Source organism: Pongo pygmaeus, chromosome 20, assembly GCF_028885625.2.
Source record: "Pongo pygmaeus isolate AG05252 chromosome 20, NHGRI_mPonPyg2-v2.0_pri, whole genome shotgun sequence".
NCBI classification, from domain to species: domain Eukaryota; kingdom Metazoa; phylum Chordata; class Mammalia; order Primates; family Hominidae; genus Pongo; species Pongo pygmaeus.
Genome location: NC_072393.2, coordinates 23446028 through 23517509, shown reverse-complemented (window position 1 = coordinate 23517509; position 71482 = coordinate 23446028). Strand labels below are relative to the sequence as shown.

General features: G+C 46.4%; 1 protein-coding gene, 1 non-coding gene and 1 pseudogene across 4 annotated transcripts; 1 reads left to right on the top strand and 2 right to left on the bottom strand.

Moving 5' to 3' along the window:
* Positions 1-8656: 8656 nt before the first annotated feature.
* LOC129020621 (uncharacterized) lies at positions 8657-18585 on the bottom strand. 3 transcript variants are annotated; one of them, XM_063657190.1, is made up of 7 exons: positions 18190-18313; positions 14650-14798; positions 13554-13691; positions 11186-11256; positions 10309-10499; positions 9116-9241; positions 8657-8716 (listed from the first exon to the last, which is right to left on the bottom strand). In XM_063657190.1, exons 3-7 carry the CDS (start codon positions 13614-13616, stop codon positions 8685-8687), a joined length of 483 nt encoding a protein of 160 aa, XP_063513260.1. In that variant the 5' UTR covers positions 13617-13691; positions 14650-14798; positions 18190-18313; the 3' UTR covers positions 8657-8684. The 3 variants fall into 3 exon arrangements, with proteins under 3 accessions (XP_063513260.1, XP_063513259.1, XP_054321185.2); XM_063657189.1 differs by lacking the exons at positions 13554-13691; positions 14650-14798 and adding an exon at positions 18469-18585 and having other exon boundaries at positions 18190-18372; XM_054465210.2 differs by lacking the exons at positions 13554-13691; positions 14650-14798 and adding an exon at positions 18469-18585 and having other exon boundaries at positions 10309-10421; positions 18190-18372.
* Positions 18461-37685, bottom strand: LOC129021046 (golgin subfamily A member 2-like; annotated as a pseudogene).
* Positions 37686-63680: 25995 nt separating this feature from the next.
* On the top strand, positions 63681-63787 carry LOC129021267 (U6 spliceosomal RNA). The gene has a single exon (XR_008495997.2). It is a non-coding gene; the product is annotated as a U6 spliceosomal RNA (small nuclear RNA).
* The last annotated feature ends 7695 nt before the right edge of the window (positions 63788-71482 follow it).

The window sequence follows — 71482 nt, the reverse complement described above, 5'->3', positions numbered from 1 at the left end:
GAAGGTGACAACGATGCTCATAAGCTTGGCTACAAGACAGTCGAGGCTAAGAGCTACTTCAGTGTTCTGACCAGTACTGATGGGAGAGGATCCCACAGATGGGAACACCAGGAAACTGGTGGTGGAAACAGTCAGCAATCATGGGGTGGTTCACCTTGTGGACCCCACTACTGCACTAGCAAAGAGCAGGCTGGGCACATAGGGGCAGTCATCATCCCACTTCCTTTCTGTCTGCCTCACATTCTTCCTTCCGCAGGCAGGGGAGATGGAACCTCGTCCACAGGGCCAAGCCTGTCCCAGCCCTCCAGGCGGACCGGCGGAATAGGCAGCTGGCCCCTCACAGGCACTCCGGTCCTGGTCAGTGCAGGTGGCGGCAGTTATTTTACCTATGAACGCCCAGCACAAGGTCAAACGCTCAGCTCAGATGCCCTAGGCGGGCAGGCTAATCACTTGGAAGCATTTCCTTTGACACAAAGAGGACCATGGCACTGGCTCAGAGACTGACAGCCTCTGCCTGCAGGGCCTACTGGTCAGTTCTGCTTCTCATCAAGTGGTGAGCTTTTCCCAGGAAGCCGTTGTAAGGAGGCGCCCATTCTTCATCTTGACTTCTCTGCTCACTTCCTTTAGCGTGGTTGGGGAACTCCAGAGCCCCACATCACAGTTCAGCATGTGTCTCAGGAGCTTCAGCATGTCTTTCGTGAAAGGAGAGTCTGCCGGTGACAGGGGATGCAGGCCATCAGCCTGCCCAGCTTCATCTCAGGCCGCTTCCAACGGTGCCAAGCAAACTCCCTTGGCAAGATCCATGCAAGGCAGTGGCTGACCAGTAGGAAGCAGCAGCCTACTCTGCAAGGCACTGTCTTAACCCCACCCCCAACCCCCTTTTAACAGGTGGCAGGAAACCTGCCGGCCCAGCCATCTGCTGCACCCACCCTTCACTCCCAGTCCCATCTCCCCATAGCACAGATTTCCCTATCGTGAGCCCAGATGTGGCCTGCGTGTCCTCTTGCCTTCCTCTGACCAAGGAATTCCTACAGAGATTCTTTCTCTATCCTCCTTTGTACCTTTCCACAGAATTGTTTCCCCAGGGCCCCTCCCCTAGAAGAAATTAGACAGGAAGCTGGAGTAGATGGTTCCCTCTTTCCCACCTCTCACACTCCTAAGCTCTGGTTAACTCTCTGTGGGCCAGTGGCTAGATTCCCCAACACAGATGACAATTGAACAGTACACATGCAGCGTAAGAATGTTGTCGCTGACACCAGCCACTTACAGGCACACCATTGTTAGGGTCCACCCAAATGGACTGTTTCCCGCTCCCATATACTAAGCCCCAAAGGCCAAAAAGTAAAACCCCCTACCCCAAACCTGCCTGTAACTGTTTGACCAGAGGCCAGCTGTCCCAGGATGCGGTTAAGACGTCTACCTTGCACAACAGAACTGGCAAGAAAAACATCTCCAGGAAGCAGTCAGACACATGGCACAAAGGACCCCCACTTTTCTTTTTCCTTCACCCTGACCCAGTTCTACGCCCTATAAAACCTTGCTCTAGTCTATAAGTGGGGCTGCCTCCTCTGCTTGTGTCAAGAGGTAGCCGGGCAGGACTGACAATAAATCAGCTTGCCTGAACTTGGGTCTATTGGCCTCATTCCTTTCTTGGCTGTCCTTCCAATTATCCCTTACAACCATCTCCCACCCTCTGAAGGCACTGCACCCAATCCCCAGCCATTCGCAGTCTGGTCAGGGCTGTCGGTGCAGGACTTGTCATGGCTGAGGACCAGCTAGCCTCAAGCCACTCTGAAGTCAGCTTGCTGTTTCCCCTGGAGCCTGGAAATACATCCCTCTTCAGGTAAACAAAAGCAGAAAAAACCCAGTGAACTCCATTGTAACAAAGAAACTGCCAGTAGTCTTCCTTCTGTTCCTGCCTGTCTCACCACCCAAGGGCTATCGCAGAGCCCACTGTGTTCTAAGATCTATTCCTTTCACTACCACCCAGCCAATCCAGTGTCCAGACTATTCCTCAATCAAACAACACTGCCTTCTGGAGTTTTAATTTTATTTTACAAAAAGAGAAATAAGGAAAACTGACAGGCAGCTATACTGACTTACAATTGTTCTGTTTGCTTTTTTTCAAAAAAGTGACATGAAACACAAGTAAAAATAAATATGTCACAGAAACAGCCAGTTGTCTAGTCTCTGGGACAGGAACTCCGGCCCTGCTGAGAGGAGGGAAGCCCATGATCACCCCAGCAGCTGGATCGCCAAGCCACAGATGCTCCTCAAAGCCAGGCACAGGTCCCAGGCCTCAGGGGCATCCTGAGGAAAGAAGATGGAAAACCAAAGCCAGTTGCCTGGACCCTGGGGCCACCTCATCATCCCCCACTCCTCCTGGCAGCCGTCTGGCCTTAGTGATTAATCATTTGCGGCACCCCCACCTTTGCCCACCTGGACCCTCTTCCCCTGACCTCTCTGAAGAGGACACAAGGAAAAAACCTGTGTTGGGCAGACTAGGGGGATTCTTCCAGTGAGTCCCCAGCCCACCCTGAGTAACACAATCAGCTAACAGTCATTTTACACCCAGGTGGACATGAGCACAGCACACACATAACTCTCTCTCTCTCTCTCTCTCTCTCTCACACACACACACACACACACACACACACACACAGCTGGACTGAGCTGTCTTCCAGGGAGGGTCCTGGGTCTGGTCACAGTATGAGGTCCTCTCTTTTCTGAATATCATCCCAGTAGTGGTGGCAGAGAGAACCCAAACCTCCCCAAGCCCCTGCATTGCAGACTCTGTAGCTGGCCTGGCTACCCCTCCCCAGTGCACTGGATTACTGTGTCCAATAGACCTGCAAAAGGGAAAGGAGCACACTCAGGCCCCTGAAGAGCAAAGAAGGTGGACACTGTCTGCTCAGGACACTCATCGTTGTAAGACTTGGGTATTCATAAAAGGCCCAGAGCCAAGCTAGTGGCACAGAACAGACATTAAGGGGGGCATGGCGGAATACACAGGGCAGAAGAGAAGAGTTGGCAGCAGGGAAACAGAGTCTGAAGGTGACCAGTGGAGACTGCAGCATTCTCAAACAGTCCTTGAGGTTCTGATTCCAGGGAGCAGTCAGCAGAGGGCCAGAACATCTTGTGGGGGTCCTTTTGGGGAGGGATGACTTCTCTTAGGAGTTTTGGTGGGGAAAGAGCCATTGAGCTTGGTGCACAGAAGGTCACAGTTCAGAAGGGCGACACTAGTCTTCTGAGAAATCAAAAAAGAAAGTGGGAAGTGGGAAGTTATATCCAGAACACTAGTAAAAAGGAATGGAAAGCCCCCAGAAGACCTTCCCCCATGGGATGAGGACTCAATTTCAGAGCAATACCAGGCTTGAATTGACTGACACAGAGGGCCTTTCTCTGCTGACAGCTTTGGGAGTGATGGTCCTACCCAGGCCACTTAGGTTTGGCTAAGTGTTTCAACCAATCTGCACAACTTTAACCCAGCTCTTTGCTTTCTGCTTCTGGATTGAGAAATTTCATATTTAGCTGTGAATCACAAGTATATAGAGACTCCACCCACTAATTCCTAGGGAAGAGAGCTCCAAGCAGCAGATAGAATTATCCCTAAATCAAGAGATGATGAGATAGATGCTTAAGAAGCATAACTCAGGGCCGGGTGTGGTGGATCACGCCTGTAATCCCAGACTTTGGGAGGCCAAGGTGGACAGATCATGAGGTCAAGAGATCAAGACCATCCTGGCCAATATGGTGAAACCCCATCTCTACTAAAAATACAAAAATTAGCTGGGTGTGGTGGCGCACGCCTGAAGTCCCAGCTACTGGGGAGGCTGAGGCAGGAGAATCACTTGAACTCCTGAGTCAGAGGTTGCAGTGAGCTGAGATTTTGTCACTGTACTCCAGCCTGATGACAGAGCGAGACTCCCTCTAAAAAAAAAAAAAAAAAAATAGCATAACTCAGAGGCGTGAGGACTTCACAGATATCCAATCTAAAGAAAATGATATGACCCACCATGGTTCACTTCCTTTCTTAAATAGCTACATTGTCCCTGTTCAGTTTTTATCTACAAATATATTAAGAAAAGGAAATCAAGCATCACTACAAATGGTAAACCTGAATCATTAAGTAGTACTGTGTTCCCCAGGCTGAGAACTTGGCTAAACCAGATGGATGCAGCTTGAGAGGCCCTTGAAAAAATCCCATGGAAGACAATAGCGAGGGGAAATTCCTCAGCCAGATCCTCTGCCCTCCCGCACCTGGCCCCCCATTTGGTGTTTTTTTGTTTTTTTTTTTAATAAAAGCAAAAACCAGGGACCTGGTAGCACTCCAATTTCCCATGATCCCACCCCCACCCCTCTACACAATAGAAACTGCACATATAAGAGAAAGCCTTCCCTAGTCAGGTGAGCCTCCCAGAATGATGGCCTCTGCTGAGTAGAAGCAAGACCCAGTCCCTGGAACATGGGTAGCGAGTGGCCATGTGCTGCCTCTCAGAATACCCATTTGCTTTCTGGCAATTTCACAGGTCTATCCCTCCAGTGACTGGTTTCAGTTTCCTGCTGAGAAGGTTTCTGGATTCTTACCCGAGAGTCTGCTGTGGCCCTCCAACGATGGAACCAGGCTGGTCAGAGGGCTGCAGGAGTTAGTATAGGGATGACCTGACTAAGCTGCCTTCTGGGCTGGGAAGAGGCAAGTCCAGCACCTGCCCAGTAAGGAGGGAGCCAAGGGGAAGTGGTAAAGCTCTAAAGTCAGACTAACTTTCTTCATCATAAAGAACCATCTGGTAAAGCCTTGGGGTATGGGGGGTGGGGGATGCAGAGCGGGTGGGGATGCTAATAGGAATAGGAAGACAGCCAGTGTTTGTACTTAAGGACTAGATGCCCCTCCCCTGGCATTGGCAATAAGGGGACACTTAGAATGACTGATGTGTTCTCTTAAGAAAAAACCCAAACTTATGACTCCTACAGAGAAAGGGCTCCTCCATGGTCCTTTGAATACGGAGGCAGCAGACACCAGGCCCATGTGGGTCATCTGAAGACATTTCCTAACAAGAAATCAATAGTCCCTCAACCCAGCAACCGCCTATCCACAGCTTCACTATTCAGCATAGACAGCCAGCCTCTAAGATCATCCCTGGAGGACACAGCTCCAAATCTGGGCTTCCTGACTTCCCAGTTGTAAACTCTGATCCCAACTTTCGATTTCTGTGGAATGAGTCTCACCCCTCACTAACTAACCAGTCTCAGGATTTCCTGATCTTTCTGAAAAGCAATCTCTCAAAAATATAGTAGTTTAATCCAAACCTTGGTCAAACAAACTCTTTTTCTGGTCAATTTCCATCCACCCAGTATTGTTTTTCACCAGTAGCTATGAAGTCTGAAATATCTGAAAATGTCTCTTTCTATCTCCTATTCTCTTTACCCCTAACATCCCCCCACCCCACCCGTAAATAAACAAGACACACGAAATGTCCAAGTAAGAAGTAATTGCCCATAAGAAATAAATTAACATGGAGCTCTCTAAAGGGGAAGGAAAGGAACAGGAAAGACACCAGGATAGGCAATGGGGGCTCAGGTCCGGCCGGTGAATAACATCTTTTCCAGCCACAGCTCCAGGGCCTCCCCCACCCAGCCTCTGACTGCAGACAACCTTCCATCCCACTCACAGAGAGCCACGGGGGTTAAGAGACACAGATTGGTAATGCCCATTTCCTCTCATGATTTCCCCCAAATTCTCAAACAAATGTGGCTCTTAAAACCAGGGACCTGAGTTAGTTGGGCCTTCTCTTCCCCCAACCAGAAGGAAACTTGTGATTTCCATGACTCTTCCCCTGGGCTCACCCTGATGTTCACACTAATAGGTGCCATGAACCATCAAACTCTGATTTCCATTCAAAGAAAGATAAATTTATTTCAGTTTCCCCCTTTGTTCCTCCCTCCCTCCCCTCCCACCTTTACTCCTTCTCTGTTACATACATGTACATACATACAACACACACACACTCACAAACTCACAAGCCTAGTCAGCTTCCTTCCATCCCCTAAAAAGATCCCACTTCACCTGGGATCACAGTCTGCTCCCCTGCTCAACCTCTTTCTCTCACTCGCTCTTCCCTCTTCCTCCCTTCCCTCCCCTCCCCAGGCCAAGCTAAATCACTCAGTAAGGCAGGTCTCTTCGGAGAGAATGTTCCCAGAGACAAAAATGGGATGTGAGCTTTTGCACTTTGATGGGCGAGCAAGCAAGCAGACAGCATGAGCAAGGCAGGGAGTGGGAGAGGCTGTGCTGTTCTCCAGCCCTGGTTTGGGTCTCCGATTTCCTGCTGTTGCTGCCCTGTTGGGCTTTTTTTTTTTTTTTTTTTTTTTTTTGCCTCTTTTGTTAAACAGCAACACAGCTCTGCCACCATGGCCAACCACCCTCCTTTGTCCCCTTTGTGTTCTCTCCTGCCAAGTTTCCTATTCTGGAAAAGTCCAAATCATCGCCTTCCAGCTTGGTGGGCAACCTCCTGGGGACCCCAATTGAAGAGCAGAGGAACTCCCCAGCTATTTCCCAGTGACCTCTATCACATCATCGTCCCTATCCTCATCATCATTGGAGATGCACCCCACCTCAGCAACCTCATGAGAGTGAAATAGAGGTGCCTGGGATGGAACGAGGCCACCAGCTGGGTAGCCTGCCCATGGGGACATGTAGCCTGGGTAGATAGACATGCCCCAAGAAAGGTTGCTTGGCACAACAGGGGAAGAGAAAGGTGCAAACATCCTCAGCTCAGTCAGGAGTGGCTGTAAGAATGGAAGTGGAGAGCTGGGTGGTTTTCCTGGCACAGAAGGGCTGAGCATGAAGGAGGGGCCATTGGCAGTGACAGAAATAGCTTAGAAGAGGAATGGACAGGGCCTGCTGGCTGGCACCAGAGGGTCAGTAGTCACTGGAAACACCAGGTGGGCACTTGCCAGCAAATTGGGCAGCTGGCAGTAAGAGGGGGCACTGCCCATAAACAGAGCTTTCTCCCCAGCTTAGAAGGTGAAGGGGTGGTGAGGTTATGATGTAAGGAGACAGGTGGCCTGGCAAACCCTCCAGAGACTGGACACCTGTGTTCATGCGGCTGCACAGGGGCTGGCAGATGGCCCTTCCTGGACCACCAGCAGGCTGACTCCTGGGCAGCAGGTGGTATGGTCAGCTTCCACTTGTGGCCCCTTCAGTCCAGCACTGGGTGCCTATGACCACAGAACTGCCAGTCGCCCAGAGGGAACTATGGAGGCAATGACCACCGAGTCCAGGCTCAACTCCAAGAGCTGTCCCAGGAACAGCAGTGCTGTCCACAAGGTGGGCTGGGGGCCAAGCAGGGCAGCTTTGGTACTTGGGGAGCTCTGACGGGACTCCCAGGCAGCAGCCACATCTGCCCACTGCTGACTGAAGCTCACTGATGATCTCCAGGCTGTCAGGAGAGATAGACCTGGGCAGCCCTGCAGGGTGGGGGTCTTTGGGTGATGAGGCACTGTGTCTGACGTTGCTTGTGGACTTACAAGAAGGTACCTGGGAACCTGGAGACAAAATGTAGATAACGGAGAACCAGAATGGCCAGGGAGCGGAGGGTAGAGGAGAAAATTTCATTAAAAAATTGCTGACCTGTGATCCCCGAAATTCTGATAGTTTGATGTCTAACAACATCTCCCAGTCAACCTTTTCCAGTCACAAAGAAAAAAATTATTTGAAATGCCTATCCATGACAAGGCAGTCTCCCAATGTGTAAAATGATACCAAAGTGAATCCTATGAGATAAGGAATATAAAACGCTAAGACATCATTCTTAAAACTGGTCAGACTTTTTCTTGCAGTAAGAGACAGTGATCTGGGTGGGAGAGAGAGGAAAATAAAGCTAAAAAGCAGTTCCTTCTGATTTAAGAACAAAACAAAATCCATAGATATGAAAGACAGCTGAGACAAACAGGAAGTCTGAATTTCAGCCTGAATACTAGATAATTCTATGGAATTGTTAGCTCTTTCTTTTTTTAAGTATAATAATGATATTGTGGCTAGAACAGAATATTCTTAATTTTAAAGGAGGCATGTTGAAGTACTTAGAGATAAAATGACATGATGTCTTTGACTTACAAATGACTCAAATAATAGAAAGGGAGGGAGAGAAAGAAGAAGGCTTATGAAAACTAATAATCATTAAATCTAGGTGCAGGTACATGGGTGCTCATGGTGCTGTTTTTCAACTTTACTGTATGTATGAAAATTTAAAATTTCCATAACACAAAGCTAGGAACGAGAGCATTCCAGCTCTCACGTCTCAGTGCTGGGAGGATACATGAGAACCACTTCCACTGAGGGGAGCTTGGCAAGAGTTCTTAACCCTGTTCATGGCCACACATACACCCTTAGACCTGGCAATCCCACTTTAAGGAACATATCCTAGAGATATAACCACCTCTGTGAAAAAGTGCTGCAGTGGAGGGCGGCTGGCCGCTGGGGGTCACAGAGCAGGACGTGGAGGATCTCCACCACCCCTCCTCCCCCACCCCAGGGTACTTGGCATGGTCCCTCCTTTCCTTGCCTTGTCCTGGGGAGGGGAGGCTCCTTCCTACTCCCGGCCTGTCTATACAGGGGTCCCCACAAAGGTGAAACTGTCAAACAAATACGCAGCCCAAATCCAGGTGAAACACGTAAGTCATTGGCTTTATTCTGGGTCCTGGAAGCTCCAGTGACGGTCTGAAAAAGAGATACAACAGGAGTGGTGGCCCACAGGGCTGGTGCAGAAAATAGTCTTTGGCTGCTTTGGCCCTGGGAGCCTAAAGGACAGTGAGGAGAAGGCTTCACAAGAGGCCTAGAGCAGGGGGAGTCAGGTCCCCTGGGAACCCTTCACCCCTAAGGGAAGGAGGAAGATGGCTAGAGAGTCTACTCAGTTCCTCAGCACTGCCCCACAGGAGGGGGCTAGTCATGGGTTACTCCTTGCCCTTCTCAGGGTACTGGGCTCACAGGGCCACTTGGTAGCCCCCAGGGGCTCAGTCTCAGTGTCCAGCCATGGTTCCTCCAAGGGCCCCTCACCCTCCAGGTCCAGCTCCTCAAAAGAGGAGCTGCTGGCCCCTGACTCGCTGTAGCCACACTCACTGCAGGTGTCACCATCCTCCCAGCTGTGGCCGCTCTCCCCAGGTGACACGGTGGCAAATGAAGTCTCCCAGCTGCCGAGGCTCACCTCCAAGCTTCCAGAACTCGTGTCACTCATCATGTCAGCTCCTATGGCCAGGAAAAGGGAACCCAGTTTAGCCAGGTCCACTCAGCCTTCTCCTCCAGGAAAAGGCAGCTCAGCACACACAGCACAGTCATGAAGAATGCAGCCACCCGGTCCCAGGGCGCTCACTGCAGCTGCCTTCTGCCCTAATGGGGCAGTGGGAAAAAGGCAGACGGAAGGCCAGGTACGGTGATTCACACCTGTAATCCCAGCACTTTGGGAGGCCAAGATGGGTGGATTATTCGAGGTCAGGAGTTTGAGACCAGCCTGGTCAGCACGGTGAACCCCTGTCTCTACTAAAAATACAAAAAAATGAGCCGAGCATAGTGGCACATGCCTGTAATCCCAGCTACTCGGGAGGCTGAGACATGAGAATCACTTGAACCCAGGAGGCAGAGGTTGCAGTGAGCCGAGATTGTGCACTGCTCTCCGGCCTTGGTGACAGAGTGACACTGTGCCTCAAAAAAAAAAAAAAAAAAAAAGAGAAAGAAAAGATAAAAAGATGGGGAGGGAGCGAGCAGCTGTGCCCTCCTCCCATGCTGAACTAGCTCAGCTCCCTGCACCTCCACAAAGCCTGCTGCTCTTCCCCCACTCCTATTAAGGGCCACTCAGCCCTGCCGTGAGGAGCTGAGGGAGAACAGAGAGACACCCATACATTCCACCACCCCCATTTCAAGCTTGGAGAAAGTTGAGTCCAGGACCAGCTACAGAACATCACCCACAGGGCATGAGGACTGCAGAGTGTAGCGGGAGGCCCCTCTCCACGCTCCTCACGCAGAGTGCCCCTGCCCTGGCCCAAACCAAGTCCCCGCTTGAGGAGGGACTGAAGCACAAGCAGGTTGGAGAAGTCTCGAGAAACACTCAACCGGCTGCACAGAGGTGGGGGCTGGGATGAACACGTTCAGGGCTTTCTACCCCTGTGTTTGGGTCGACCCTGAGAAACCCTTATCCACCCCACCCCCATCGACTGGTGCTTCCTGAGCCACAAGACAGCAAAGGGGACCACTCTGCTGGTGGCTGGGGAGCCCCAAACCAGTGCTGAGCTGGGCTCATGGCCCAAACCCCTTCTAACCTGCTCCTTCCATCCGCAATGCATCTTCCAGGCAAGCAGCTCCTTCAACTGCCCTGTCCAGGAGCAACCCCTGGGTCCATCTCCCTAGATCAGAGGCACTGAATGCAGTGGGGCTGGCAAGGAGGAAGCCAGGGCTCAGACCCACTGTGTGCAGGAATCCAGATCGGGAGACAGTGGCTATGCCTCCCTTCCTGTGTGAGGGGGAGAGGGGCGGCTGTGGAACATCACAGAAAATGTCTCCATAGCTGGGTGCAGTGGCTCACGCCTGTAATCCCAGCACTTTGGGAGGCTGAGGCAGGCAGATCATGAGGTCAGGAGATTGAGACCATCCTGGCTAACACAGTGAAACCCTGTGTCTACTAGAAATACAAAAAATTAGCCGGGCATGGTGGCTCCACAGGGCATGGTGGCACGCGCCTGTAGTCCCAGCTACTCAGGAGGCTGAGGCAGGAGAATCACTTGAAACTGAGAGGCTGAGCTTGCAGTGAGCCAAGATCGTGCCACTGCGTTCCAGCCTGGGCGACAGAGCGAGACTTGTTCTCAAAAAAAAAAAAGAAAAGAAAATGTCTCCATGTCAATGGAGCCCAAGCCAGGCGCAGCTGGGGTCTGCTTGTCACCTGGACTCAGCCTGGGGCCTAGGCTGGGGGTGGGAGAATTTGGGGGTGGGGGAATTTGGGGTCTTTCCCTACCCCCTCCACCCACTCAGCCTCCAGAATATGCCCTCTGGATGCTACTGGGAGAGGCAAGGTGAGCCCTGGAAGCCCAGACTGCTGGCCCGGGGCCCTCCTCTTGCTGAGGCTCCAGGTGTGGCTCCCAGGGCAGAGGCCTGTGAGTGAGGTGGAGGGGAGCTGGGGGAGCTTTGAGTTCGGGTAGTTACCTCTGCAGGGGGCAGAATCCTAGGCTCTCACTGCTCCTTAAATGATCATCAGTGCCCCGGGAGCTGCAGGCCTGAAAACAGCAGAGGAGACGGCTCGTTTCTCCACGGCCCTATTGAACTGGATGTTCTGTCTGCCCATCCACCCAGTGGCTCTCCTGGGACCCCGGGTACAGGAATACGCCTGCTTCCCAGCATGCCACTTCCTACCAGCCAGCTCCTAGGCTAGGAGTGTTCAGAGGAAAGAGCCTAGAGATGCCTCCTTCAGGCCAGGACTCAGCCTGCTGAGATGAGGACAGCCCCTGGGGACATATGTACACTTCAAGCAAAGGAAGCATAGCCAGGCGTGGCAGCTCATGCCTGTAATCTCAGCACTCTGGGAGGCTGAGGGAGGAGGACTGCCTGAGCTAACGAGTTCCGGACCATCCTGGGCAACATGGTGAAATCCCATATCTACAAAAAATAGAAAAATTAGCCAAGCGTGGTGGTGCACACCTGTAGTCCCAGCTACTCAGGAGGCTGAGGTGGGAGGATGGCTTAAGCTTGGGAGGCGAAGGTTGCAGTGAGCGGAGATCTCGCCACTGCATCACTCTAGCCTGGGCAAAAGAGCCAGACCTTGCCTAAAAAGAAAAAAAAAAGGGAGGGGGGCGTGGAATCCAAGGCAGGGACGTGGCATCCCTATAGTCCACTAGGATCTACACAAAAGTAGACAAAGTCCTGTGCCTGCGTCCCTGGGGAGAAGACACCAGGCAAGGTAGGGCCCCACCTCAATCTCTATGGCCACTGGGGCAGGGGATGAAAAGCTACTACCTTCACCCCAATCCCTCCCTCTCTCCCCCTCTCCCCACAGCCAGGGCAAGAAGATCAAATTTTCACCTCCTTTCTGGAGCTCAATCATACATTCATGTCATAACAGGCAAAAGGCAGCTAATCACCCCCTTTTACCTCCAGCCCAAGCTGGGGCCACACAGAGAGGCGGGCAGGGACAGGCCAAGCCTTGGGCAGTCAGGCACCCTCCACGCACCCACCGCCACCTGCTGTGTCGGGGCAGGCACCTGGTGGGCAAACATCCAGAGTCGTCCTGGAGTGTCAGGACGGGCCCTGTCAGAGGTGGGCAGACCCCTTGACACCCACATCAGGGCATGGGTGGGTGAACTGAAGGGCAGGAAAACAGCCTGAGGAGTTGGTGAGTGTGGAGCTGCGGCTGCAGCCCGCTGTGGTGGGTAACAAGTGGTCCTTCCCTGCCCCTGGCAGGCGGTGTTTGGGACGGAAGGAAGCTGGGGGGCCAGGCCAAGGAGGGGGAGGCAGGCAGCAGAGGCAGGTCACAGGAAAGGGAAGGTGCTCGGTCTTCCTCCCCTGGAGGCTGCCTCAACCTGCGGACCTTGTGCCACGTCCTGTGCCCACTGCAGGGGCACTAAAGAGTGTCTGCTGGGCACTGCCAGGCAGACAGGAGCTGTACCCCATGGAGGTCATTAAGGGGCAGATACAGTTAACTGTGTTGGACACAGGCCCTTCGGGAGTAGAGGCTGCTCCCAGTACCCTCCTGCCCAGCCTGGCTGACACATCTCTCCCTAGGGTGACCTTGGCTGTTGAAGACTAGATGGGCAGCATCTGCTAAAGGAGGGGAGGAGGGACAGCTCCTCTCCCGACAGCCCTGCATCATGCCTAGAAGTCACAGACTCCACCAGATTGGCCAAGAATAAGGCTCCCTGAGACCCTCTGGGATGGAACTAGCAGACCCCCTGGTGCCTGGGACAGGCTGGGGTCACAGAGATCCTGGCAGAGAGGGGAGCAGGCAAGCAGCCTTCCAGCCTGGACCTGGGGCACTGCACTGCCAGCAGGAGTGAGGAGTGGCCCTGGTGGAAGGCACAGGGGATGTTCTCCTGTTTCTCCTCTGCAAGCTCCCTGGTTGTTCTCTGGCAGGGAGAAAGCAGCTGGCTCTGGGCAGGGCCCCGTATTGAGTGACAGGAGAACACTCTGCTCCCATCCTTCCCTTCCAGATCCAGTGCCAATCTGACTTCCTGCTAAGCCTCACACAAGGGACCCCTTTCGTAAGCAGCCTCGGCCCCCTCCCATGAGCATCCATCTGTCTGTGATCTTTGTTTCCAAGAGTCCTCCTGCTGCCTCTAAAGGGAATCCGGGAAGGGTCCTTGTACCTGTGTTGCCAGGAGGTAATGTGTGTGAATCCACATCTATGTAGATCCACATGTGTGGGTCCTCGGGTAGGCGAGTCTCCTTCCTCCCTCTTCCAAGCATAGCCTGACACCCACAGTGCCAACTCAGAGAGGGAAGAGCCTCCTCAACCAAGCCCCTGGAGTCCAGAAGACAGGAGCTCCAGGAGGGCCCCACCCTCACACCCTGCCTTCTGTACCTGTGCCATCCACCTGGGCCTCCCTGGCCTCCAAAAGCCCCCACCATGTCTGCTCTGTCTCATCCACCTCAGACACCTGGATGTCTCCCAGCCGTGCTAGCGGCACATGAAATGGATCTGGTCTTGCTGGTAGATTTCCTGCCAGGGACAGGGAAGGACCACTTGGCACCTACCACAGCTGACACACAGCTTCTGCTCCTAGTCAGAGTAGCAGAATTTAGAATGAGCCCTCCAGGGCCCCCGACTCCCTCGTCCCCTGGGAGGCCCAGGAACTGTCCCTATTCTGTCCCAAGGGCTGGCTCTGCCTCTCAGTTTCTTCCGCATTCCACAGCCCTGCTGAGTGCGGCACCAATAGAGCACCCTAACAGCAGGGCCCCAGACTCCAGACAGCACTAGTCTGAGGACCCAGGATGACACCCTAGGGCAGGTGGGCAAAGCACCCAGGAGCCTGGCACTGCTGTCCTATGTGTAAATCTGAGAGTAAAAGGCTGTTCCAGCAGCCACTGGTCTAACTGAGCCATGAAGCTTGGCACCCCTGGACCACCCCATGATAGGGAGACCACGTGCCCAAGCCAAAGTCCGCTGCCAGACTTTCCATCCCAGGACCCCCGGCCCTGACCGTCTCTCCACCCTGGACAATGCTGACTGACCCACAGGTATCAGAAAGCCCGTAGCCCCAATCCTTAAGCTGACATTGTGCTTTCATTCCTGGGGGAGGGGAGGGAGGAGGGGGAAGCCAGAGAGGCTAAGGAGCAGGTTCCAGTGCCCAGGCCGATGAAGGGGAGAGGCCTGAGCTCCTGTGGGTCCCCCCACACCTCCACACCCAAGGGTATTTCCCTAAGGAGAGCCGGGAAAGCCAAGCCCTGCTGTGGTGGAAGGATTGCCTTCTGGCTTGGGGGTATCCGGGGAGAAAAAGTCACTGTTACTCTCAGCTAACTCCTGTTATCCTTGTACAGTATATGGCTATGGTCTCTGGCTCTTCATCCCCATCTCCCAGATATTCAAGGGTCTTGCTCTGAAGCACAGCCTGGATACTGTGGCTCATCTGCTCAGACGCCCTCAGTTTCTCCCTAGTGCCTGAGGGACCCAGCCTCACCTCTCAGGCCCAAGCTCTGCTCCTTCCCTGCACTCCAGCCTCACTGGATACACACGCCATGATGGCCACCAAGCCAGCAGCTTTGCCTGATCTGCCTTCTGTGCATGGCAAGCCATCCAGGTGCCGAGGCAAGAGACCGAGGGCACGAGCTGTTCCAGTATAATAAAATATATAAAACAACAAGAGGTATACTAGATCTAGATCATAGACATGATTATACATGAATATCATTAATCATTAGTTTGTAGCAATTACTCTTTATTCCAATATTATAATAATCCTTGCTCTATAATCATAACCTAGGAAAAACCAGGCCATACAGAGATAGGAGCGGAAGGGACATACTGAGAAGTGACCAGAAGACAAGAGTGCGAGCCTTCTGTTATGCTAGGACAGGGCCACCAGAGGGCTCCTTGGTCTGGCGGTAACACCAGCGTCTGGGAAGACGCCCGTTGCCAAGCGGACTGTGGTCTAGCGGTAGTGTCAGTGTCAAGGAAAAACACCTGCTACTTAGCAGACTGGGAAAGGGAGTCTCCCTTTCCCCGGGGGATTTTAGAGAAGACTCTACTCCTCCACCTCTTGTGGAGGTCCTGACATCAGTCAGGCCCACCGGCAGTTATCCGGAGGCCTAACCATCTCCTTGTGATGCTGTGCTTCAGTGGTCACGCTCCTAGTCCACCTTCATGTTCCATCCTGTACACCTGGCTCTGCCTTTTAGATAACAGTAGCAAAATTAGTGAAAGTACTAAAAGTCTCTGATATGCAGAAATAATGGTGTAAGCCATCTCTCTCTCTCTCCCTCTGCCTCGGCTGCCAGGCAGGGAAGGGCCCCCTGTCCAGTGGACACGTGACCCACGTGACCTTACCTATCATTGGAGATGACTCACACTCTTTACCCTGCCCCTTTTGCTTTGTATCCAATAAATAACAGCGCAGCCAGACATTCGGGGCCACTACCAGTCTCCGTGTCTTGGGGGTAGTGGTCCCCCGGTCCCAGCTGTCTTTTATCTCTTTGTCTTGTGTCTTTATTTCTACAATCTCTTGTCTCTGCACACAGGGAGAAAAACCCACTGACCCTGTGGGGCTGGTCCCTACAGCCTTCTACCTGGGACACTGCCCTTCCTATAGGTGTAGCCCAAATGCCCCCACCCAGCAAGGGCTGTTCTGCCTCTCCCAGGGAATCCATCTCTCCCCTCCCCACCCCCAGGTATGGGGAGGCTCCGTGGCTGGAGGAGACGGGGAGGAAAGAGTGCTGGAGGATGGTCGCTCAGCTCCAGATCCCAATGCTGCCAAAAGTGCTCTCCTCCCTGTGCAGAGCAGGTCACATAGCAGGGGCAGCCCCAGCAGGTGACCAGCCCTTGCGATCCACAGAGGGAAGCCTGGGAATGCAGCCACCTCTGCTTCATTGAGGGTGTGGACATGAGGCACATAAGGTACCTGCAGCAACTGCTTCCTGTGCCCCAGCAGGTGCCAAGGCCTCCCTAAGGAGTGCCTGCTGGGTAGGTGGGCACACAGGCTCTCCCTCTGCTCTGCCTCTGGCCCAGGAGTCTCCTAGACCTGAAGCCTCAGCCCCCAACGCTGACTATCAGGGTTGGAGAAAGAAGATCAAGGGGGTGTTGGGCCACAGTGCGGCCATCCCAGGCCCACCCGGCGCACCATCCTGAGCATATCCCAAATTGGTGACAAATCCTCAGCCTCTTGGATCCAGCCCCACTTACGTACAGGACAGAGTGGCAAAAGGCAGGTAGCCAGCCAGGCGCAGCGGCTCAAGCCTGTAATCCAAGCACTTTGGGAGGCTGAGGTGGGTGGATCACAAGGTTAGGGGTTCAAGACCAGCCTGGCCAATACGGTGAAACCCCGTCTCTACTAAAAATATAAAAATTAGCCAGGCATGGTGGTGCATGCCTGTAGTCCCAGCTACTCAGGAAGCTGAGGCAGAAGAATCACTTGAACTCGGGAGGTGGAGGTTGCAGTGAGCCGAGATCGCACCACTGCACTCTAGCCTGGTGACAGAGTGAGACTCCGTCTCAAAAAAATAAAAAATAAAATAAAAAAGGCAGGTAGCCATCAGAAGGATCCTCAGCCTAGGGGATCCAGTCTGGCCTCAGCCACTGCTCCATCCCTTGACCTTGGGGCACCTTCCTTCTTTAGGCCTCAGTCTCCCCCAGTAAAACGATGGGGATGCTGGCTTGGATGAGGACTCTGTGATGCGTCCTTGCTGGTCCCTCCATGCACAGAACAATGACACACACAAGAGACCTCAGTAAACACTGACTGAATGACTGATTGAGCTGAGATGCCAAGAGGGCCTCCCTTTTAAAGATTAAAGTCTGGAAGCTCCCAAATTAGCTTGGCAAAGGTGACAGGCAGGAAGAGGGAAATGACGAAAGATTTCACATTCCTGTCGGGCTCCCTCACCTGCCTGTCCCCTGCTGTGGCCCATTGGTGTTTTGGCACTAGCGTGGACTCAGACCAACCAAGATCTCCCTTAGGGTCCCTGAGGCAGGCTAAGAGGAAACACACACGGGGTTCTGCACCCACTGGGCAGAGCACAGGCTGAGACCAGGCTGCCTCGAGCATCCTCCAGCCCACAGCTCAACAGGCTGCCCACAGGCCTTAGTTCCCTGCTGGCTGCCCCTTGGTACTGACACACCATCATCTGCCACTCAGGAGTCCAGTCACCACCACCCCAGGACATCTCCAACCTGCAGCTCCCCAGGGTCCCTCCAGGACCCCTTCAATCAGTCATGCTTCCCTCAAAACAATGGCCTCTCCTGGGAGCCCCTGCCCAACCTGCCCAAGGGCTGGGCCCTGGTTCCTCCAGCCCCCCTCACACTGCAGGTATCGCAGCATCCTCAGGATCGGGAACACACACGCAGCTGGCGGGACCAGAGGTGGTCTTTGCCCCGTGTTGCTCCTCTCTCAGGACAGAGGTTTGCAAACCAGTGGAGCCCCTGAAGCCCCCTTCCAAACAAATGCTCAAGGCACCTGGTTTGTAAAACCCACAGGCAGAACTACTCCAGGTGAAGCAAGGAAGGGTCTGAGTGCTGGATGGAAGGCACGGAACAGGCTACCAGGCACAGGCAGGTGAGGGAGGCAGGGGGATGGGACTGAAGTTGCCTGGACTGGATGAAAGTCAGTGCCCTGGGGTGCTGGCACCCTGCCTTCCCAGCCACTGAGAGATCAGGCTTCTGAGCCTGTTGGCCATTAGGGCCAGACTGTCCCCCATGGGTGCCATTCCACCTGTGGAATCCCCCAGGTGTCACCAGGCAGCATGCAGGTAACAGGCCTGGAAGGTCCCCAGCAGCCCAGCTCGACATGCTCAGACATTCTGGGGCCCCCATTCAGTGGCACAAACCCCAGGACCCAGTGAGGGAAACAGGATACGCCAGGCCAAGCAGTATGGCTAAATCCATTTACTTTAAGGGTAAAGGGGTGACTGCAAACAGGTGGGAGGGACGTGGTGGGGAGGGAGCCTCCCACCCGCCTTCTCCTGGCTTTGCTGAAGGCAATTGGCTTTCAGATGAGGGTGATCTTCACCTGGTGGTTTTTGTCAACCCGGTAGAAAAACAGAATGCAGGGGATGCTGCCCAAGCCTGGGCACTCCTGAGGGTCCTGCATCTCACCAAACAGCTGCATGATCTGCTGTGCAGTGGGGTTGTCGCGGGGAGAACCCTCCCCGGCCTCTCCTTGTGCAGGCTCCACGCTGCTGGCGAGGGTCACCTGGCAAAGATTTTTGGAGAGAGGGAGGAGGGCTCTGAGCACACTGCCAGCCTCCCTTGCTCTTGCCTGCCCACCCTGCCTGAGGGCACTACTCACCACCCTGCTTGTCGGCAGCCTTGAGCTCCCGGGGGCTCAGGCCCCTGGAGCTGGCTCACGAGCAGGGCTCTGGGCAGCTGCCAGGAATCTGCCATGGCCCTCGGTCCTGTCGCCCACAAGCCGCAACACCAGCTCCTGCAGCTCCAGCAGCTTCACCTGGAGGAGAGGGTGTTCAGCGGCCATGCCTGAACCCACACCCACCCCGCAGCCACCCCCCCGGGCGGAGAAGCTCTATGCCCTGCCTTCATCTCCTCCTTGTCCTGGGCTAGCCTGTGGATGTGCTCCTCCTCCTGTCGGTGCTGCTCCTTCAGCGCAGCCCCCTGGCTGAGAGAGGGCGATGTAGTCTCCTGCGAGAGGACAGAGCTCAGACACTGGGTTCCCTTCACCCGCTGGGCAGCTCCCCCTGCCGTGCCCTGGCCTCCGCGTCACCGATGGTGTCTGTCTCTCCAGAGAGCTGGATGCAGCAATGTTCCAGCTCCTCCACCCGCTCCTTCAGGTCCACCTTTTCCTGCATCAGCTGCATAAAGCAGCTCTGGAGCCAAAAGAATGGGGTCACATCTCAGCAGTGAACTGCCTCGCTCCCACCCTTCTTGGCCCATGCCAGGAGAGACTCACTCACCTGCAGTTTCTCCATGGCCCCCTGCAGGGCCCGGTGGGTCTCCCCACACACAGAGTAGATCCCAGTCCCTGGGGCTGGGGCTGCTGCCTCTGGCTACTTCTGGGCCCAGGCCACCAGGTGAGCCAGGCGCCGGCAGCGCAGACTTTGCTCCTTCAGCTGCCCACGGAGCCGAGCCTGCTCCCCGTCTGCACTGGCTACAGCTGATGTTCAAAATGCCACCTGCAGGTAAGAGGTGTGCATTCTTCTTGGGGGATACACAGGACCAACGGGGCAGGGAGGTGGAGAGGAGCCCTTCGCTTGGGGCCTCAGAGTGTGCACCTGTTGGTCACAGGTCAAATGGTATCTGACCACTGGCTCCCAGGAAAGGGGTGAGGGTCCAGAGAAATAAGAAAGCAGGAAACCAAAAGCATAAGAGGGTCTGGGAGGGACCACAGAGGGAGGGGGCAAAGGTGCGGCAGGGGGAGTAGGCTCACCATGAACTCCTGGCTTTCCAGGTCCTGCAGGATGCTCGGCATGGGCCGAGGCACCTCCTCCTCCTTCTCCTCCTTCTCCTCCTTCTTCTTGTTCTTGTTCTTCTCCTTCTCCTTCTCCTCCTCCTCCTCATCCTCCTCCTCCTCCCCCCACCCCCCGTCCAATCTACCTTCTATGGCGCGTAGCTAGAGGGGTCCTCACGTGACCCAACAAGGGAAGTAGGGTGGGCTCACCTCTGCCTCAACCGTCACTGTATAACCCTGGGCCAGTCCCTCCCCAGAGGGGAATGAGCAGGTGTAATTTATTTTTATGTTTTTTTGAGAACCAAAGTCTCGCTATGTTGCCCAAGCTGAGTCCCACTACCGCCCGGCAGGGGAGTTCTGACCTGCTTCATTTCTGACCTGGGCCAGTTCACCCATCCTTAGGCAACCTGGTGGCCCCTCTCCTCCCAGGAGGTCACCGTTTTGATGCCGAACTTAACACAGAAACCCGGTTGGCATAGTGACCAGCTGTTCTAAACTCCTCAATCCTATGCTGCTAACAGTCCCCCCTTCCTTCTGGGCTCCCTCCTCTTCCTCTGAGTGGTCTCCCGTACCTTCCCCAGGGAGAGCCATGAGGCTCAGCTGGGCCTGTAGCTGCTGGTTCTCTGGCTGGCAGCTTCCAGGTGCTCCTAAGGGGCCGGGAAAGAGAGTTGAAGGCACAGAGGCTGCCAGGTCATCCCCCTCCGGCCCCACCCTCAGCAACTCCCACATCTGGGTCTCCCGCAACTCTTGGTGGGCCATCTCGGCCATCGCTTTGCCCTAAGCTTCCTGCTGCTGCAGCTGGTCCATGAGCTGGGTCTGCAGCAGTAACTGCCTGTGCAGCGCCTCCATCTCAGAGCTCAGCTGCTGACAGGCGGCCACGTACTGCTGCAGGGGACCCAGGGACTGGTCTCGCTGCTGCTGCAGACTCTGAGCCTCTTGGCTCTTCCCCTCTACCTGCAGGAAGACCTGCAGGTGGTGGCCTGCTTTCAGATTCTGGGCCCATGAATAGGGTAGCTACGGCACTGCAGGGCTCTCCCTCCTGCCCAGACCCGTGGCCCCTTTCTCTAGGCCTAAGTGACTGCCTAGAGCCCCATGCCTCTTTCCCTGTATGAAGTCTCACACTCTTCTTCCCACCATTTAAACTGTAGGCCACAGACTGGTGGAAAAGCAGGAGCCAGCCATCATCTGCTAAGTGTCCGACGTGCCTAATGCTCTCCACGTATTATCTCATTTAATCCTTGGCACCTCTGCGAAGAAGATGCTAACTTCATTGCAGCTGGAGAGCCCAGAACTTGGTGTCTGCCTCCCATGGCACCGGGAAGGGTGAAGTCAGGTTAGAAAAATCATCCCCACCTCCCCACAGCCATTGGAGCAGGGCTGTGGCTCACAGGTGCCTTCAGAAGTGCCATTTCACGTGAGGGCTACATCGCCCCATTTGACAGGTGGCAAAACAAAGGCCCAAAGGGCTAGGGAGGAGGGCTGGCTCCCCAGGTGGGGCCGTGCGCCAGCTTTATGAAGCCACTCTGCAGCTCGGCCAGCTGTTCCTTGACCTCACGGGTCTGGGAGCGGGTGTGGCTGACAGCGGTGTGGTCTCCATGGTCTGTAGGATTTGTCTGCGCACCTCCACTTGCTTCCCCCAGAGCTCAGCCGCCCTCCCCAGCTCCAGCAGCCTTTCCTCCTGCTCCCGGTTCAGGCGACTCAAGCCCTCATTGTCCTGTACCTGGGCTTGGAGCTGTCCTGCCAGACTCTCCAGCTCCTCCCTCAGGTGCTCAGCCTCCTCCTGTAGCTGCTGCTCCACCTCAGAGGGCCTTGCTGGGGGTGCCAGGGATGGGAGTTCAGCTGAGAAAAAAAGCAGACAATAAGGGCCTCTGAAATCTTAAAAAAAAAATGTTCCTCTTGGTCCACAGCTCCTCTCAGGCTCCACAAACTTGGCCTCTCTGCTAATGATTCCCCACACCTGGATGGTAGCCAATCTTCCAAGCCACTTACAGATACAGACATGTGTGGGTGGCTGACAATGGGCACTCCTCCCTCTTTGCTGACTGGGAAACTGGGGCTCATGGAGATTACCAGACTTGTCATCTCCTGGCATATACCTCTTTTCCTCTGACTCAAAGTCCTTCCATCCACCCACCTCCCTAGGCCATTCTAACCCACCCCCCACGGCCCTCTGATGTCAGCCCTCCTCCCAGGTCACCCCAGCCTCAGCTTACTCATCTGTTTTCTCAATTCCACCAAGCTTGTCTCCAGCTCCTGTAACCGATTCATAATACACTCCTTCTCCTCCCTCAGTGTGCACATCTGCACAAAGCACAGGGGGAAAGGGCCCTGGAGAGGGGAGGCTGCTGGCTGGACAGGCTATCATCTCCCTCTCTGCCCCCTCCTCCACAAAGCCCAGACCCAAGACCACCCTTCCCATTTTACAGATGCCCAGAAAGATCTAAAGTGGGGGCTGAAGTGTCAGGTCTCACCCGCTCTGACATCTGATTCATCCTCTGCTGCCACGTGGCTCTCTCTCCTTTAAGAATCTCAGCAAATGTATCTCTCTCCAGTTGTATTTGTCTACACGCCTCCATTACCTGCAAGAATGGGCACAGAAGTTAGGAAGGGCTGTCACTGGTCCTCACCTGCTCCTGGCCACCTGAGGTCATCTTCCTTCCACGTTCCTCCCTCTGCAAAGCCTCACTGCCCCAGGTGTGCTTCCAGCTGTGCCCGCTCCTCCATGGCCTGTCATAACTGCTGGTTAGCATCAGGGGCTTCACACCAGCTTGAAAACTGGATGGTGAAGAGTGAGAAGTTTAGGTCTGGGGACCCCGGGCTGTTCCACACAGTGCCCCTTCAAAGGGCTAGGGCTAGGCTTAATGTACAACTCGGTCAATAAAGATCTCTACTGTCAAGTTACTTTGCTTAAGAAATAAAAACTTAAACAATTTTTAAAAGATCTCAGGCTGGGCATGGTGGCTCATGCCTGTAATGTTAACACTTTGGGAAGCTAAGGCGGGTGGATCACCTGAGCTCAGGAGTTCAAGATCAGACTGGCCAAAATGGCGAAACCCCGTCTCTACTAAAAATACAAAAATTATCCAGGTGTGGTGGTGGGCGCCTGTAATCCCAGCTACTCAGGAGGCTGAGACAGGAGAATTGCTTGAACTTGTGAAGTGGAGGTTGCAGTGAGCTGAGATCACACCACTACACTCCACCCTGGGCGAGAGAGTGAGACTTTGTCTCTAAGAAAAAAAGCCCCAAATTCCATATGTCTGCTCTTAAAGTTATTCCCAAATTACCTCTAACCTTTAAGATATGTCTCACTTTCTCCAAGATAATAAAAGATGTGGGTGAAGGAAAAAAAAACCCAATCAATCAAGCAGGTGAAGAAGCAGACATAAACAGGCAGAAGGGAAATGGCAGCAACATAAAATAAGCCAGAGGCAAAGTATCCCCCAAACCAGAGGAGCCTCAGGGGCATGCACAGCTGGAGAGAGCAAGTCAGAGAGGGGTCTTGGCACTGCCTCACCTTCCACTTGTCCAATGTGGGGAGCGCTACCGCACTGGAACGGTTAAGGTCAGACACCAGGACATTCACAATGTCCTGAATCTACAGGAGGTGAAAAGCGTAGAACAAGGGCAGGGGGAGAAAGACAGAAGTGGCTTAGAGAGAGGCAAGAGAGTCAGAGGAGGAGGAAGAGGTGGCTTTAGGGAAACGAAATGCTGAAGAAGAGCGGAGGAGATCAAGACCATGGTCTGGCCTTCAAAATGGCTGCCTGCTGCCTTGCCAGGGGCAGAAACAGATAGATGGAAAAGTCCCCTGAGCGATGCAGTCACACAGGGTGGAGTCACCTGACCGATGCTGTTCTGAATACTCTCATTGGACCCCTCTCCTCAGGCCCAGGATGTGGGGATGAATCTGGCAGAGCACCAGACCTCCACTTCCATTTTAAAAACCAGACTTTTGAGTAACGGTTCACTTGAACAAAGGGGACTCCCGCTAAAAAACAAGTTTGAAACACACTGATCTTATCCAATGTCATCTTACAGAGGAGGTAACTGAGGCCCAGGGGAAGAAGTGACTTTTCTGTGGTCACCCAGCATGTTGGCGGCAAAGATGAGATCACAAGTTAGATCTTTTCCTAATCTTAGTGCCTGGGGCTCTCCTCACCACATCCTGGGGCCCTTTCGGTGACTCCAAAAGAGACAGCCTGATGGCAAGTGGCGGTTCTCATTGGCCTGGCTTCCCCTTCAGACTGGGGATGAGGAAAATGAAACAGGAACTATCATTTCCTGGGTGCCTTGGGTGTTTACGGCAGGCCCTGTACTTGGCATTAACATAAAAACAACAATTAACAAATCTCACTTAAGCTTCACAAGTGTAAGTCAAACAATACCACTCCTGTTTTACAGAAGTGAAAAGAGAGGCCCAAAGAGCTCAAGCAATTCACCCTACATCATATCCTTAGCAGCTGGAGATGTAGGATTCAAACCCAGAATTCTTAACCAGGACCCAACAGTTCTTCCACAATCTAAACAACTACCCTCTACTGCCCTTGGGGCCCCTGTCCCCAGGAGCCTGGCCAGCCAAGACTCACATCCCCAGGTGAGTGGCAACCACCAGAAGTGGTTGTCTCAGGATTACTGCCATTTTTAATTTTCTCTTTCGCTCCTGTAAGAACACCAAGGCTGTTCCTCCGCTGATAGTTTCTTATCTGTGGAAAAGAAGAGCAGGAATTCTCATGAGAAGTCCCTACAGTCACATCTGACTTTACAGTTTTTACTGAGGCAAAAATTTAAAAATAATAATAAGTACTATGTTTATTTACTTCAAGAAAAGTAAAAGCTGAGGCCCAGAATATGGCAAGGCAAAGGTTAAAAAAAAAAAAAAAAAAAGAACAAGTTTTCCTCTACCTAGCAAGCTCACTTCAAGGACAGTTATAATACTGTCCAAATAGCCAAGGCCAGAGGAATGGGCTCCAGACACCCCATCCCTTCCAGAGCAAGGTTAAAAAAAAAAAAAAAGATTATTTTACTGTTACTCTTTTCCCAGGCTTCTTAAGCATTATTATGTTTTACAAATGTCTATATTTAGCCAGTTTTTGTTTTTCTTTCAATGCAGCTACAAGGTCACCAACTATACAAGGTCACAACTTATGTTATGCTATAGATTACATGACCTATGACTGTATAATTAACTGCTTTTGTTTTGCTTCTGTAAGGCTGCTCACAAAAACCCCACTCTGTCTTTGTTCAATGCTCAGCTTTTTAAATATAAATCCACTGAGCCGCGCTTAGGTAAACAAAGCAGCCTGGAAGCTTGAACTGGGTGGAGCCCACCACAGCTCAAGGAGGCCTGCCTGCCTCTGTAGGCTCCACCTCTGGGGGCAGGACACAGACAAACAAAAAGACAGCAGTAACCTCTGCAGACTTAAATGTCCCTGTCTGACAGCTGTGAGGAGAGCAGTGGTTCTCCCAGCACGCAGCTGGAGATCTGAGAACGGGCTGACTGCCTCCTCAAGTGGGTCCCTGACCCCTGACCCCTGAGCAGCCTAACTGGGAGGCACCACCCAGCAGGGGCAGACTGACACCTCACACGGCCAGCCAGGTACTCCAACAGACCTGCAGCTGAGGGTTCTGTCTGTTAGAAGGAAAACTAACAGAAAGGACATCCACACCAAAAACCCATCTGTGCATCACCATCATCAAAGACCAAAAGTAGATAAAACCACAAATATGGGGAAAAAACAGAGCAGAAAAACTGGAAACTCTAAAAACCAGAGTACCTCTCCTCCTCCAAAGGAACGCAGCTCCTCACCAGCAACGGAACAAAGCTGGACGGAGAATGACTTTGACGAGCTGAGAGAAGAAGGCTTCAGACGATCAAATTACTCCGAGCTACGGGAGGATATTCAAACCAAAGGCAAAGAAGTTGAAAACTTTGAAAAAAATTTAGAAGAATGTATAACTAGAATAACCAATACAGAGAAGTGCTTAAAGGAGCTGATGGAGCTGAAAACCAAGGCTCGAGAACTATGTGAAGAATGCAGAAGCCTCAGGAGCCGATGCGATCAAATGGAAGAAAGGGTATCAGCCCTGGAAGATGAAATGAATGAAATGAAGCGAGAAGGGAAGTTTAGAGAAAAAAGAATAAAAAGAAACGAGCAAAGCCTCCAAGAAATGTGGGACTATGTGAAAAGACCAAATCTACGTCTGATAGGTGTACCTGAAAGTGACAGGGAGAATGGAAACAAGTTGGAAAACACTCTGCAGGATATTATCCAGGAGAACTTCCCCAATCTAGCAAGGCAGGCCAACATTCAGATTCAGGAAATACAGAGAACGCCACAAAGATACTCCTGGAGAAGAGCAACTCCAAGACACATAATTGTCAGATTCACCAAAGTTGAAATGGAGGAAAAAATGTTAAGGGCAGCCAGAGAGAAAGGTCGGGTTACCATCAAAGGGAAGCCCATCAGACTAACAGCGGATCTCTCGGCAGAAACCCTACAAGCCAGAAGAGAGTGGGGGCCAATATTCAACATTCTTAAAGAAAAGAATTTTCAACCCAGAATTTCATATCCTGCTAAACTAAGCTTCATAAGTGAAGGAGAAATAAAATACTTTACAGACAAGCAAATGCTGAGAGATTTTGTCACCACCAGGCCTGCCCTAAAAGAGCTCCTGAAGGAAGCGCTAAACATGGAAAGGCACAACCGGTACCAGCCACTGCAAAATCATACCGAAATGTAAAGAACATCGAGACTAGGAAGAGACTGCATCAACTAACGAGCAAAATATCCAGCTAACATCATAATGACAGGATCAAATTCACACATAACAATATTAACTTTAAATGTAAATGGACTAAATGCTCCAATTAAAAGACACAGACTGGCAAACTGGATAAAGACTCAAGACCCATCAGTGTGCTGTATTCAGGAAACCCATCTCACGTGCAGAGACACACATAGGCTCAAAATAAAAGGATGGAGGAAGATCTACCAAGCAAATGGAAAACAAAAAAAGGCAGGGGTTGCAATCCTAGTCTCTGATAAAACAGACTTTAAACCAACAAAGATCAAAAGAGACAAAGAAGGCCATTACATAATGGTAAAGGGATTAATTCAACAAGAAGAGCTAACTATCCTAAATATATATGCACCCAATACAGGAGCATCCAGATTCATAAAGCAAGTCCTGAGTGACCTACAAAGAGACTTAGACTCCCACACATTAATAATGGGAGACTTTAACACCCCACTATCAACATTAGACAGATCAACGAGACAGAAAGTCAACAAGGATACCCAGGAATTGAACTCAGCTCTGCACCAAGCGGACCTAATAGACATCTACAGAACTCTCCACCCCAAATCAACAGAATATACATTTTTTTCAGCACCACACCACACCTATTCCAAAATTGACCATATACTTGGAAGTAAAGCTCTCCTCAATAAATGTAAAAGAACAGAAATTGTAACAAACTGTCTCTCAGATCACAGTGAAATCAAGCTAGAACTCAGGATTAAGAATCTCACTCAAAACCGCTCAACTACGTGGAAACTGAACAACCTGCTCCTGAATGACTACTGGGTACATAACGAAATGAAGGCAGAAATAAAGATGTTCTTTGAAACCAACGAGAACCAAGACACAACATACCAGAATCTCTGGGATGCATTCAAAGCAGTGTGTAGAGGGAAATTTATAGCACTAAATGCCCACAAGAGAAAGCAAGAAAGATCCAAAATTGACACCCTAACATCACAATTAAAAGAACTAGAAAAGCAAGAGCAAACACATTCAAAAGCTAGCAGAAGGCAAGAAATAACTAAAATCAGAGCAGAACTGAAGGAAATAGAGACACAAAAAACCCTTCAAAAAATAAATGAATCCAGGAGCTGGTTTTTTGAAAGGATCAACAAAATTGATAGACCGCTAGCAAGATTAATAAAGAAAAAAAGAGAGAAGAATCAAATAGATGCAATAAAAAATGATAAAGGGGATATCACCACCGATCCCACAGAAATACAAACTACCATCAGAGAATATTACAAACACCTCTATGCAAATAAACTAGAAAATCTAGAAGAAATGGATAAATTCCTCGACACATACACCCTCCCAAGACTAAACCAGGAAGAAGTTGAATCTCTGAATAGACCAATAACAGGAGCTGAAATTGTGGCAATAATCAATAGCTTACCAACCAAAAAAAGTCCAGGTCCAGATGGATTCACAGCCGAATTCTACCAGAGGTACAAGGAGGAGCTGGTACCATTCCTTCTGAAACTATTCCAATCAATAGAAAAAGAGGGAATCCTCCCTAACTCATTTTATGAGGCCAGCATCATCCTGATACCAAAGCCTGGCAGAGACACAACAAAAAAAGAGAATTTTAGACCAATATCCTTGATGAACATTGATGCAAAAATCCTCAATAAAATACTGGCAAACAGAATCCAGCAGCACATCAAAAAGCTTATCCACCATGATCAAGTGGGCTTCATCCCTGGGATGCAAGGCTGGTTCAATATACGCAAATCAATAAATGTAATCCAGCATATAAACAGAACCAAAGACAAAAACCACATGATTATCTCAATAGATGCAGAAAAGGCCTTTGACAAAATTCAACAACCCTTCATGCTAAAAACTCTCAATAAATTAGGAATTGATGGGACGTATCTCAAAATAATAAGAGCTATTTATGACAAACCCACAGCCAATATCATACTGAATAGGCAAAAACTGGAAGCATTCCCTTTGAAAACTGGCACAAGACAGGGATGCCCTCTCTCACCACTTCTATTCAACATAGTGTTGGAAGTTCTGGCCAGGGCAATTAGGCAGGAGAAGGAAATCAAGGGTATTCAATTAGGAAAAGAGGAAGTCAAATTGTCCCTGTTTGCAGATGACATGATAGTATATCTAGAAAACCCCATTGTCTCAGCCCAAAATCTCCTTAAGCTGATAAGCAACTTCAGCAAAGTCTCAGGATACAAAATCAATGTGCAAAAATCACAAGCATTCTTATACATCAATAACAGACAAACAGAGAGCCAAATCATGAGTGAACTCCCATTCACAATTGCTTCAAAGAGAATAAAATACCTAGGAATCCAACTTACAAGGGATGTGAAAGACCTCTTCAAGGAGAACTACAAACCACTGCTCAAGGAAATAAAAGAGGATACAAACAAATGGAAGAACATTCCATGCTCATGGGTAGGAAGAATCAATATCATGAAAATGGCCATCCTTCCCAAGGTAATTTACAGATTCAATGCCATCCCCATCAAGCTACCAATGACTTTCTTCACAGAATTGGAAAAAACTACTTTAAAGTTCATATGGAACCAAAAAAGAGCCCGCATCGCCAAGTCAATCCTAAGCCAAAAGAACAAAGCTGGAGGCATCACACTACCTGACTTCAAACTATACTACAAGGCTACAGTAACCAAAACAGCATGGTACTGGTACCAAAACAGAGATATAGATCAATGGAACAGAACAGAGCCATCAGAAATAATGCCACATATCTACAAGTATCTGATCTTTGACAAACCTGACAAAAACAAGAAATGGGGAAAGGATTCCCTATTTAATAAATGGTGCTGGGAAAACTGGCTAGCCATATGTAGAAAGCTGAAACTGGATCCCTTCCTTACACCTTATACAAAAATCAATTCAAGATGGATTAAAGACTTAAATGTTAGACCTAAAACCATAAAAACCCTAGAAGAAAACCTAGGCATTACCATTCAGGACATAGGCATGGGCAAGGACTTCATGTCTAAAACACCAAAAGCAATGGCAACAAAAGCCAAAATTGACAAATGGGATCTAATTAAACTCAAGAGCTTCTGCACAGCAAAAGAAACTACCATCAGAGTGAACAGGCAACCTACAAAATGGGAGAAAATTTTCGCAACCTACTCATCTGACAAAGGGCTAATATCCAGAATCTACAATGAACTCCAACAAATTTACAAGAAAAAAACAAACAACCCCATCAAAAAGTGGGCGAAGGACATGAACAGACACTTCTCAAAAGAAGACATTTATACAGCCAAAAAACACATGAAAAAATGCTCACCGTCACTGGCCATCAGAGAAATGCAAATCAAAACCACAATGAGATACCATCTCACACCAGTTAGAATGGCAATCATTAAAAAGTCAGGAAACAACAGGTGCTGGAGAGGATGTGGAGAAATAGGAACACTTTTACACTGTTGGTGGGACTGTAAACTAGTTCAACCCTTGTGGAAGTCAGTGTGGCGATTCCTCAGGGATCTAGAACTAGAAATTCCATTCGACCCAGCCATCCCATTACTGGGTATATACCCAAAGGACTATAAATCATGCTGCTATAAAGACACATGCACACGTATGTTTATTGCTGCATTATTCACAATAGCAAAGACTTGGAACCAACCCAAATGTCCAACAATGATAGACTGGATTAAGAAAATGTGGCACATATACACCATGGAATACTATGCAGCCATAAAAAATGATGAGTTCACGTCCTTTGTAGGGACATGGATGAAATTGGAAATCATCATTCTCAGTAAACTATCGCAAGAACAAAAAACCAAACACCGCATATTCTCACTCATAGGTGGGAATTGAACAATGAGAACACATGGACACAGGAAGGGGAACATCACACTCTGGGGACTGTTGTGGGGTGGGGGGAGGGGGGAGGGATAGCATTGGGAGATATACCTAATGCTAGATGACGAGTTGGTGGGTGCAGCGCACCAGCATGGCACATGTATACATACGTAACTTACCTGCACATTGCGCACATGTACCATAAAACCTAAAGTATAATAATAATAATAATAATAATAATAAAAGAAAAAAAAAAAGGAAAAAAATAAAAAAAAATAAAAATAAAAATAAATCCACTGAGCCGGTGTGTACCTAAAATAAACAACAATCCTCCTGTACTCCATATTGGTCTCTCCGTTCCTCAGTTTACCACATTTTTGGCAACCATGAAGGGACCGGAGACGGCAGGCTTACCGTCTCCTTTGCCTCTGGGGTCTGGAGCCCTGGGCCAGGGGAAACCTGTGACCCCAGGTGCCACCAGAAAATCTTCAGCCTGGAGGGGAAATCAGCTCTCCCCTGACCCGGTGCCCCCTACGCAGCAGCACAAAAAAACCTGAAAAGAACTACAGGACAATTTCAGAAACAGAGCACTTCAGGAACCACGGTAAGGTTTTGGGGGCCCAAGGCAGGATCCGTCCCATGGGGACAGAAGGGAAGCTAATTGCCTCCCGGGATGTGCCAAATAGTCTGACCCAGAGAGGCTGGGGGCAACAGGAGTGGCTCAGCAATTCAGATAAAACTCACACCCCAGTTGACACAGGACACAAAAGTAGCTCACTAAGTCAGCTAGAAAACTGAAGGTGGCGAGAGTGGCTCACCACCCCAACTAGAAAACTAGAGGTGGCAAAAGTGGCTCGCCACCCCAACTGCAAAACTAGAGGTAGCAAAAGTGGCTTGCCACTCCAGGTACAAACATGAGAACTAAAAGTATATAAAAGTGTGTGAACGGAGGGGCCTAATTAGGCTCATCAGCCGCAAAATAAGAAATCACAAATCTCTTAACGTAAACTGTACGTTCCAAGAAAATTGTGGGGCCAACTAAGACTAATAACAATCTATATATGACTAATAGAAGCTGCCCTACAACTCAAAGTTATAACAAAAATAAAAAACTCTCCAAAGCCAAGCAGCATCTGAAAACTCCTGTAATAGGAGATGGCATAGTCGGCCAAAATGAGAAGAAAAATAACTGTACAAAAGTAAATGTGCAGCATCATACCTGGGAGAAAATGGGAAAAAAGTCATCAAAACCTAGTCCATTAAAATATATATTTAAAAACTTAAAAAAAAGTTTTACAGAAAATTATAAAGTTCAGTTAACCCCCCAAAAGTTAAAAACTCTCTGTAAATTAAAATAAACTTCTTTTAGTATTAAATAGCCGACCAAAAGAACTGTAAACTAAAAAACAATTAGCCATATATTTAAGGTGGTGACAGGGGTCAGAGGACAGCCAGGGTACCCAGACCAAATTCTTTTAAATTGACTCATGGTTAAATACAATATAAACAAAACTGACATTAATCCAGCCGTGTTTAATGGCTTACTACAAAAAGCCAAAAATAAAAATAAAAACAGCTTCGTCGACAGAGTTAAAGGAAAAGTCCCAGAAAAAGCAAAAGAAGCTAGTTTATAAGAGACACCAGAGGGAACAAAAATTCTCCTTCCAAATGTCCCAGCCTACCCCCCTTTACCGAGGCCAACATCTCCAGCTCTCCAGGATCCAGATTCAGGAGGCAGCATGCCCCAAGTCTCACCCCAAATAGAAAGACTGGAGCCTCAAGAGGCTAAGGAAGGAAGTCAAAATAGTCAAGCAGGCCATCCCAAATCTGGTCGTGCTCAAGCTATACAAATGCCTCTCAGGGAGACGTGAAGACCCATCTATTATAATGACCAGGGCCACATCCGGGTGGGGAGGCAACGGACTTTCAGCTATCAGCCCTTTTCAACCACTCATCTACTAAACTAACACCACACACCGTTACGGAGAAGCCCCAAGCTCTTATAAATCTCATGCAATCCATCTTTCTGACACATAATCCAACCTGGCCAAACTGCAGGCAGCTTTTCCTAACGTTGTTCAACATTAAAGAGTGCCAGAGAATGACACAAGCAGCTCTTCGCTGGCTAGAAGCCCATGCACCAGCAGACGCAGTGAATGCTCAAGCATATGCTCAAGGCCAGTTCCCAGAAGCAGACCCCAATTAGGACCCAGCTTCAGCACCTGTAGACGTACAAAGAGGTCGCTTTTACAGGGGCGAAGAGCTGGTAAAAAGAAAACAATTAATATAAGGAAAATTTCAAAAGTGCTTCAGAGAGCTAACCAGAGCCCAAGTTAGTTTTATAAAAGACTCTGTAAAACATTCTGGCTTTACACCCCATTTGACCCTAAGGCTGCCAAAAATCAGCGCGTGGTGAACACAGCATTTGTCAGGAAAGCCCAGGGTAACATCAAGCGGAAGCTGCAGACATGAAAGCCACCCAACTTATAAAAGTGGCCACCAAGGTATATGTTAACTGTAACCAGGGAACAAAATGGGAAAGAGCAAAATCAACAAGCTAGGCACGCCAAGGGTTAAGTCCCTCTCCCCAGCCCAGTTCTATCTAGAAAAAGAGGGGCAGGAACCAGCGCCAGGAGAAGAGCAAAGAAAAGAAAAAAATAAAAGTAAGTGTAAAAAAGGAAAGGAAAAAGAAAAAAAAAATCGGAAAAAATAGCAGTGTGTGGGGGCAGTGCCTATGCCATTGTCCAGCCCCACCAGCCAGCCGCAGGAGCAGAAGAACTCAAAAAGAAATTAAAGGCTTAAGAAAACGGCCAATCTGTTGGCCAATCTGTTGGCCAATGTGTTGGCAACAGCTCTTATAAAAAGAGAAATTAACAATGTGAGAGGACATGGACATGGGCATAGACATAAAAGAGGTCAAGTTAAACAAGGATTCGAGAGCCGGACAAGGTTAAAAAAAGATCAATGTGTGAGATGCAAAAAAAAGGACACTAAAAAAATAAATGTCCAGAAGGTAATAAAGAGAGTAGTAAAGGCTGTGATCTAAAAAAGTCACCAGCTAAAAGGTGCCGCACCCTAAAAAAACGCCAATACTGATCTAATCGGGGCTGGAAGGGGCTAAAAAATATAAAGACTAGAGACAGACTGAGCACCTTCTCATTAGGCTTGCAGAAGCCCACAGTCACATTAAAAGTTAAAGGCAGCAGGATTCTGCCATATCTGGATTCCAATTTCTCACTAATGGCTAAGTTGAAGAATGGCTAATATGAAGTTACAAAGTGGGGGAAACCCCTCCTCTGAGACACTAAACAGGAGAAAGAGCCATGCTTTATGAAAACTTGCTTATAAACTTCATAAAATTGCCCCATGCCGGAGGCTGTCAGTACATGCTAGTGCTTATTTGCACCTTTTCAGGGTGGGTTGAGGCTTTCCCCACCAGGACAAAAAAAGCACAAGAAGTGACTGAAGTACTGCTAAAAGACATTATCCCCAAGTCTGAACTCCCTCTAACTTTAAAGTCAGACAATGGGCTGGCATTTATAGCTAAAATAGTGTAAAATTTAACAAAACTGTTAAAAATAAAAAAGAAGTTACACACAGCCTATCGGCCACAAAGTTCAGGAAAAGTGGAACGAATGAACCGGACACTCAAGCAGCTACTAAAAAATTATTGCCAGGAAATTGATCTATAATAAAATCAGGTTTTACCTGTGATCCTCCTCCGAGTCAGGTACACCCCCACCAAACAAACTGAGTATTTGCCCTATAAAATTTGGTTCGGTCGGCCACCCCCAAATCATAAATCAAATTAAAGGTAATCTCTAAGAACTAGAGGAATTAACTTTCAAAAAAAAAATGCAGGCTTTAAAAATAACCATGCAAGTGGTCCATGACCGGGTATGGAAAAAAATGCCTATAAGTCTAACAGACCTAGTACACCCCTTAAACCTAGTAACTCTGTTTAAGTTAAAAAGTAAAACCCAACTTCTCTAAGACCCATGTGGGATGGGCCCCATACAGTAATCTTGTCCACTCCCACTGCTGTTAAAGTTACAGGAATCATGCCTTGAATCCATCACAGGCAGCTAAAACCAGCAGCTCAGGACAAGTAAACCAGCCAGCAGGACCCAGATTATTCAACCCGGCTAATCCTGAGACGAGATCAAGCTGCTGCTGAGGACCACAGCCCTGCTCTGGTCACTCCGGAGGCTGACCAGTCTATACACGGCTGAAGCTTGAGGAAACAAGCCCAGTTCTAATCACACACCGGAAGCTGACTAGTTTACGCACGGCCAAAGCTTGAGGACTCGTCAAGCAAGTAAATGTAATTACAAATCTTAAAACTAATAGTTTTCCTGTAATACTATTTTCCTATTGTTCTGTCGCTGTGCTCAACCTCCTCCCCCAAGTAAAGACCTCCTTTGTCCTTACTAAATGTAAGTATGCTGTACATTGTTTTGCTGCTGTTACCCCCCTTAACCATACTAAAAAAAACACCTATAGAAGGGTGTCCCCACTGTACACATACTACTTGGTCAGGGAACAGTATAACTAAAACCCTATTATACTATATGTATTATAAGTGTACAGGCACTCGCTTAGAAACTTGTACTTATAATCAGACCACCTATTCAATTAATAACCCAGGAAATGGCCAGCCTTATATATGCTATAACCCTAAGTCTTTACCTGGGACTTGGTTTAAAATTCATACCGAGTCAAAGGAAGGAAGTCTTATAAGTCAAACCCAAGCCTCTCTTCCCCAGTGGCAGGGGGGCTATATCCGTATACTTTAATATTTGTCAGTTAACATCCATGAACCCAACCTATCCCACAGTCTCTGGTCCTACAGGGTACTATACAAACTGCCAGTGCAAAATTATATATACACCCCCTGTTTGTCCCTCCGAGGCCCTAGCAATAGTTTGCTGGAACTGCACAACGCAGTTCACTGACGGATCATCACCGAGGCCAAAGCCAATCTTGCTCATCAAAATACCAGCAAAACCGAATTGTAAGACAAGCACTTACAATCCTATAAATCTTACTATCTTAAAGCCAGATCTACCTATATGGACTACAGGTTTCTCCATGACATTACAAAGGTACAGTCAAAAAGCTAAAATAGCTTTATACATTATAAAGAGGACTCAAACCAAGCAGTCAGCCCAGCAGCAATTCCAAGTCTTTAAGTCATTCTTTGAACATGTAAACCAGAAGTTACCAGAGCCTCCTCCTTTAACCAAAAACCTATTTGCTCAGCTGGCTGAAAACATTGCCAGCAGCCTAGGCATTTCCTCGCGTTATATTTGTAAAGGGACTAACATGGGAAACCAATGGCCTTGGGAAGCAAAAGAGTTAATGCCTCAAGATAACTTTAACTGACTCTTTCCCCAAACTGATGCCCACAAGTTCAAGTGTCTGGCTCTTAAAAACTTCTGTTATTAAAAGATACCGTATTGCTCATTGGGAAAAAGTTTTTGCAGACCCAGTAGGAGAACTAACCTGCTTAAAACAGCAATATTATAATAAAACATTAAACAAAACTTTGTAGCAGGGCAGAGATAACTACAAAACACCCCATCCAAATCCATTCTCCCGCTTCTCTTCTCTAAACCACACTTAATATCCAAATACTTAGCAAGTATTTGGAAGTATTTACAAGTATTTGGAAGCTCCAAATACTTGGCAAGCACCCCTTGGTCTTTATTAGATCTGTGGGCCATGGGCATATCGACAGTTGCCAGCTAAATGAACAGGGGCCTGTGTGCTTGGAACAATTAGACTGTCTTTCTTCCTACTCCCACTGCAACAGAGAGAAACTTTAGGGTATTTTATCTATAATAAAGTTGAAAAAAAATACAGATATAAAAAGAAATATAAAAATTAAAAAGGCAAAAATTGGCACCCTAAAAAAATAATTCAATACCATAGGCCAGCTACCTGGGCACAAAATAAGTCATAGGGATACTGCAGTCCTATTTACATGCTTAACCACATCATAAGGTTGCAGGTAGTACTTAAAATCATCACTAATAAGACAGCAAATGCATTAAGTTTACTAGCCCAGCAAACCACAAAAATAAAAAATGCTATCAGAACAGATTAACTTTAGACTACCTCCTAGTCCACGAAGGAGGAGTATGTAAAAAATTCAATCTAACTAATTGTTGCCTGAAAATCAAAAACAATAAAAAAGCAATTATAAAAATAACTACAAAAATAAAAAAATTAGCCCATGTTCCAGTTCAAACTTGGAAAGAGTAGTCTCTAGATTCTCTCTTTGGAGGCTAGTTTTCATTTTTTGGAGGGTTCAAAACTATAATAGGAGTGGTTTTAGCCATACTAAAAAGTTGCCTAATACTCCCTTGTCTCTTACCTCTCCTTGTTAGAAGTGTTCAGTCAACTACAGAGGCAATAGTTGCTAGACAAATTAACACTCAGCTAATAGCTCTGCGTAAATATCAACCTTTGTCTAAAAAAAAAAAAAAAAAACAACTTGTCTCTTCGGGCAAAACTAAGTAGCAGTAATGCTTTCTATTAAACTTCTTTCATAAAAATCATCAAACGGGGGAAACTGAGGCAAAAATTTAAAACTAATAATAAGTACTACATTTATTCACTTCAAGAAAAGTAAAAGCTAAGGCCCAGAATGTGGCAAGGCAGGGGTTTAAAAAAAAACAAAGAAAAGAACAAGTTTTCCTCTATCTAGCAAGCTCATTTCAAGGACAGTTATAAAATAACGCTGTCCAAATAGCCAAGGCCAAAGGAATGAGCTCCAGACACCCTATCCCTCCCAGAGCAAGGTTTAAAAAAAAAAAAAAAAGACAGATTCTTTTACTGTTACTCTTTTCCCATGTGTCCTCATGGCAGAAGGCAGCCTTTCTGTTACATCTAGGAATTGAACAGAAAGAAGACAGCCCAAGCCTCATTTCAGACAGAAGTCTGGTATACTCTTAGAAATCTATGAGATGGTCATCCCTAAGTCCATTAATGTTTTTTTCTCTCTGAAGAGAATCAAGGGAAACTGATGCTTCAGAAAGATGCCCCGTATTTCCCTGTGGCACTCAAAGTCCCCCAGGTTGAGATATGAGGAAGAGTCAAGCTGTCAAGTTCAATTTTCCAAGATCTGTCTCATGGTAAATAAGCAAATCTCACTCCAGGCAGAGTCTGGGCTGTTGAGGGGAAGGGGCTGACTGACAAGACTTTGATGGGGGTAGCCCAGTGGCACCTGGGGGCCCAGCCCAGTAAGCCTCGGCAGTCGCATGAGCTCTGGCCGCAGTCCTGCCATCAGAGGGGTTCTGGGGCTGGCGGCGGGGGGCCACCACCTGGCGCTAGTACCTTTTTCTTTGCAGCCGCTAATTTTCTCTGTAGGGTTTCTTCCGACATTGCAGGGCGGGAAGGAATGTGGGGTTGGGGCCACATCAGCTAGATTGCGGCTTACCACTGGGAAACAAGTCCTGTCGGCCACCGCGCAGCTGTGCGACTGACCAGAGGAGGTGTAACCAGGGACTATTACAGCGCAGAATAGGGGGCGTGGCCGCCATCCTCTAAGCCCATTGGTCGATGAGAAAGATGACCCAGAAAGGAGGCGTGGCCAGACTGCAGCGCGTTCAGCAGGCTGTGAGGCGCCACAAGGAAAGCCGAGCAGGCAATTGCTGCCCCGCCCACTCTGGGAAGAGGGGCGGGGCCGCCGGCTCCAGGGGGACGGAAGGGGCGGGACCGCCGGCTCCAGGGGGACGGAAGGGGCGGGGCCGTTGGATCCTTGGGCAATGGGGCGGGGCGGGCGGGGCGGGCGGGGCGGGCGGGGCGGGCGGGGCGGGCGGGGCGGGCGGGGCGGGCGGGGCGGGCGGGGCGGGCTTTCCCTCGGGGGGCGCAGCAGCTTCCTGTGCCGCCCTCACGCTCTGGGTCAGAGTTCCTTTACAGGCGGACCTGAGAGGCAACTTACCGACTCCTGCCCTGGACCCTCCTGCGCCACTGAACCCCCTGACCTGGGAGCCTCCGAACCTAGGTCTCAGGAGGTGGATGAGGAACGGACTCCACAGTTTCTTTCCTGACTCTTCACAGCCCTGCCCCGGACCCTCCCTTCCTAGAAATCACCTCCAAGGACCCATAACCAGTGTTCCAGACGCCTACCTCTCGGAACACCCCATTCCTAGAGGGTCCTTACCCTGATTCCGGGAGCACATCTGCCCCCCTTTCCAGCTGGATCCAGTCCCGGGCTCTCCTGCTTCCCAGCTCCTCCTCCTCCCACACCCCACAACACCCCTTTCCTCTCAGGCTTTCCGTGGGTCTCATCAGGCTTTCCCCTCGGATCCTCTGCAGATGAACCAGGACTTACCAGAAGCTACCAAGTGAACTTCTAGGAAAAGTCCAGTTCTCAGATGCTGGATGTCTTCCAAAAAGGAAGCAAATTGGTACCTTAGTAGCTGAGTCAACTAACCCTGTTAGATGGTCAATACTGATTTGTTTTATTTTAGTATTTTTAAGTGGCAACTCTAGTGTGTGAGAAAATGAATGTGACAGCTGAATTTGTAGAAAGCTGCTTTGACTCTCTTGGGCTCCTTCATAAGCCCTGGAACTAAATAAAAGTCTAGTGAATACAGGGAAGCTCCCTTCTTTTTCTCCATATTTACCCCTCACCTCAACCATAATTTCACAGGTTCCTTTTTCCACATTTAAGGTGGTTGATAATAAAGTGGGAATGTACAGGATTGTCTTTAATCCTGAATTAGCAATCCAAAAATTAGAATTTGTTGCATTCCTAGAACTAAGGTCAGTATTCCTGAGCAGGTACTCAAGCAGACACAAAGACAAAACTTCCATTTTATTTCAGAAGAGCCTCCATAATCCCATGCGTTAATTCCCATCATAAATCATCTCATCTCATCTATCTATCTCTCTATCTTTAATCAATCTATCATCTATCTGTCATCTGTTATCTATCATATATTGATAATTCATCTATCATCTATCATTCATCTGTCTATAATCCATCTATTTATCATCTACGTATCATGTATCAATCATTCATCTATCATCTATCATCTATTGATCATTCATCTATCTGTCATCTATCATCTATCATCTATCATTCATCTATCATCCATCTACCATTCATCTATCACCGATCATAAATCGATCATTCATCTATCATCTATCATATATCAACCATTCATCTGTCTATTATTCATCAATCGATCATCTATCATTCATTTATCATCTATCATATATTGATCATCTATCATGTATCAATCATTCATCTATCATTTATCTATTTATCATCTGTCATTCGTCTATCTATCATCTATCATATATCGATCATTCATCTATCTATCACCTATCTATATATCATCTATCTATTCTCTCTCTCTCTTCTCTATTAGTACTGTTTCTTTGGAGAACCCCTAGTACATATACCCTTTTTCCTGGCTTTTTGAGTATAAGGTGATTTGCTAGGGTTAAGAATGTAGCCTCCTGGTAGGTTGCAGTGAGTTGAGATCGCACCACTGCACTCCAGCATGGGTGAAAGAGCGAGACTTCAGCAGAAAAACAACAAAAAAAGAATGTAGCCTCCTGTAACCATTAGCTCATTCCTTATTTAATGGGTCCCCCCACCCTTCCAGAGCACCACACTTTTTGTCAATTGATCATTTGTCTTGATATAGGTGACAAATGTCATTGTCATGCATGAAACACCTCCGTAGCCAATAGTATGTGTATTAAAAATAACTCTTCTTCGTCTTCCACTCAGAAGAATTCTAATATAATGGTTATATATAAGGAAAATTTTAAATCTGAGTTTACTTTTTAAATTATATTAAAACACTCACAGAGTGCATCACTTTATTTTTTATAACAGATTATTTGTGAGGTACGCTTACCACAAAATAGGACAGTCCATTGTGTCCTATCTAACCCAAAGATTAAAATAAAAGAAATATACTTCAGCAAAAAGAACTATAGTCAATGAATGCTGTTTGTCAGGAAGATATAAGTTCATATAAGGAAGTTTTTTTCTGATTATTACTCTGGGGTGTAAAAACTCCTCAACCAAAATCAATTTGTACTGGAATACAGTCTGTCAAGTTTAAGTCATAGCAGCTGAGCCAGGACTATATTCTTCACTACATCAAGTAGGATGAAGGAGCTCCAGAAATACTTTTGAAGCAGGAATTTAAAGTGCGGATAGGATGGCTACCATTTAAGTGATATTTAAGTTTCTCCCTTATGAGGCTTGCAAGCCCTTTGGCATCTGACCTCTACATCCTTCCTTTCCAACATCATTTCTCATCATTTCCCTTCTTCCCTACTCTAACAACCTCCATTCATCCACATCATGCACTTCAGCTATTCTGAACTTCCCTCCTGAAACTAGCCACTCACAGAGCAACACTTTTCAAATCCTGGCTCTACCTGTGTAACCTGAGGCAGGTTTCCAAATTCTGTGTGTCCCAGATTCCTCATCCTCATTCCTAAATTTGGAAAAATAACACTCAAGTCATGGGGTCATTGTAAAGATCAAATGAGATTACAACTACTTATGTGAAATTCTTAGCATAGTACCTTTCATTTAGGATATGCCCCCAAAATACTGGTTGTTGTTAACGGTGTTGATGTATCTGCCCATAACACTCATTCCCCTCCTCACCTCCTTTTGTATACTTAGTTCCTATGCATCTTTCAAACATCAGCTTAAATAGGAAACCTTCCCTAAATAACCCCTCCCTACCTAGGTGAATATTCCTCCTGTTTGTATGACCGTAATCCCTGCACATCCCATATCAAAGGACTTAACATCACTTGGTGTTATCTCTTGTGTGTTGTTCATATTTTTTCATTATATTGAAAGCTCCTTGAAGACAAGTGCTGCATGTATTGGGATCCCCATTTCATCTCTATCCCCTACATATTATGCCCTCTATGTTTGTTGAAAAAAAAATGAATGAATGAAACTTAGCTGGCAAGGGAAAGTTACTTTGGCTTTCATTTAGATTTTGGGTTTTTTGCTTTATTTTCAACATAGTCATGAGCTCTTCTGCTAAAAGATAAAATCTAGACATGTTAAATTTTACAGAGTTTAATTAAGCAAAGAACAATTCACTAATGGCACAGTCCCTGAAACAGAATAGATTCAGAGAGAGTCCAGCACTAGATGGTCAAAGATTTACGGACAGAAAATAGGAAAATATGCAGAAAACGGAAGTGAAGTACAGAGACAGTAGGATTGGTTCCAGCTTCGAGTTTGCCTTACTTAAACATGGTTTTCAAAGTTGGCTGCCTTGGATTGGCTGAAACTCAGTAATTGGTACAAGACTAGGTGACAGCCAGTTTACACATCTAACTAACTTACATTTCACTATGTACAAAGAAACCTTTAGGCTGAACTTAAAATTGTAAAATTATTTAGCTGTGGGCTAAACTTAATGTCACATTTCTAGATTGTGTTCAATTAGCTAACCATAGGCGTCACTTCTCTTCTACCCTCCAAAACCACTAATGCTGCTGCAAAAGAGAACTTCCGGCAGCTGTTTACCTGAGAACAAGTTGAAAAATTATTTGAAATGGAAGCCACTAGAACTGTAAACACTTCTGTCATCTTTCTCCTTTGTGTGCCTCTGCAGATAAGGCTACTCCAGTGCCCCCAAATTTGGACCTTAGGCTCTGTAGTTTCCTATTATAACCAATTTGCTATTTGTGTTACCAAAGTATATTTAGTAGATTTTATTTGAAAAAAGAAATAAAGTTAGGAAATATTGACAGTATTACATAACATAAATTCTTTGTTTAAATTTGTCATATTTAATTTTTGAAAGCTAAGTAACTAAAATCTCATTTCTACTAAATTATTCTTTTTTTCATGCTAAGGCTGAATGTGAGATCTAACATTTTAAAAAAAATTTTGTTTTTCTTTCAAAACACATGACAAAGCACAAAAGCATTTTTATCAGGATTAAAGTAATTTATGGAAATTCTAACTCCACAACTATGTAAGTGATGATCTAGTTATGTTACAATATTATGTTGTTTTAATATCCATTAGGATTGTGTGTTAAGTGCTTTCCTTGTCTCTATCGTAAAGTTACTCACATACATAGTAAGCAATTATAGGTATAATGCTTACAACTGTAATGATGAATAATAAATAATGACATTTGTTAAACCCTAGATATTCATTTATTTATTCAGACAATATTTATTACGTATCAGATACTGTGCTAAGCAATGAGTATATCATGATGAACAAAGAAATGGGACTGGACTCTTGCAACAAGATGAAAACATTACAGGAATAAGCCTAAAACACATTTATATATTTATAATTATAAATCACAATAAAACCTACAAAGAAAAAAAAGACACTAAAAGAGATCATAGCACAGGGAATCTAATTTAGACTGGAAAATGCTAGGAAAGTCTTTCCAAGGATATGATATTGTAAATTAAGCTAAAAAGAATGAAAACCAATTCTACACAAACTATTCCAGAAAATACAAAAGGAGGGAACACTGTGTGAAAATCATTCAGTAAGGCCAGCACTCCACTGACACCCAAACCAGACAAAGATACTACAAGAAAGAAAGCAAGGAAAGGAAACTCCCAATAATATTCCTCATAAAATAGGAGACATAGTATTGAAATTGATGTGAAAATCCTCAAGAAAATATGATCAAGTTGAATTCAGGAATAAAAAGAAGATAACATGCTATGATTAAATATATCAGGAAATGTAGATCTGGTTGAACATTTTAAAGTCAATAGATGTAATTTACCATATTAACAAATGAAAGCAGAAAACCTTATAATCATCTCACAAGATGTAGAAAAAATATTTGACGAAATTTAATATCCACTCATGATAAAATCTCTCAGCATAGAGGGATAGTGGAGAACTTCCTCAACTTGATAGTGAGCATCTCTGAAATACCTCCAGCTAACTTCTCAGTTAGTAAAGAAAGACTGAATGCTTTCCCTCTGAATGCGAGAACAAAGCAAGGATGTCCTCTCTCACCACTTATATTCAAGATTTTGCTTGAGGTCCTTGTCAGTGCAGTAAAAGGAAAAAAAATACAATAAAGGCATCCAGATTGGAATAAATGGAATAAAACCAAAATTGTTTTTATTTTTAGCATGATTGCTTGTGGAGAAAAATCTCAAAGAACTTAACAAAAACTTACTAGAACTAATAAGCAATACTATCAAGAGTGAAAGAAACAAGGTCAAATTTATTCTGTATACTGTATTTCTGTATTTCTATTTTATTTCTGTATGGCAGCAATGAACAGTTAGAAATTAAAATTTTAAAACAGCATCAAAAACATAAAATGCTTAGCTATAAATCTAACAAAACATATCCAGATTCTGTGCCAAAAACTGTCTCTATTTGAAAAATCAAAGAAGAGCTGAATAGAGAGCTACATCATGTCTATTGTTGGAAAATTCAATAGAATTAAGATACAAATTTCCTCAAAGTGATCTGGATGCAACACAATTCCATTCAAATCCAAGCAGACATTTTCTTTTGAAATCCACAAGCTGTTTCTAAATTCACATGAAAATTCATAAGAATAAAAAAGCCAAAATACTTCTGAAAGAGAACAAATTTAAAAGACTCCTACTATCTGATTTCAGGATTTATTATAACAGAGTGTAATTCTGGTGAAAAGACAGACATGTAGATTAATGGAATAGAATAAATACTAGAAATACAGTAACTATACATAGGCAATTAATTTTTCACAAAAATGCAAAATGCAATTCAATAGAGAAAGTATACGTTTTTAACAAATGGTGCTGGAACAATTGGACATCTGTATGTAAAAAAAAAAGAGTTTTAATTCATACCTCGTATCATACACCAAAACTAAAATAGATCGTATTCATAAATATAAAACTATAAAACACATAGAGGAGAACCTACAATAAAAGTCTTTGTGACTTTAACTTAGACAAAAATTTCTTGGACATGACACCAAAAATATGATCCATAAAATTATGATAAATTAGACATTATCATAATTTAAAATTTTTTCTCCAAAAGATACTGTTAGAATAAAAACACAAACCAGAAACTTGGAGAAAACATTTGCAAAACACAAATCTAATAAAGGGCTTGTATCCAGAATATGTAAAGACCTCTTGAGCTCAATAATAAGGAAACAAATAATTTCATAAAAATACATGGGCAACAGATTTGAGTATAGAGTTCAACAAAGAAGATATAAGGATGGCAAGAAAGCTCATAATAAGATGTTGAACATCAGGTGTCATTGGAGAAATTAAAGCCACAATGAGATACCATTACATTCTATTAAAAGAGCCTAAATTAAAAAAAAAAAAATTTTAAATAAGAGCACTGACCAGGCGCAGTGGCTCACATCTGTAATCCCAGCACTTTGGGAGTCCAAGGCAGGTGGATCACCTGAGGTCAAAAGTTCAAGACCAGCCTGGCCAACATGGTGAAACCCTGTCTACTAAAAATATAAAAATTAGCCAGGTGGGGTGGCAGACATCTGTAATCCCAGCTACTCAGGCTGAGGCAGAAGAATCGCTTGAACCTGGGAGGCGGAGGCTGCAGTGAGTGGAGATTACACCACTGCACTCCAGCCTGGGCGACAAAGTGAGACTCTATCTCAAAAAAAAAAAAAAAAATGATGACAGCACCAAGTTCTGACCAGGATATAGTGCACCCGGAACACTCATACATTGCTGGTGGAATACAAAATGGAACAGCCATTTTGAAAAACATTTTAGCAGTTTCTTATAAAATTGTTTATTATTAGTAGTAGTAGTATTGGGATAGGGTCTTGCTCTGTCACACAGGCTGGAGTACAGTGGTGCGATCACAGTTGAATCCAGCCTTGACCTCCCGGGCTCAAGCTTCCTCAGGCCTCAGCCTCTAGAGTAGCTGAGACTTCAGGTGCATGCCACCACACCCAGCTAAGTTTCTTAAAAATTAAACACACTTTAGCATAAGACACAGCAATTTTACTGCTAGGTATTTATCCCGGAGAAATGAACATATTATGTCCATATACAAACCTATAAGCAAATATATACATAATGAGTTTATTCATAATATCAAAAACTGGAAACAACTCAAATGCCTTTCAACTGGTAAATAGATAAACAAATTGTGGTGCATCTGTGCAATGAAATTATACTCAGAAATAAAAAGAACTACCAATACCCACAACAATCTGGATGAATCTCAAATGTATAACACTTAGTGAAAGAAACCAGATTCAAAAATTTATACACTTGTTTAATCACATTTACATGTCACTCTGGAAGAGATTATTGTTTGGCAAGGGCTGGGAATGGAGTGAGGGGTTCATTAGAAATACACGCAAAGTGGCCCGGTGAGATGGCTTACGCCTGTAATCCAGCACTTTGGGAGGTCGAGGCCAGCAGATCACTTGAGGTTAGGTGTTCAAGACAGCCTGGCTAACAAGGGGAAAGCCCGTCTCTACTAAAAGTACAAATAATTAGCCGGGTGTGATGGTGCCCACCTGTAGTCCCAGCTACTCGGGAGGCTGAGGCAGGAGAATCACTCGAACCTGAGAGGCGGAGGTTGCAGTGAGCCGAGATCACGCCACTGCACTCCAGCCTGGGTGACAGAGCGAGACTCCGGCTCAAAAAAAAAAAATTAAAATAAAAAAATAAAAAAATTAGCCAGGTGCAATGGTGCACACCTGTGGTCCCAACTACTTGGAAGGCTGAGGTGAGAAGATCACATGAGCCCAGGATGTCGACGCTGCAGTGAGCTCTGATTGTGCCACTGCACTCTAGCCTGGGCTATAGAGCAAGACACTATCTTAAAGAAAAAGAGAGAGAAAGAAAGAAAAAAAAAAGAAGAAAAGGAGGGAAGGAAGGGAGGAAGGGAGGGAGGGGAGGGGGAAGAGGGGAGGAGGAGGAGAGGGGAGGAAGAGGAGAGGGGAGAGGGAGAGGAGGGGAGGGGTGGAAGGAAGGGAAGGAAATGAGACTTGGAACCAGAGCTCTGGAACCCTGTTCTTGATGGTGGCAGGGATCTGTTGGGGTGTCCATCTTCCTGCTGGCTTAGGAGGCTCCCACCCCAATGGAGGGCAGGACTCACCTCTGGCCTCAGTGTCAGGAACATGGTTGGCTGGGAGTAGACGGTGGGAAGTTGGATAGATATTTGCTGGCCCAATGAAGGAGTGGGGGTTGTGCCTAAACACTATGCCTGATCCTCTTCTGGGGCTCCAGCTGGCACCCGGAGCTGAAGAGAAAGGCTTTATGATGAAACTTCCCTTCTGCCAAAAATAACCAGTGCAAGCTGGGCATGGTGGCACAAGTCTGTAGTCCCAGCTACTCAGGAGGCTGAGGCAGGAGGACTGTTTAAGCCTGGGAGCTTGAAGCCAGTCTAGGCAACATAGCAAGACTCTGTCTCTAAAAAAACAATCAATTAAAACTATTGCAGCTTCCTGAATCTTCCCCGGCAGCCTGGGGTGGGGCTCTCTACTTTTCAGAGCTGCCTCCAGACCTTCGTCCTTCCTCCTTCCCTCCTCCGCCCTCCTCTTCTTGTTTCCATCACAGCCCGGCCACCCTCAAGCCACACCCCATTGATAATTTGCTGAAGATTTTAGTACCTGGCTCTGGCCTGCTTTGCACTGTCTACACTCACATCAAGGCACCCGCAATCCTGCCTTCCACCTTCAGGTATGGATGCTGTCAGGAGAGATCTCCATCTGCTCCCAAGGCCAAGTTTCCCAACAGCCTGCAGCAAGGTCTGCCCTCCCTCCTAGCATTGTAGATGGGCCTTCCAGGGCCAGGACTAGGATGAAACAGGCCAGCAAGGCACCCAGGGCATAAAGGTTAAAGAGGCACTCGTCCCCAGGGTCATACCAGTAGAGAGTTGGCACCTGAGAATGAGTGCCTCCTAAATTTTACACTTGCTTGCCTTGCTGTAGTCCCAGCTCTGGGACCTACCTATGGACACCAGGCTCTGGTCCCCTCCCACGTCTTCAGTGCTGTCTCTTTTGCGGCAACCCTCCCCTCAGCTGCAAACAGATCCTGTGTAAATACCACCATACAAAGCCGGCCTTGACCAACTTTGCCCTCCAGCTATTGCTCCATTCTTCTGTTCTTTTTTCTTTCATTCTTTCCTTTTTTTTTTTTGTTTTTTTTTAAGTGTTTGACCAGGTCTTCCTCTATCACCCAGGCTTGAGTGCAGTGGCATGATCTTGGCTCACTGCTGCCTTGACCTCCTGGGTCCAAGTGATCCTCCCACCTCAGCCTCCCAAGTAGCTGGGACTACAGGTGTGTGCCATCATGACTGGCTAATTTTTTATTTTTTGTATTTTTTTTTTTTGTAGAGACGGGGGTCTCCCTATTTTGCCCAGGATGGTCCAAACTCCTGGGCTCAAGCAATCCTCCTGCCTCCATCTCCCAAAGTGCTAGGATTATAGGTGTGAACCACCACGCCTGGCCCTTCTGTTCTTATTTCTAGCAAAGCTAAAGTCATCCACCTTTGACGTCTCTACTTTCTCTCCTTCCAGTCTCCCCAAGAAGTTGCTCTTGACCTCCACCCAACAGCACATCCTGTTGTTGATTCAGTGTCTCCCACCCAACATGGCTGTGGCCCCAGCCATCCTCCCAACCTCCTGCCTTGGTAGATACTATCTCTGCCCTTAGTTCTCATGCCCTAATTAATACCCGGGCTGTGGGTACTAAGAGGTACCCAGCTCCCCCCAGCTCAGAATCCAGTGACAAAGCTCCTTTATGTTAACAGGGCAACTTCTTCCAAATCCCTGGGCTGCTGTGTATGACTGCTGGGGTGAACGTCGCCATGTACTCCACCACTTACTGTGCTATCGTTCAGAGGTCTTGGCATTGATGATGACTGAAGGGATCATAAAAATGTTAAATGAAGGCCAGGCATTGTGGCTCACGCCTGTAATCCGAGCACTTTGGGAGGCCGAGGCAGAAGGATCACTTGAGCCCAGAGTTCAAGAACAACCTGAGTAACATAGTGAGAACCTGTCTCTACAAGTTTTTTTGTTTTGTTTTTAGTTGGGCTGGTGATGCATGCCTGTAGTTCCAGCTACTCAGGAGGCTGAGGTGGGAGGATTACCTGAGCCCAGGAAGTCGAGGCTGCAGTGAGCCATGATCCTGCCACTGCACTCCAGCCTGGGTAATAAAAACCAGCCTGTCTCAAAAAACCAAACAAATAACAAACAAAAAAATACAAAATGAAGAAAGAGTCGTCTCAGGAGCACATTTCTCTGTGTGTGTGAGGAAATGTTACATATATAGTATACGTAGAGAGATAGAGACTCACAGAGAGAGAGAACAAGCCTAAAGCAGAGGCTAGAAGCCCAAGGAACCAATTGCAATGAGATGCCACTAAATACCCATTAAAAATAAATCAGTCATGATGGCTCACACCTGTAATCCTAGCAATTTGGGAGGCCCAGGCAAGAGGATCACTTGAGCCCAGGAGTTCAAGACCAGCCTGGGCAACATAATGAGATTCCATCTCTACAAAATTTTTAAGTGCCTGCCGTCCTAGCTACTCAGGAGGCTGAGGGGGAAAGATTCCTTTGAGCCCAGGAGTTTAAGGTTACAGTGAGCTCTGATCATGCCACTGCACTTTAGCCTTGGCGACAGAGCCAGACCCCGATTCTAGAAAAAAACAAAAACAGAAAAAATCAGATTTAAGGCCCAAAAGAGCAAATGTTGGTGAGGATAGGAAGCATCTGGAACCCTCATAGGTGGCTGATGGGGATGCAAAAATCATACAGTCATTTTGGAAAACAGTTTGACATTTTTTTAAAAAAAATTATATTTATTTATTGGCTAGTGTAGATCTTTATTTATTTGTTTGTTTTGAGACAGAATCTGCTCTGTTGCCTAGGCTGGAGTGCAGTGGCGCCATCTTGGCTCACTCCAACCTCTGCCTCCCAGGTTCAAGCAATTCTTGTGCCTCAGCCTCCCAAGAAGCTGAGATTACAGGCATGTGCCACCACACCCAGCTAATTTTTATATTTTTAGTAGAGACAGGGTTTTACCATGTTGGCCAGGCTGGTCTCAAACTCCTGGTCTCAAGCTATCTGCCTACCTCAGCCTCCCAAAGTGCTGGGATTACAGGCGTGAGCCACCCCACCTGGCCTAGTGTAGATCTTTAAATAAGAGGTGTTTTCTTTAAAAGTTAAACACACACTCCCCACATGACCCAGCAATGGCGCCATGTGGTGAGTGTCCATTCAGGTATCTACCCCAAAGAAATGAAAGGCTGTCTGAAAATGTTCAAGGCAGCTTTATAAAAATACCCAAAAAATGGAAGTCACTCAAATGTGCATCAACTGATGGATGGAAAAAATGGGGGTATATTGGCCAGGCACAGTGGCTTACATCTATAATCCCAGAATTCTGGGAGGCTGAGGCAGGAGCATTGTTTAAGCCCAGGAGTTCAAGACCAGCCTCAGCAACATAGCAAGGCCCTGTCTCTAAAGAAAAGGAAAGATGGTATATCCATACCTGGAATACCACTCAGAGAAAAAAGAAAAGAACTACTGGGCTGGGCATGATGGCTCATGCCTGTAATCCCAGCACTTTGGGAGGCCTAGGCGGGCGGATCACCTGAGGTCAGGAGTTCGAAACCAGCCTGGCCAACGTGGCGAAACCCTGTCTCTACTAAAAATACAAAAGTTAGCCAGGTGCGCTGGTGGGTGCTTGGAATCCCAGCTACTCTGGAGGCTAAGGCAGGAGAATTGCTTGAACCCGGGAGGTGGAGGTTGCAGTGAGCTGAGATCATGCCATTACACTCCAACCTGAGTGACAGAGTAAGACTCCATCTCAAAAAAAAAAAAAAGAACTAGTGGTTGAATCTCAAGAACGTGATTGACAGAGCCAATCACAAATTATTTTATTTATATAATTAGTATTATTAATTTATAATTTATATTATTTCATTTATATTCTAGAAAAGGGAAACTATAGCAACGAAAAGCAATTTGGTGGTTGCCTAGAAGTGTGGGTCAGGACAATGACTCACTGCAAAAGGGTGTGCGGGGATTTTTGGAGTGATGGAAACATTCTAAAACTTCTCGTGATGGTGTTTGCATGTTTTTTACCTTTACTCAAAGTGATCAAATTGTACACGTAAAATGGGTGAGTTTAGGCCGAGCATGGTGGCTCACGCCTGCCTGTAATCCCACCAGTTTGAGAGGCCAAGATGGGAGGATCGATTGATTCCAGAAGTTGGAGACCAGCTGGGCAACATAGTGAGACTTCGTCCCTACAAAAGAAAATTTTTTAAAAGTTAGCCAGCCGTGGTGGTGTGCGCCTGTGGTCCCAGCTAGTTGGGAGGCTGAAGTGAGGGATGACTTGAGTCCAGGAGGTGGAGGCTGAAGTGAGCTGTGATCGTGCCACTGCATTCCAGCCTGGGTGACAGAATAAGACTTTGTCTCAAAAAAGGGGGGGGGTAGGGGGTAAATTTAATTGTAAGTTGTTTTACCATAAAGCTGTTAAAAAATAACTATTAAGTCTAAACAGTAATCCTGGAAACCCACTTTGGGAACAGAGACATGCATACAGCCTGTGTTCAAAAAATGCTTTCAGACTGTCGGGGAAACATTATGCACCAGTCAGTGTCCACTAAAAGGAAAGCCTCTTCTCTCCCTCAAGTTCAAGTCAGCCCAGGCTTAATGTTATCCTTGTCTGCCACCTGGTGGCCAAAATGGGCCATGTGGGTGTCCTGGTCTTTCACCCCAAACTCCATGAGGCTCTGTGGTTGGGCTTAAAAGCCGTGGATGGAAAGAAGGGGAACTTTACCCCTGGAAAACTGGTGCCCTGAGAGGCAAGTTGGTCAGAGGTACGGGCATGAGGGGATTACTAGGGGTCTATGGGACAGGAATACAGCCTCTTAATGACAGAGAAAATACTTTGGTGCAACCAAGAGGCCGATTGAATACAACTCACCAGCTTTGCACACTGAGATAAAATATGGGAAGGTTTTTTGCAAAGAGGGGAAGGAGAAAAGTTTAGGGACAACAATGAGCTAAGTAGGAAAGGTAGTCATATGGACACCCATGGTGAGTTCGGGGATGCTCAGAAGATCGACAGGTTAGCAGGGGATTCTGAAAGGCATGGATGGGACACTTCAAGATATGTTGTTTCAATTGATAAAGATGCGTAAACCTAACATTGTGCTTATTGGCTACTTAAATATTGGTAACATACTGCTTCCTCAATAATAAGGATTACAGCAAACTTAATTATAGTTTCCTAAAACCTTTTATCTGGTGGAAATTTCTATTAATTATCAAAAGGCCTTAAAATAAACTTCAATAAGCATAAACCCTTCTATTCATTTTAAATCTATCCAACCTAAAAAAACAGAGGAGCATATTGGCCACAATTCAAGGCCATGTTACATTGGAAAAACATTCTCTATCATGTGGCCTGGCACAAGGGTTGGCAGCAACAGAACAGATAGAACTGAAGGAAGAAGGGCTTGAAAAGCCCACTAGTGCATTTGGGCTGGCATTTTGTTACAGGAGGTTCAGATCCAATTTTAAATTCTGTAATGCGAGAGTTCATTATCCCAACCACAACTTACAGTCTACGGGGAGACATGAGGCCCACCAGCTGGTATTTGAAACAATATAGTTTAGTGCCTAACTGCTCAAAGTGTGGTCCCTGGCTGGGTAGCATCAGCATCTCCTGGGAGCTTGTTAGAAATGCAGAATTTCAAGCCTTTCGTGGATGTTATTTGTTAGCTAGCCTACAAAACATATGATAGTAATTCATAAAGATGCACTGAAGTGAAAACTAAACACCTACACACAGGCACACACACAAACATAGGGCTTACTAATACTAACTGCGAAATGTTTTATCCAATAAATGATGATAACCAATTTGTTTTCAAAATGAGAACGTAGAATTTGGGTACCCATTTCTGTGTAACTAAAAATAACAAAATTTGATGGCTTAAAATAATTATTTAACATGACTCATCATTTCTACAGGTTAAAAATATGGAAAGGGCTTGGCTCAGTGATTCTGCATGCAGTCAAATAGTATCTGGGACTGGAATCACCTGCAGTCTCACTCATGGATACGTCCGAAGTGGCACCTGCAGCCTCTCTCTCTATCCTCATGTGATTTTTCCATATGGGCTTTCCAGCATGTAGTTCTCAGGGTAGCCAGACTTTTCATATGGCAGGGAAGGTGGTCTTCTCGTTCTATCAGAAATGAAAGTGATATTTTTGACCTTTCTCATTTATCTTCTATTTTTCAACTTGTTTAGGACCTGGGCAGGAAATACAGCTGCTATTTCCTAGAGTGCCTTATAGTCTCAACACTTTACAATGACTTTTCTTTCATTCCCGTGGCATCTTCCTACTTGGGGCCCTGCCTTGCTTGGTGCCCTAGTATACCTGTACCCTTATCTCCCCAGCCCCTTTGGGGCCTCAGTCTACCTACTTACTCCACCTGCCTGCCACTCCACTAGAGGACCCAACAGCAACCCTGTGGCTTCCGTCACGCCCTTAGCTATCTGCTCATCTCCTGCTAACACTCCAAATCCTGAGTGTTAGGCAGCACTAGGAGATTGCTTCATTGCCTAGGACTCCAAAAGGGGAAGTCCTGGATTGATGTGGAGCAGCCTATAAAGTTTCCCAGGGCATGTGAGGTGAGAGAATCAACAAGGAGTGGTTGAGACGTAAGTATAATGAGGAGAGAAGAGCATGTCCCTCCTCATCCCCACCCACCTGTAGTTCCAAAAGAAGGAAATCTTTTTTCTTTATCTCTTGAAAGAAGACAAAGTTGTCCAATTTAATGACATCACGTATATAATAGTGAAATGTCACAATATTCTTTGTGCTCCAACAGTATCAATAACTAGTGAAGCCATATGACCAACCACCATCACATGAAGCCATCGGTGCCTTTCAAACAATATTTTCATGCTATGCTTGAGACCAGAGAGCAGGAACCTCAGGGAGAGGTAGAGGGAGTGAAATTTATCGAAACCTGTGAAGATACTACAGCCAACCTCAGCCTAAAAACACACAGGTGATACTCTGCCTGCCAGATGTCAGGTTTCTCAGAGCTGGGAGAGCAGGTGAGGGCTGTGAGACCCTTAACTCTTTGACTCAGGAACAGAGGAATACATCTCTAGTTTTGACAGCATCAGTGACAATTTCCTGAGCAGTGGTGGGCCTGGCTGCAGAAAACGGGAGCCGCACACCTCACGCACACACGACAGTGCACAACAGTCTGCCTGGGGCAGAAGTATGCAGCGACCTGTGCTCCCAGCCACACAAATCCCTGAAGGTACTGCTGGTGCCCAGCTGTCATTCAAGGCAATAGACACACTAGCAGGGACAGAGGCAGCAAAATGAGTTTCCTAGGTGATGGCAGGGCAGGCAGCCTGAAGCATATCTCAGCCAGCTAGGCACAGAAGGAAAAAGCTGAATTACTCTAAAGAGAAATCACCCCTTTTGTACCAAAGGGAGAGAATTAGAAGGTTACAGCTCAGAATGAATCCCATTTACAATCTCAGCAAAAAGAATAAAATACTTATGAATATATTTAACCAAGTAAGTAAAAGAACTGTACAGTGAAAACTATAAGATATTAATTTTAAAAAACTTAAGACAAATGGAAATATACACTGTGTTTATGACAAAATCATGACCTTTACAGCAACGTGGATGCAGCTGGGAGCCATTATCCTACGTGAGTTAACGCAGAAACAGAAAACCAAATATCCCACATTCTCACTTATAAGCGGGAGCTAAATATTGAGTACACATGGACATAAACATGAAAACAATAGACAATGGAGACTCCAAAAGGCTTAAGCGAGTGGGATCAAGGGTTGAAAAACTACCTGCCGGGTACTATGTTCACTATTTGAGTGATGGGATACCAAGCCCAAACCTCAACATTATACAATATATTCATGTAACAAACCTGCACATGTACCCCCTGAATCTAAACAAGCAAACAAAAACAAAACCAATAAATGATTTATGTTAAAGAGTAAAAGAAATTCTGAGGTACAAAAAAAGAAAAGGTATACTGAGTTCGTGGATTGGAAGAATTAATGTTAAATACTACCCAAAGTGATCTACAGAGACAATGCAATTCCTATCAAAGTTCTAATTGCATTTTTCACAGAAATGTAAAAAAATCCTAAAATTTATATGGAACCACAAAGACCCTGAATGGCTAAAACAATATTGAAAAGGAAGAACAAAGCTGGAGGCATCACACTTCCTGATTTCAAATTATAATTCAAAGCTATAGTAATCAAAACAGTGTGGCACTAGCATAAATGTAGACATATAGACCAATAGAACAAAATAGAGAGCCTAGAAATAATCCCACTTATAGTAACAAATTTTTGGCAAAGGCACCAAAAATACCCAATAAGGAAAGGATAGTCTTTTCAATAAATGGTGGGACAACTGGATATCCATATGCAAAGAAATGATATTGGATCTTTATGTTATGCCATACACAAAAACCAATTCAAAATGGATTAAAGACAAGTGTAGGATCTGAAACCATAAAACTCCTTGAAGAAAACATGGGAAAAACTCCATGACATTGGTCTTGGCAATGACTTGTTTGGTTATCATACCAAAATCACAGGCAACAAAAGCAAAAATAAACAAATGGAACTGCATCAAACTAAAAAGTTTCTACACAGCAAAGAAAACAATCAACAAAATGAAAAGACATATGGAATGCAAGAAATATGTGCACATCTTCTATCTGATAAGTAGTTAATATCTAAACTATCTTAGGAATACAACTCTATGGCAATAGAACAACCCAATTCAAAAATGGGCAAAGGACCTGAGTAGACGTATTCCCAAAGAAGACATACAAATGGCAAACAGGTATATGAAACAATGATCAATATCACTAATCATCAGAGAAATGAAAGTCAAAACCACAATGAGATATTACCTCACACATGTTAGGTTGGCTATTACCAAAAAGTCAAAAGATAAGTGTTGGGAAGGATATGGAGAAAGGGGAGCCCTTCCACACTGTCAATGGCAATGTAAATTGGTGTAGCCATTACAGAAAACAGTAGTTTTCTCAGAAAACTAAAAATAGAAATACCATAGGATCCAGCAATTCCACTATTGGGTATATACCCAAAGGAAATGAAATCAGTGTGTTGAAGAAATGTCTGCACTCCCGTGCTCATTGTAGCATTATATACAATAACCAAGATATGGAATTAACCTAAGTGTCTGGTGACAGATGAATAGGATGGTATGTATGTATACAATGGAATATTATTCCACCTTAAAAAGAAGGAGATCCTGCCAGCTGAGACAACATGGATGAACCTGAAGGACATTATGCTAAGTGAAATAGCCAGATGCAGAAAGACATGTACTGCATGAACTCACTTACATGTGGTAAAAACAGATATTAGAATGATGGTTATTAGAGACTAGGGGTGTGGGAAATGAGAAGATGTTAGCCTAAGGGCATAAATTTTCAGTTATAAGATGAGTAAGTTTTAGAAACCTAATGTACAGCATGGTTAATAGTAATGCACACTTGAAATTTGCTAAGAAAGTAGATCTTAAGTATTATCAACACAAAAAGGAAGGCAAAGTTAGAATGGCGATCATTAAAAAGTCAGAAAACGACAGATGCTGGAGAGGATGTGGAGAAATAGGAACACTTTTACACTGTTGGTGGGAGTGTAAATTAGTTCAACCATTGTGGAAGACAGTGTGGCGATTCCTCAAGGATCTAGAACTAGAAATACCATTTGATCCAGCTATCCCATTACTGGGTGTATACCCAAAAGATTATAAATCATTCAACTATAAAGACACATGCACACATATGTTTATTGCGGCAGTATTCACAATAGCAAAGACTTGGAACCAACCCAAATGTCCATCAATAACAGACTGGATAAAGAAAATATGGCACATATACACCATGGAATACTATGCAGCCATAAAAAAGGATAAGTTAATGTCCTTTGCAGGGACATGGATGAAGCTAGAAACCATCATTCTCAGCAAACTATCACAAGAACAGAAAACCAAACACCACACGTTCTTACTCGTAAATGGGAGTTTAACAGTGAAAACACATGGACACAGGGAGGGGAACATCACACACCAGGGCCTGTCAGGGGGTGGGGGGCTGGGGGTGGAATACCATTAGGAGAAATGCCTAATGTAGGTGACGGGTTGATAGGGTTGATGGTTACAGCAAACCACCATGGCACGTGTATACCTATGTAACAAAACTGCACTTTCTGCACGTGTACCCCAGAACATAAAATATAATAAAAAAGGGGGGGGGCAAATATATGAGGTAAAAGATAGATGAATTAGCTTGATTGTGATGATTATTTCATGATGCATATGTGTATCAGACCATCACACTGTATACCATAAATGCATACAATTTTTGTTTGTCAATTATTCTTCAATAGCACCTAGGGAAAAATTAAACTTTGATGCTATCTATTTTTTTCCATCTGTACCCATCGGTGGTCTTCTTGGAGAGAAAGAAGAAAACTTGGGAACATTTCCATTTTCTAACTTCTGACATAAAATGCTTTCTTCTTCTCCAAGTATTTTGGTGGATTGAGTTGCCTTAGTCTGGGTTCCTCCAGAAGCCAACTCTGAGACAAGATTTATGTGCCAATAGTTTACTTGGGAGGTGCTACAGGAAAACCCTGGTAGGGTACAGAGAAAAGAGGCAAGGAAGGGAAGGAAGCCAATTAAGAGGGCATGATCATGCCAGTTTCCACCATAGGCAACTGGAGCACCAGGAATTGGTATAGAACACTCACCTCAGAGTTATCACTCAAAAGGTGAGGTAGGTGGGCATTTTTCCACCAATCCACATCAGTGACTGGTTGAGAAAAATAATTTCCCTCTCCTGGCAGCAGTAATTTCCTTTTACTTTCAGCCTCGCTAGCAATCAAAGAGACTTCAGACAAAAAAAAAAAAAATCAAAGGTGTTAACAGTTTGCCTTCAACCTGGGTGCATAGAAATGTAACTTGTTTACTACAAAAGTCAGTTTCTGTCTTTTCAGGCGACTCCGTCTTTTAAGAATGCAAAGGCTCTTCCCCTAATTCCTGCAGTTCTAAATTACTGAGTGCCCCATTCTAGAATAGTGTGAGGCTCAACTTGATCTTTCAGGCAAGCTTACCTGCACTGTTGCTTAGGCCTGGCCTGTCCCTCTACAGTCCTTTCCTAGCCCTATTGGACTCCCTGGGGGAAATATTAATCAATGAAACAAGATAGGTCCACTAGGGAAAGAAACTATTGGTGCCTTTTCAATATTATAAAGGCATAAAACATCTATTGTTTCAGTCTGACATGTTAAGGAGAGAGGAATAAAACTGAAAAATAAACAAAAAACAACTCTAGCATCTTTGAAGGAGAAAATAATTTCCAGTTTAGTAACACAGCCTCAAAAACCTAAACACAAACGTTAATGGAAGTACTTACCTTGAAATCACTGAAAGGGTTTTGTGGTTGTTTTGTTATGTTTTTTCAAAGTACTCTGTAGAAAAATCTTGAAAAGAAAGCGCTCTGAGATGTCTACATCTTAAAAGAATAGAATTTTTAAAATGCTTATGACAGCTACTTATAAAATACATCAGTTAAAAAAAAAAATCTCGCTCTCCCTCTCCCTCTCCCTCTCCCTCTCCCTCTCCCTCTCCCTCTCCTCCCTCTCCCTCTCCCTCTCCCTCTCCCTCTCCCTCTCCCTCTCCCTCTCCCTCTCCCTCTCCCTCTCCCTCTCCCTCTCCCTCTCCCCCTCCCCCTTTCTTCGGTCTCCCTCTCCTTCTTTTTTCGGTCTCCCGCTGTTACCGAACCTGGACTGTACTGCCATGATCCGGCTCGCTGCAACCTCCCTGCCTCGGGCTCCTGTGACTCTCCTGCCTCGGCCTGCCGAGTGCCTGGGATTGCAGGCGCGTGCCGCCACGCCTGAATGGTTTTTGTATCTTTGGTGGAGACGGGGTTTCGCCGTGTTGACCGGGCTGGTCTCCAGCTCCTGGCCTCGAGTGATCTGCCTGCCTCGGCCTCCCGAAGTGCTGGGATTGCAGACGGAGTCTCGCTAACTCAATGCTCAATGGTGCTCAGGCTGGAGTGCAGTGGTGTGATCTCGGCTCGCTGCAACCTCCACCTACCAGCCTCCTGCCTTGGCCTCTTAAAGTGCTAAGATTACAGCCTCTGCCCCGCCGCCACCCCGTCTAGGAAGTGAGGAGCATCTCTGCCTGGCCGCCCATCGTCTGGGATGTGAGGAACCCCTCTGCCCGGCCGCCCTATCTGGGAAGTGAGGAGCGCCTCTGCCTGGCCGCCCATCGTCTGGGATGTGAGGAGCGCCTCTGCCCGGCTGCCACCCTGTCTGGGAGGAAGGGAGGAGCGCCTCTGCCCGGCTGCCCCGTCTGGGAGATGAGGAGCACCTCTGCCCGGCCGCCCCGTCTGGGAGGTGAGGAGCGCCTCTGCCTGGCCACCCCTTCTGGGAGGTGAGGAGCGCCTCTGCCCGGCCGCCACCCTGTCTGGGAGGAAGTGAGGAGCGCCTCTGCCCGGCTGCCCCGTCTGGGAGGTGAGGAGTGCCTCTGCCCGGCCGCCACCCCGTCTGGGGGGAAGTGAGGAGCACCTCTGCCCGGCTGCCCCGTCTGGGAGATGAGGAGCACTTCTGCCCGGCCGCCCCGTCTGGGAGGTGAGGAGCGCCTCTGCCTGGCCGCCACCCCGTCTGGGAGGAAGTGAGGAGCGCCTCTGCCCGGTTGCCCCATCTGGGAGGTGAGGAGCGCCTCTGCCTGGCCGCCACCCCGTCTGGGAAGTGAGGAGCGCCTCTGCCCGGCTGCCACCCCATATGGGAAGTGAGGAGCGCCTCTGCCCAGCCGCCCCTTCTGGGAGGTGAGGAGCGCCTCTGCCCAGCCGCCCCGTCTGGGAGGTGAGGAGCGCCTCTGCCCGGCCGCCCCGTCTGGGAGGTGAGGAGCGCCTCTGCCTTGGCCGCCACCCCGTCTGGGAGGAAGTGAGGAGCACCTCTGCCCAGCTGCCCCATCTGGGAAGTGAGGAGCGCCTCTGCCTGGCTGCCACCCCCTATGGGAAGTGAGGAGCGCCTCTGCCCGGCCGCCCACTCTGGGAAGTGAGGAGCGCCTCTGCCTGGCCGCCCACTCTGGGAGGTGAGGAGCGCCTCTGCCTGGCCACTCCGTCTGGGAAGGGAGGAGCGCCTCTGCCCGGCCACCCCGTCTGGGAGGTGAGGAGCGCCTCTGCCCGGCCGCCACCCCGTCTGGGAGGAAGTGAGGAGCACCTCTGCCCGGCCGCCCCGTCTGGGAAGTGAGGAGCGCCTCTGCCCGGCCGCCACCCCGTCTGGGAGGAAGTGAGGAGCACCTCTGCCCGGCTGCCCCGTCTGGGAGATGAGGAGCGCATCTGCCCGGCCACCCGTCTGGGAAGTGAGGAGCGCCTCTGCCTGGCCGCCCCGTCTGGGAGGTGAGGAGCGCCTCTGCCCGGCTGCCCCATCTGGGAAGTGAGGAGCGCCTCTGCCCGGCTGCCACCCCGTATGGGAAGTGAGGAGCGCCTCTGTCCGGCCGCCCCGTCTGGGAGGTGAGGAGTGCCTCTGCCCGGCCGTCACCCCGTCTGGGGGGAAGTGAGGAGCACCTCTGCCCGGCCGCCCCATCTGGGAGATGAGGAGCACCTCTGCCCGGCCGCCCCGTCTGGGAGGTGAGGAGTGCCTCTGCCCAGCCGCCACCCCGTCTGGGAGGAAGTGAGGAGCGCCTCTGCCTGGCTGCCCCATCTGGGAAGGGAGGAGCGCCTCTGCCCAGCCGCCACACCGTCTGGGAAGTGAGGAGCGCCTCTGCCTGGCCACCCCGTCTAGGAGGTGAGGAGCGCCTCTGCCCAGCCGCCCAGTCTGGGAAGTGAGGAGCGCCTCTGCCCGGCCGCCCTGTCTGGGAGGTGAGGAGCGCCTCTGCCCGGCTGCCACCCCGTCTGGGAGGAAGTGAGGAGCGCCTCTGCCCGGCCGCCCCCTCTGGGAAGTGAGGAGCACCTCTGCCCGGCTGCCACCCGGTCTGGGAGGAAGTGAGGAGCGCCTCTGCCCGGGCGGCCCCGTCTGGGAACCGAGGAGCACCTCTGCCCGGGCGGCCCCATCTGGGAAGCGAGGAGCGCCTCTGCCCGGGCGGCCCCGTCTGGGAAGCGAGGAGCGCCTCTGCCCGGCCGCCCCGTCTGGGAGGAGAGGAGCGCCTCTGCCCGGGCGGCCCCGTCTGGGAAGTGAGGAGCGCCTCTGCCCGGGCGGCCCCGTCTGGGAAGTGAGGAGCACCTCTGCCCGGCCGCCCCGTCTGGGAGGTGAGGAATGCCTCTGCCCGGCTGCCACCCCGCCTGGGAGGAAGTGAGGAGCACCTCTGCCCGGCCGCCCCGTCTGGGAGGTGAGGAGCGCCTCTGCCCGGCTGCCACCCGGTCTGGGAGGAAGTGAGGAGCACCTCTGCCCGGGCGGCCCCGTCTGGGAAGCGAGGAGCGCCTCTGCCCGGGCGGCCCCGTCTGGGAAGCGAGGAGTGCCTCTGCCCGGGCGGCCCCGTCTGGGAAGCGAGGAGCGCCTCTGCCCGGCCGCCCTGTCTGGGAGGTGTACCCAACAGCTCCGAAGAGACAGCGACCATCGGGAGCGGGCCATGAGGACGATGGCGGTTTTGTTGAAAGGAAGGGGGGGGAAGTGTGGGGAAAGGAAGGAGAGATCAGATTGTTGCTGTGTCTGTGTAGAAAGGGGTGGGCATAGGAGACTCCATTTTGTTCTGACTAGGAGAAATTCTTCTGCCTTGGGATGCTGTTGATCTATGGCCTTTCCCCCAGCCCCATGCTCTCTGAAACATATGCTGTGTCAACTCAGGGTTAAATGGATTAAGGGCGGTGCAAGATGTACTTTGTTAAACAGATGCTTGAAGGCAGCATGCTCTTTAAGAGTCATCACCACTCCCTAATCTCCAGTACCCAGGGGCACAAACACTGCAGAAGGCCGAAGGGTCCTCTGCCTAGGAAAACCAGAGACCTTTGTTCATGTGTTTATCTCCTGACCTTCTCTCCACTATTATCCTATGACCCTCCCATATCCCCCTCTCCGAGAAACACCCAAGAATCATCAATAAATACTTCATAAATTAAAAAAAAAAAAAAAAAAAAAAAAAAAATCTCATTGAGTTTTGCTGTAATAACCTAAAGGCTGCTCCTGAAAGTGTCCACCAGCCCAGGAAGCAGTTTGTACACTCAGATCACAACTGACCTGAGAAGGAGCACTGCTGTCCTCAGAGAAGGGCTGGGGATGGGGGTGGGAGGAACGCAACATAAAGGCAAGTGTTTTCTTTTTCCTAACCCAAATGTCAGGAAGTGAAAAAGTCTACAAAACAATGTTAACTCATCTGTTCCTCATAATTTGATTTGGAAAATAATTAAGTTGTTATTATTAACTCCAATAAAGCACACAGAGAGCCTCTGTGACGTAACTATTATGAGATTCACTGGACTCAAACTTTCTAGGACTTTTTAACTTTGAAGTTGTAAGCTTGAGGTTGAACCAATGTAGTATTTCTCACTTTATTTTTTATAGACTTTAAAGCCGGAAAATGTACTGACCTTGGGAATAGCAAGAGAAAGTACTTCCTTTCCCTCTCCTGACACCAAGTGATCCCATCCCCGTGTTTAGGACTAGTCCAACCTTCTAAGCTGTGCGTCGCTTCCATGCTTTGGAGCATTTTACATATGTTTACCCACTTCGTCCTCATGACAATACTATTAAGTATATACGATCATCAACTCCATTCTACAAATGAAGAAATCGGCACAGTGAAGGTAAGTAGTTTTTCCTGGTCTCATAGTTAGTAAGGGTAGAGCAAGAATTTGATTCCAGGCAGCCCTGTTTGTGTTCATGGCTCTTATAGGTTGTCCTTACATGGCTTGACCAACAGTCCCAGGAAACAAGTTGTGAAGGAGACGCAGTGGATTTTGTTTTGTTTTGTTTTGTTTTGTCTGGAGGGTTTGTTTGTTGTTTGATAACATTGATCTTCATGTCTCCTTACCCTTTCTAGAACTTCCTTAAAATCATCTAAAGTCTCCTGGCCTGTTGTCCTGTTGTCATAGGCCTGAACATTTTCTAACCAATATTATTTAAACATTTACGTGTCGTCTTCTCCAGGACACTGTCTTATTTGTCTTTGTAGCTCTCATAGGATTTAGTATCCTTGTTTATACATAGTAGGTTATATATATTTTTATGTGTGTGTAGATTTATATTTATATGTATATGTATAGTTGTGTGTGCATATAGATGTATATATGTGTATGTATACATTTAGTATATACCATGTCTTAATCAATTACACAATGTTTTGACTCTACCATTCTGTATGAGAAAACCGAGTCATTTCTCACACTCAAATTTGACCATGCAACCACATGAATATGACAGCACTCGACATATCAGACACATTGGAAAACATTCTGACTTTCCCAAGGTCTCAGGCTATTTATGAAACTCGATACAAAATATAAGTATTTCATGTACATGTGTTTCAAAACATTTCAGCTGTTTCACATCACATGCTACTTAGAAGTAGGAAATGATTGCAGTATGGTTTTAAAAATATGATACGCAGGTATATTCTTGTATTTCTATAAGCTTCAAAAGAAAATGATAACAATTCACCAGTTCCTTGCTGAAGACATGCGCATAGGCACACATGGTTTTCTCACCTGCACTAATCATGGTATCTGGTTAGTAAGAGTAAACTCTTTAGGGCTAGTGAGAGAAGGAAGTAACATTTCACAAATTCAAGAAAGAAATGTAAAGCAAAATAGTTAAAATGGAGGAATGGAACTAGTAAAGAAAACATAAGATACTATTCCAGGAAAATTCTTTTTTTTTTTTTTTTTTTTTGAGGCGGAGTCTCGCTCTGTCACCTAGGCTGGAGTGCAGTAGCACAATCTTAGCTCACTGCAACCTCTGCCTCCCAGGTTAAAGCGATTCTCCTGCCTCAGCCTCCCGAGTAGCTGGGATTACAGGTGCGTGCCACCACGCCTGGCTAATTTTTGGTATTTTTAGTAGAGACAGAGTTTCACCATGTTGGCCAGGATGGTCTTGATCTCCTGACCTCGGGATCCACCCACCTCGGCCTCCCAAAGTGCTGGGATTGCAGGCATGAGCCACCGCACCCTGCCAAAAATTCTTTACACTAAAAAATGATAACTTTTGTTACTGTAAGTTTCTTAAAATTTCAGTGTAGCAATTTTTAGCAGTGTGCCTACACAGTTCTTAGGACAACAAAGGCTACTTTTCATATTCTTTGAAGAATACTTCCATGGATTTTTAGATCCTTTTTGTCAAGAAATATCTCAGGTAATCCTTGCTTAGCAGTGTTTTATTAGGTAGAGAACATGGCAATATATTTTGGATATAATCCAAATCTACAGTGGGGTGGTACATGTGAGAAGTTTGATACAACCTACAAAGACCTAGTCTGGTGCTAGCTTTGGCAGCACATGTACTAAAATTGGAACAATACAATGAAGATCGGCATGGCCTCTGCACAAGGATGACAAGCAAGTTTGTGAAGTGTTCCATATGTTTTTGAACAATGGTAACACATGGAAACAGGGAGGGGAACATCACACACCGGTGCCTGTCAGGGGATGGGAGGCAAGGGGAGGGAGAGCATTAGGACAAACACCTAATGCATGCAGGGCTTAAAACCTAAATGACGGGTTGATAGGTGCAGCAATCCACCATGGCACATGAATACCTAGGTAACAAACCTGCATGTTCTGTACATGTATCCCAGAACTCAAAGTAAAATTTAAAAAAATGAAAAAAAACCCTTAAATTTTAAAATAAACTTAAAATGTACTTAAAAAACAAAAGACCTACACTCAAATTCTAGTCCAGACTCTGCTAGGCATGACCTCCTACATTCCTATTGTCCCTCTGGAGTAATGGCTTTAATCACCAAAAAGGGGTTGAGCCCGAAGCTTCTGTAGTTTCTTCCTTTTCCAGAATGCTATCAAAAGCATCTGATTTTGGCAGCTCATATTCCAAATGTGCCGTTAAAATAACAATTTATGTGTCTAACTCAAGTAGATTAATAAAGAGTACAGTCATTACCACATGTATTGGATCAAAAAAACCATTTACTCTTATTTTCCCTCTTATTATATTGGCAACCTACTTCCCTAAATTGACTAAAACTAATATGTTGTTTAGAAAGTCATGTAGACATAAATTAGGTGAGGTAAAAATGGTTTTAGTTTAGATCCCTAAATAGGGATCAACAATACTCTTTTTCCTCCTCACATTTCTGGCTTAGTGACCTGACTTTATTTTGACTATATTATAAAGCAAAGAATATGGTAGTTTTAGTTAAATTGTTGTTATAAGCTAGTTTGGAATAGTAGTATCATATAATGTGTGTTCAATAAAGGAAATTAGCATACTTGAAAACAATTCTTTCTATCCTAGAGCTCATAGTAGAATAGATTTAACTTATTACTTTAAGCACCTTCTAAATTGTTAATAAGATTTGCTGATGACACCCTACACAGTAGCAGTCAGTCCCCCAAGGCTAATTTTAAACATCTGCCTTCATCATTGAAATTATTGTTTATTTCATCTTAAAACGAGAATAATACAGCACACAGCTATTCCAGAAACAGATCTATCACTCCTAATTACTAGTCAGTGCATTATCCTACAGATAAAGAAAATTTGTATTCAATAATTCAATAAATAGATCCCAGTTTTAAGATAAATCACAATACAGACCCTGCCATAGACTAAATCGTGCTTGTTCTCCCCCCACCCCCTCTCCACCACCAAATTCGTAGATTGAATCCCTGATCCCCAGTGTGACTTTATTTGGAGATAGAACTGTTGCTGAAGTAATGAAAGATAAATGAGGTTATAGGGTGGAGCCCTGATCAGACAGTCTTAGAGTCCTTATAAGTAGAGAGAATGAGACCAGAGCTTTCTCCTTTGCTCTCCACTCCAACAGACCAAGGAATGACCACATGAGAACACAGCAAGAAGGCATCCACCTGCAAGCCGGGAAGAGAGCCCTCACCTGCAACTGAATTGGCTGACCCCTTGATCTTGGACTTCCAGCCTCCAGAACTGTAAGAAATAGATTTTGTTCTTTTCTACTTCCTGACCTCATCTTCCATCAGCCTCACCTAGCTCCCTCTGCTCCAGCTGTAGAGCCTCCTTGCTGTTTGTTGAACATGCCAAGTAGTTCTTTGCCTTAAGATCTTTGCAGGGGCTGTTCTCTCTACTTGGATTTTTTGTCCCTCAGGGTATCTCCCTCATCCTCTTCAGCCTTTGCTCAAAACTCAATTTCTTTCTTTCTTTTTTTTTTTTTTTTTTTTTTTGAGACAGGGTTTCACTCTCGTCGCCCAGGCTGGAGTGCAGTAGCGCAATCTTGGCTCACTGTAACCCCCGCCTCCCAGGTTCGAGTGATTCTCCTGCCTCAGCCTCCCAAGTAGCTGGAATTAGAGGTGCCTGCCACCATGCCCTACTAATTTTTGTATTTTTAGTAGAGACGGGGTTTCACCATGTTGGTCACACTGGTCTAGAACTCCTGACCTCAGGTGATCCGCCTGCCTCAGCCTCCCAAAGCTCTGGGATTATAGACATAAGCCACTGCACCCGGCCCATACTTGACAATTTCTTTTTTTTTTTTTTTTTTGAGATGGAGTCTCGCTCTGTCGCCTAGGCTGGAGTGCAGTGGCACGATCTCGGCTCACTGCAAACTCTGCCTCCCGGGTTCATGCCATTCTCCTGCCTCAGCCTCCCGAGTAGCTGGGACTACAGGTGCCTGCCACCACGGCCGACTAATTTTTTGTATTTTTAGTAGAGATGAGGTTTCACTGTGTTAGCCAGGATGGTCTCGATCTCCTGACCTTGTGATCCGCCTGCCTCAGCCTCCCAAAGTGCTGGGACTACAGGCGTGAGCCACCGCGCCCGGCCAAAACTCAATTTCTTAATGGTGATTACCTTATTTAAAACTGTCATCTACCTCCTATAACCATCCCTCCTGCATGACTGATTTACCTGTCCTGCTCTACTTTTGTTTCCATAGCATTTAGTTAATTTACTTATTTATTACAGTTATGGTTTATTTTGTTTTCCCCTAACAGAATGTAACCTTCTACATTCACAAAGATTTGTGTCTGTTTTGTTAATGGTTTTGTTCATAGGACTAAAAGAGTGTCTGACAAACAGTAGGTATTCAAAAATTGCTGAATGAATAATCTAATATACCATGAAGATATTAATGTTACTAATCATCCTAATATACTAAAAATCACTTATAAGTCTAATCTTCTAATATAGTAATATGGTGATCTAATATAGGTTGGTAAGCATTTGAAGTGTCACAGGTTTCCATGGAAGAGACACATCCTTTTTTGAGCATGCTGACTGAGCATTATTGCTAGAGGTAGGCCTCTCGCGGGCCTGGTTAGAACAGTCAGAGGTGTTGCTAGACAAGAAAGCAATAAAAAGGAAACAATCTTACTGGGCTTCACTATGGAGATGACCAGCAAACCCATTTGGGGATGCAGTGGTAATAGCTTAATGATCAAACTGAGGCTGTGAATCAGAATTTTAGGTGAATGACTTAAATCAGGATCATCTAGCAGGTCTTTTGAAAAATAAATCCGTTGGCCTGATAGATTATGTGATGGATCATTAATCTCTGGATGTAAACTTTCCGGAAACTGAGGGATGAGTACACAGAGGGATACTGCATTTGTCATGCTCACCAAAGAGCAGAGTTGATAAAGTCAACATATTCATCATCATGTATGTCAAGAAGCATCTTTAGAAGGAGACCTTGGCTCTGACCCTGGGTGCTGCTGTGCCCCTGATAACAGATGAATTTCTTTCCTTCTGCACCACCCCCAAGGCCCGCAATCTGTATGGCATGGACATATTCATATGGAAGCAACAAAATTTCTCCCACTTCTTCCCCAGACACATTGTTTATCATTTTCAACTTCTACCTAAAATGTGGCATATGTATTTTCCTTTTACTGAGACAAGGTCCTGTTCTCAACAATTTGTTTCAATGGCCCACAGGGGAGAATAGGTGTTTTTTCACATAACCACATGTGAAATGTGGATTTTTCTTTCAGCAATTTCTGACATATATTTTCTCTTTCTCTTTTCTTTGCTTTCACGTCTTTCAAATCTCTTATGGTGACACAAAATTTTGTGAGCAAAATAAAATGTCTAGAACTTGGCAATGAAATTTATTTGAGGATAACTTTTTTCTAAACTGTAATATATATTTTCATTTCAATTAAAATGTGAATTCCCTTTGGTTTTCTTCACTTAGAGAAATGAAGGAATTTTAATTTAAATACAGGAAAGTCCTACATTTTTTACTATATACTGTAGTAAGTACTACATGAATGCAAATTGGAAAGGGCTATTTCCTTAATAGTAGAAATCATGCCTGGAAAAAAAATTTAAAAAAAACTTCCAAATTCCAAACAATAATAAAGCATATATTAACACCTTCTCTGTTAAAAGTTTTATGTTAGTGTAGGTGGCTTATTACAAAGGACTTTCTATTAGTTTCAGTTGCTAATGACTATAAGCATTGTCACCTGGTTTCGTTATTGCAGAATGATGTTGCGGCATGTTCCCTTACATTACAACAATCTCTGGCCTTTTTTCTGAGTCAAAGTCAGGGTAAGAAACATCAAGTTTGAAAGGAAAAGGGTTACTGCCTATTCTTTTAAGCAAGAACCGTCTTTATAAGGACTTAAAGAGTTTCCAAACCATCTCAAATATTATTAAAATTATAGGATATAAATAAAAACTAAAGGCTATAATCAAAAACATCAGGCAAGATGGCCCTAGCTATCTAATGAAACACCAGGCTCTTCCGTGAGAGCTAGTGACTAGGAAGAGCCAAGAGGGGGTTAATGGTACCCCTTTAGATCATTCAAGATGGGCTGCGTGACATGATTGATTCCATAGTGTCTTGCCACGGCCATCAACCTCTATAGGAAATGGCTAAGTCACACAAGAAAGATGCATAGCTTCACATGGTGTCAGGGAGCCCCATACATGACTCCAGCTGACAATGTATTCTAGTTCAGTGGTTTTCGTCACTGAGCTCTAAGATATAGCTAGGCATGCCAAGAGGAACAAACTTTCAACAACTTGAAAAAAAGTTTTTGTGTCTTACCTTGTTGAAGGCTATGCTCAGTAGCAATCTTCTAATACCCACAGGTGTTAGAATCACAGAATCCTGAACTTGTTTGGATATTGTGTGCTCTATAGATTTTTTTTTAACTTCTAACAATCTCTGAAATGCATCTAATAATAGATCTTCTGTTACTGACTCTAGAGTCAAGGAAAATGAAGCATTTCTTCCAGATTTGGTCTAGGGTAACTTCTTTTAATAAGAGGAGAAGTCAGTGAGGTTTCAGTTTGACTTTCAGAGTAATTCAGGTTAATTTATTTTTAAAGAGCACACATTTGGTTGCTATGTAGGGATTTGCACACTTGCCGTTAGGGGTAGGATGAAAGGAAATGGGAATCATTTCTCCCAGAATGTTTGCTTTCATGAGTTAGACTCAGAGTGATTCATTTCACCCTATTGGTAGTATTCAGCAGAGAAACGAAGTCATTGTACTGTTCAGTTCATCATTGATATGAACTTGGCTTTAGTTACAGAGAAAAAGATGCCTACTTAGGTATATGAAGGGACTGTGTCAGTCTCTTAAGAGACTCAGAAGTGTTAAGCACAGCTTGAGGAAAACCCCCACCGTGGCATTTAGGATCTGAAAGTCCTTAGAGGTGTTGCTATGCCAAGTTCAAGTCTGTAAAGCTCACAGCCCTTTCCACCTGCTTGCATCCATTCACCTTTAGTTTTCAGCCATGCCCAAAGGCCTCAAGAAGATGTATATTTAACTCCTATTACACCAAGAAACTGATCTGGCTGGCTGTCATCCATTCCCAGAACTCTTTCTGCCTCCACAATTTCTCTGGCAGGAAATCCTCCAACGCTGCTTTGCTTTACCATTTAATTGTGAACTATTCATGCATGGCCTTCCCCAGTGAGTCTGAGGGCCTGTCAAGTATGAAGTCAGACCTTAGCTCATGTTGGTAGTTTTTCCCCTCCTTCCCTTTACCCCTCCCATAGTGCTTTACCCTGTGTACATTTTAAGTAAATTGCTTTACTGAATACGACTATAATCTTTTAAAAATTATTATTATACTTTAAGTTCTGGGGTACATGTGCAGAACGGGGAGGTTTGTTACATAGGTATACATGTGCCATGGTGGTTTGCTGCACCCATCAACCTGTCATCTACATTAGGTATTTCTCCTAATGCTATCCCTCCCCGAGCCCCCCACCCCCGACAGGCCCTGGTGTGTGATGTTCCCCTCACTGTGTCCTTGTGTTCTCATTGTTCAGCTCCCACTTATAACTGAGAACATGCAGTGTTTGGTTTTCTGTTCTTGTGTTAGTTTGCTGAGAATGATGGTTTCCAGCTTCATCCATGTCCCTGCCAAGGTCATGAACTCATCCTTTGTTATGGCTGTATAGTATTCCATGGTGTATATGTGCCACACTTTCTTTATCCAGTCTACCATTGATGGGCATTTGGGTTGGTTCCAAGTCTTTGCTATTGTGAACAGTGCTGTAATAAACATGTGTGTGCATGTGTCTTTATAGCTGAATGATTTATAAGCTTTTGGGTATATAGCCAGTAATGGGATTGCTGGGTCAAATGCTATTTCTAGTTCTAGATCCTTGAGGAATCACTACACTGTCTTCCACAATGGTTGAATGAATTTACACTCTTAAACCAACAGTGTCAAAGTGCTTCTATTTCTCCATATCCTCTCCAGCATCTGTTGTTCCCTGACTTGTTCATGATCACCATTATAACTGACGTGAGATGGTATCTCTTTGTGGTTTTGATTTGCATTTGTCTAATGACCAGTGATGATAAGCATTTTTTCATATGTTTGTTGGCTGCATAAATGTCTTCTTTTGAGAAGTGTCTGTTCACATCCTTTGCCCACTTTTTGATGGGGTGGTTTGCTTTTTCTTGTAAATTTGTGTAAGTTCTCTGTAGATTCTGGATATTAGCCCTTTGTCAGATGGATAGATTGCAAAAATTTTCTCCCATTCTGTAGGTTGCCTGTTCACTCTGATGATAGTTTCTTTTGCTGTTCAGAAGCTCTTTAGATTAATTAGATCCCATTTGCCTATTTTGGCTTTGGTTGCCATTGCTCTTGGTGTTTTAGTCAGGAAGTCTTTGCCCGTGCCTATGTCCTGAATGGTATTGCCTATGTTTTCTTCTAGGGTTTTTATGGCTTTAGGTCTTATGTTTAAGTTTTTAATCCATCTTGAGTTAATTTTTCTATAAGGTGTAAGGAACGGATCCAGTTTCAGCTTTCTGCATATGGCTAGCCAGTTTTTCTGACACCATTTATTAAATAGGGAATCTTTTCCCCATTGCTTGTTTTTGTCAGGTTTGTCAAAGATCAGATGGTTGTAGATGGGTGGTATTATTTCTGAGGCCTCTATTCTGTTCTATTGGTCTGTATATCTGTTTTGGTACCAGTACCATGCTGTTTTTATTACTATAGCCTTGTAGTATAGTTTGAAGTCAAGTAACATGATGCCTCCAGCTTTTTTCTTTTTGCTTAGGGTTGTCTTGGCTATGTGGGCTCTTTTTTGATTCCATATGAAATTTAAAGTAGTTTTTTCCAATTCTGTGAAGAAAGTCAATGGTAACTTGATGGGGATAGCATTGAATCTATGAATTACTTTGGGCAGTATGGCCATTTTCACGATACTGATTCTTCCTATCCATGAGCATGGAATGTTTTTCCATTTGTTTGTGTCCTCTCTTATTTCCTTGAGCAGTGGTTTGTAGTTCTCCTTGAAAAGGTCCTTCATACTCCTTTTAAGTTGTATTCCTAGGTATTTTATTCTCTTTGTAGCAATAGTGAATGGGAGTTCACTCATGATTTGGCTCTCCATTTGTCTGTTATTGGTGTATAGGAATGCTTGTGATTTTTGCACTTTGATTTTGTAACCTGAAACTTTGCTGAAGTTGCTTATCAGCTTAAGGAGACTTGAGGCTGAGATGATGGGATTTCCTAAATATACAATCATGCCACCTGCCAACAGAGACCATTTGACTTCCTCTTTTCCTAATCGAATACTCTTTATTTCTTTTTCTTGCCTGATTGCCCTGGCCAGAACTTCCAATACTATGTTGAATAGGAGTGGTGAGA

Bases quoted from the DNA above. Each gene is read 5' to 3' on its own strand.
- LOC129020621 (XM_063657189.1), bottom strand. From the start codon at position 18,288: ATGCAGCTGTTTGGTGAGATGCAGGACCCTCAGGAGTGCCCAGGCTTG. The intron at 11,257-18,189 runs GTGAAGATCACC...TGCTGTTTTCAG, and splicing joins GGGTTGACAAAAACCACCAG to GCCTGCAGCTCCCGGGGCAC. The intron at 8,717-9,115 runs GTGAGTGTGGCT...TCTCTTTTTCAG, and splicing joins GGAGGATGGTGACACCTGCA to ACCGTCACTGGAGCTTCCAG.